Here is a 60,948-nt window from a genome sequence, read left to right on the forward strand (position 1 = left end):
CACAGGTCCATAAAAAGGAAATGATAAATGAGGTGTGTTGTATTCACCTGCAAGAATGCAGCACCTCACAGAGGACCCCGACTTGTCCACTGTGTGCATATTAGGACAACAGTGACTGGAGAGTGACAGTTATGATACATCAGTCCTCATAGAAACCACAGGCATAAAAAGTGAAGTTGTGTGTTTCACAAGTGAATACAACACAGAAAAGTGGGGAAGAGTTACCTGGCTGTGGTGAGAGTGAAAATTGGACTTTTGACCAGAAAGGGGTCTGGGAGTTCAGGCGTTCTGGGCTGGCATATGTCCTGCTTCTGACTTGGAAGGAGGGCAAAGGGCGAGGGTTCTGGCTTGGCAGGGGCAAGCCATCTCCAGGGGATCTGGTAAAACCAGCTGCAAGTTGAGTTCTGGAAAGGCATGTTGACAGGGTGACTCACTGTTGAAGAGGGTGGAGATGGCTCTCGCCTCCCTTTCCCTCTGAGCCACCATGCAGCTAGAGCTTAGAGAGCACTTCATCCCTACAGTCCTGAAGAAGGGATCCTTTCCAAACCCAGAGAGACAAGGGGCCGTTTTCACTTGGGCTATGCATGAGGGAGTTTTGAAGCTAGCCTGGGCAAGTGGAGCCATGTTCATTGATTAGTAAATCATAGGAAGGAAACTGAGGAAGAGTCATGAAATCTAGGACCCTTGGGCCTATGCCCATGGAATATGGGAGGAGTTTTAATCATCAATGGGGCTTCCTCGATTACCTTCATACTTCAAGAGCGCCTACCACTAGGCATTTTCTATGTGACCCTCAGGGACCACTTACAAAGCTTACAGAAATGCATATAATTATCCCCAAAGCTTTAGACTCTTTATTATTTTTTGCTTTTGTTTTCAGATAGGATCGTACTCTTAATCCAAGATGGCTTGGGACTTACTGTATTGTCCATACTCATTTCAAGTCTATGGCAATCATCCTGCCTCAGCCTCCCAAATGCTGGGATTGCAGGCATGAACTGCCACACCTGATTCTATCTGACAGACAGGAAAGTGGCTGTAGGAAGTGCTCCAGATGTATAAAGTAAGGACATGACCACTCCCAGGTGTGGTTGAGGGGAGGTTTTTTTGTTGGAGAGATGAGGGAGAGTACAGCTAGAGGCACTTGAAAGAGTCCAGAGTAGGGAAAGGAAGAAGGAGGCTGAACATGACCGACAGAATGGAACAGACCATAAGGAAGGGGGGAAGATATAGAGAGGGGAGAGAGTGAGAGAGCAAGTAAAAGAGAGAGAGAGAAGAGTGCATGGTCAAAATGACAGGGTTATATAGGAATGAGAAGCTGGGGGAAAGGAAGCCCACGAGCTGAAGAAGTTCAGGGTGGGGGCTGGGTGAGAAGAGCTAAGAAGAGCCAGGATGCCAGCATAGGATCTCCCCAGTACTTGCCGCCATGCTGAGAGCCTGGAGGCCAGCATGCGCTTTGGTCTGTTAGTGAGCACCAGTTAGTCATTTGTCCCAGATTTCTTTCAGACCCGACAGTGGCTGAATCTAGTATCTTACCAGCCAGCTTAATCTCTCTCTCCTTTCCCCCTCTCTCTGTTTTTGAGACAGGGTCTCACCATGTAGTCCAGGCTGCCTTCCAACTCAAGATCCCCCTGCCTCAGCCCCGTTAGTGCTAGGATAAGAGGCATGCAGCAGCCTGCCCAGCATACTGCCTTTTACCAGCTATGGAGGCAAACTCAAGAAAGACTTAGGGAGATTTCTTTACTTCAAGCAACATTCTTTGCCATGCAATAGCAACTTCACACCAGTGCCAGGCTGGCAAAAGCCGAGGGACTGGAGCCCACGCTGGGTTCTCGGTGGGTCGCTCGACATCAGCCTACCAGCGCTGATGCAGAGCCACGTCCATGGATGTGCTGCCTTAGGCATGTGCGCAGTACCTACTGCTGTGCATGGAGTGCCTGCCGCCAACCAGACCTCAGCTAAGTCCTCAGACGGCCCTTCACCGAAGGCGATCTGTTCTCATCTACGGTTAGCCTGGCCGTCCAAGGCGCTCTGGAACCTTGGCTTTACATTTTACACTTATTTTTCTGCTTCTTTGTTTATCCCTGTAATTCTGGGGATCAGATTAGAGCATTGCGCACCGCAGCCAAGCCCTCTGCTTAGTTGGAGCTTCATTCCTAGCTTAGTTCTTTGAAACGGGGTCTTACTCTGCAACCTAGGCTGGCCTTGAACTAATGATCATCTTGTTTCTGCCTTTCAAGTGCTGGCCTGTGCTACCATGCTTGGCTGTTTGATTGATTGATTGATTGATTGATTGATTGATTGATTGATTGATTGAGAGTCTAGGGCTAGGCAGAGATGGCCAGCGCTTCAAAGTGATTGCTACTTTTGCAGATGACCTGTGTTTGGTTCCCAGCACCATCCTTGGAGTCTCACAACCACCTGAAACTCCAGTCCCAGGGAGTTTCCAATGCCCTCCTCTGCCTTCCACAGGTACATGTATATTCACACTTGTGCAAACACACACATGTACATACATACGCAATTAAAATAAATAAATAAAATTTAAATTAGGATCTCCTGGTTCATTGGAAATCCCTTTATAACCAGGGGATATACTTGAGCCCTGATCCACCTGCTTCTAGCTCTGGCCAGCTTGGATCACAGTCTATGTCACTACACCCATACCACTTCGGTTTTTAACAACAAAGAGAAGGGCACTTCTTGGCTCCCTCTGCCTCTCCCATTCCGTACCTGCCGTTTCAGCATCTGATCGATGCTTCCCCCTGAGGACCAGGGAAATGACTGAGGACCAGGGATGGCTCCTCATGTCCTGTGGGTTAGGATGGAACAGGGGTCTCTCTTGATCTTCATCACATGCTTCCAGTTTTAATTATCACTGAATTCCTCAGAAAGTAACTGATGGAGAATGGGGGTCTCTGTAGCCAACTGGAAACAAACTGGAGCCACGGCAGAAAGGAAGAGGGGGTGCCCCAACATCTTGAGGCTTCTTCAGTACACAATGAATGGAGAACTCTGCATGTCAGCAACTCTTCTCTATTTTTTTTAACTGTCTCACTATGCAGAACCCTGTTTGGCCTTGAATTTGCAGTCCCTCGACCTCCATCCCAAGAGCCCAGGGATTATAGTACACACCACCATGCCCAGCCCCTCCCAGCCCTGCCCAGCCTGCCCACCTGACAGCCCTAAACTTGTGTTTATTGGAAGAAGGCAGGCAATATTCTGAGTGCTTAGATCGCACAGCTAGTGGGCAATAAAAGATAGCGAGGGCGTTTACAAAGCATGTGAATGCACACATCCTTCTTAGTTGCTCCGTCCTTCCAGTTTCTTCCTTTATTATATAAATTACGCACAAAAGGGAACCAGAACTTTTTGGAATAAGAGCTGAGCCCAGACTTGAGTATAGGAAACATAGACAGATGAACATCTGGTCTGCCAGGGAAGAAACAAATACACATACACACACACACACACACACACACACACAAATGAGGATGTGTCAAAAGGACACAGGCATCAACTTAGAGGGGCTTCTCCTGGCCAAATTTGGAGTGATTCAAGTGTCAACTAATTTAACATTAGCAAGAAATTACAATTTTCACAATAAAGTAAGAATCTACCAGTTGGGCTGGAGAGATTGCCCAGAGATTAAGAGCTGCTCTTCCAGGGGACCCAGATTGAAGGCCCAGCACCTAAATGACAGTTAAAAACCTTATGTAACTGTGGGTCCAGATGACCTGACACCTTCCTCAGGACTCTGGGGACACTAAGCATATACATGCAGCCAAACAACTGTATACATAAATTCAAGATAAATGAAATTTAAAAAGAACTTCTTAGTGCATCCTGACATAAGCAAACAAAGCACAATTTAGACAAATAAACATAAAGAGAATAACGGGATTAGGAAAAACAACAGCAACAAAACGCCATTAGCCGGGCGTGGTGGCGCATGCCTTTGGTCCCAGCACTCAGGAGACAGGGACATGGTGGATCTCTGGGAGTTTGAGGCCAGCCTGGTCTACAAAGCGAGTCCAGGACAGCCAGGGCTCTGTTACACAGAGAAAGCCTGTCTCCAAAAAAAAAAAAAAAAGGAAGGAAAGAAAAACACCATTTGGCAGCTGTTATAGTAACGTGAATTTGGGCAAGAATCATAAGGAGCACTAACACTGGTGGGTGGAGGATGGTGAGAAACAAGATATTTAAATAGACTCACAGTATCTTCCCGAAACATGACTCGTTAACTACAAAGAGACAAACAGCAGCTGCAGCAGAGAGACCTGGCAGACGCCATCTTGACCAAGGGGCTGACCCATGTTCAAACTCGCTCGTGGATAGCGCTTCTTGCCCGCACGGTGACCCTTCATTTCTCTGGTATTGAGGTCCACCATGAGAACCTGAACTGAATCACAGGAAAACACCAGACAAACCCCAAACGAGGAGCACTATGCACAAAAAAACTGGAGTTTACTCTTTAAGACTATCAGCCAGGCGGAGGTGGTGCACACCTTGAAGCCCAGCACTCAGGAGGCAGAGGCAGGTGGATCTTGGTGAGTTTGAGGCCAGCCTGGTCTACAAGCAAGTTTCAGGACAGCAAAGTCTACACAGAGAAACCCTGTCTTCAAAACAAAACAAAACAAAAACTATCAAGGCTGAGGCTGGCTCTAGCACACAAAGAGACAGAGACAGGTGGATCTTTGTGTTTGAAGACAGCCTGTTATATACACAGTGAGTTCCAGGACTACTACATACTGAAACTTGAGACTCTATCTTTAAACACACACACACACACACACACACACACACACACACACACACACAAGAAAAAGAAAAGACTGTCAAGCTTGCCACTGGAGAGATGGTTCTGAAGTTAAAAACATCTGCTGTGTTTGCAGAGGCCCTGGGATTTGGTTCCCAGCGTCCACATGGCAGCTCACAACAGACATAACTGCACTTCCCCTGCCCTCTTCTGGCCTCCATAGGCATCAGGCTTGCACACAGAGCTCATACATGCAAACAAAAACACTCACGCACATAAAATAAATAAGCCTTTTAAACAATGATTGAGGTGCCGTTTGAGAACAGAGAAACCTGAAAACATTGATGATGCATTTATTTCTCTTACTATATGGGGCACTAGCAGAACAACAGACAAATTTTACACAGGAACATAAATTAGACAACAAACCATTCTCCTGGTCATTATAATTCATTACATTTTATTACTTATTTATTTAGGAGGTGCTGGGACTCAAACCCAGGTCCTCTGCAAGAGCAGCAAGTACTCTTATCCACTGAGCCACCTCTCCAGACCTCAGCTAAATTTTATTATAAAGAAATTATTGATTCTATTTTATAGTTTACTAAAATGCCCTTGTTTCTAGGAAAGGCACACTGAAGTATATGAGAACAAAGAGGTGTCACAAATTATTCTTAAGTGTTTTGGAGAAATAATACCTAGAAAATGACAACGCCAATGCAAATGGTTAATAGTCAGGACTTTTGGGGAATCTAGGTAAAGGGTATATGCCAATTCTTTGATACTGCTGCAACTCAAGATACTACTAAATCCAAGGTTTAAAAGGGTACAGTCCTAGAAGAGACCTGTAACTGGAAAGAAACAAAGAAAGAAAGGAAGGAAGGAAGAAAAAAGAGCTGTACTACTGGGATTTCAGTGTGGTCACGAAGGGACACACCTGAGGGAGGTGTCCAGAATGACACAGGCATATTCCTAATGTATGTGATTTTATCAGGTAAAATACGGTAATTGTTAGCTCGCTTTAATCCTTGTAGTGTATGTGACTGCACACATAGGCATGTGCGTAATGCTTGTGTGCATGCAGGAACATGAATGTCATAGTGCAACCGAGGAGGTCGGGGGACAATGTCAGGCACTGGTCAGCCTGGCCCGCAGGCTTCCAGCAATTCCCCTGTCGTCACCTCGCCTTGTCAGAGGCGCTGGAATCAGAGACATTACAAGAAACCCCATCCAGTTTTTGGGTTGTGGGGATTCAAACTTAGACCTTGACACTCACTTCACCCACTGAGTCATCTACCAGTCCTAATTGTTTTTGTTTTGTTTCGTTTTATTTTCCAGACAGGGTTTTTCTCTGTGTCACCTGGCTGTCCTTGCTCTGTAGAGCAGGCTGACCTTGAACTCAGAGATCCACCTGCCTCTGCCTCCAGATTGGGATTAAAAGTGTGTACTACTATGGCCAGCTTAATTGCTGAGTTTTAAAAAAAATTTTTTTTCAATCCTGAAGGTCATGACTACAGCCAGAATGCCGGTGTGGTATACGTGCACTGAAGTCCAGTTTTGCTGCTGTGTGTGCATCACGCTTACCACGGATTCAACCTCACTAATCGTCTAATTCTCCCAGAATCTGCCCTAGGGTGTGTCATTCATTTTCATCTCACAGCAAAGGAAACCGAGGAACCTCACAGGCTTACAAAAGGTAGACTTTAGCTTCAAAACATGGTCTTCTAAATTCTAAACCCAGAGTGTGCAAAGCCTTCTTGACTCTGAGCCTTGATGCTGCTGATAACAACAAACATTGATTGGGTACCTGCCCGAGCCTCACCTCATCCGCAGGATGCTTCACAGTAATGTGTTTAGTGAGTTAAGACATCAGTGTTGGGAGCAGCGTCCGCACATGGTAACACGTTTACCTGGCTTACCTGTCAGTTAGGACTGCCCACTGTGCAGGAGGCACAAGGGATACCATCAGGTCTGAGATGCCACTCTCCACTCCTGGGACCGCTCACTAAGCAGGAAGACAGGGCACATCCTAGGCAGGGACAGCTACAGTGGCAGCTCATGTTGAGAACTAGTCTGTGGGTCCATAAGCAGGAAGGAGCAGCCTTGGCCAGCACGAGCCTGAGACTGGCATTCGAACTGCTCCTCGCTTGGGAAGAGTCGCTGCCTTTATTTGGCAGAGGCCCTCCCCGTAAGACCACAAGTAACCTAGAGGGTCACCGTTCCCAAACCAAGGCATCTTTTCTGCTATCATGGTATGGTGAATAAGACCTGTCCTTTGCCCCTGGAGATCCTAGTCAGGATCAAATAGGTGCCAATGGGAAAAAGAAGCCTCCTACAGCATCTAAAGAGGGCACACAGTGGGAGATGGGAGGAGCCACCGTGCCTGGCTTAACCTGAGATTTTTCAAAATATGTTATGACCTAGCGGTTCTCCTGAGATAACACCCAGCAGAAACATTCACTAAAATCTTCACGGCTGCACTTACAACAACAGCCCCAAACTAGAAACACCCCAAGAAACCATACATGGTGGAATGGGTAATGGCAACGTGATACGCAGCAGCAGCAGCAGCAGCAGCAGGTAGCGGATAACCGCTCACCCACGCGGGGGTGTGTGTGTGGAGGGGCCAGCTGACGCTTACCAACATGCTGAGTGAAAGAAGTCAGACATGGACATTGTCTGATTGGTCAGTTAGAAGAGAGAAGACATCAATGGCTGACATCTGGATTCAGAGGTAACCCTGGCAGTGATGACGTTGAAACGGGTCTCCAGAAGGCTAAGGTCTATAGCCCGTGAGCACCAGGAAGTAGTATCCTATTTCTCCAGTCGCACCGTGGTTGTACAAGTCTCCCCCACTCTCAAGGTTGTGTCAAGCTGTACCCGTATGGCTTGTGCACATTTTCTTGTACACAAATCTTTAATAAAAAGGAACACCCCGAGAGAGTCCATCGTCTTTTGACACCCTCCACCTCCTCCATCTCAATCCAGAGAATGTCTCCAGAAATTTGATGAAGGAGGAAGCTGGGAAAAAGCAAAAAAAAAAAGTGAATGCAGAGGGCCGTGTTCTGTCTGTGTGCTGAGCTCTTGTGGAAATGGGGTCATGAGGCCTGCAATTCACACATGAATGTGCAGCCTAGGGGAAAGTAGTTTGATCAAAGTCAGTGAGTGGTGGGGGCAGGATCTGAACCCAGATCACTTTGATGCCAGAACCCAGGTTCGTGATGCTTTTGTTAGTGTCTGATACTGATAGAATAGTCAACGCAGGTCTTTAAGTCCCTCCATTTTGTCACTATCGGTGTAACGCCTTGGTGAGTGAGACTTGCCCCTTTGCCAGGCAAGCTTCTCACTGGCTCTTAACCACATGTTCCCGGTGCCGAGTTTTATGGTGGGAGCCACACTCTCCGTGAACACATGCACACTCTCATGCTTTCTGGGAATTTGCTGTCTTTGTCTGCCTCTTGGTTGGAACAAAGCAACTTCTAGATAGCAAAGATGTCCGGCTATTTTCAGTACTTCCTGGTGCTTCTGAATGGGTTCAGAGGCTTTGGAGATCGGGCCTACGACAGTCCGTGTGACTCTGAGAAGAGTGATGCGATGTCTTTCTTCTCTTACTCTTTCATCACACTTCCTTTCTGGGTTACCACTCTTCTTTTGGCCTTTGCTTGGGGTCAAAGATGGTGGTCAATTTGGGCTAAGAGCCTGGCTCACCTGGACTCGTATTTCTCAGGCTTCACATCTCAGCTCAGACCTCACTAGCCCTAGGAAACCGTCCTGATGCCTTGAAATACGTACGGAGCACCCTGTATCTCCCTTCTTGCCACACTGGATTAAAGCTGCTTACTCAGACTAGAAGCTCCTAGTGAGCTCAGGACAGTATATTATAAAAACACATTTATATGATATATAAATACAAATTATATCTAATATATATTATATGTACTTAGAGTTGGCTCTTAATATGTTCTGGAATATTAGGGTTTTTTTTTTTTTTATTAAAAATGAAATGAAGGGCTGATGAGATGTCTCGGTGGGTTAAGGCTCTTGCCACTAAACCTGATGATTCAGTCCTCAGTAGCACATGGTGGAAGAAGATCACCAACTCCTGTGCGTTGTCCCTCGAACTCTAAATGTGGGCTCTGGCACGTACGTACATTCATGCACACACTTCCTCAGTTAATTAAAGCAAAAACAAAGATGAAAAATAAACCTGATATCAGTCAGACTTACAGGAAAAAGTAGAGGACACAAGATCTAGGGAAAGAGGCCCTACGGAGAGGAGTTGTGTGATGTGGCGTGATGTAGCCACAAGCCAAAGACTCCATAGAGAGCAAGGAGTCACCAGAAGCCAACAAAAATGGGAAGAATTCTTCTCTATAGGCTTCAGAAAAAGAAGACCATTGCTGACACCTTAATCTGGGACTTCTAACCTTCAGAATTTGTGAGACAACCAATCTCTGTTTGAGGGCTCTAGGAAGCTAGCATGAGCAGCAATTCTAGCACACCCATCTAATGCCTATGGCATCCTCAGTTACTACAAACACAAATGGCTCAGATATTTCCAGAAGTCTCCTGTGTGGGAGTTAGAGGTCCCAGCCATCCAACCCACTGAGGACCACTGTGGTAACAGGGCAGATAGATCAAAGGGCAGAGAGGAGTGAGATGAACTAAGATTTAAATTTCAGCCCCGCCCGGAATGGCTACGTGATGTCGGGCAAGTTGCTTAAGTTCCCTGGTCTAGTGTCCTCATGAGAGAAACAGGGCACACGGAGGAGCCTGTATCTCACAGACTCATCAGTGCTGACGCAACAGGACGATGCACAGAATGTGCTTTGCACGGCATCGAACACACAGCTAGCACTTAATAAACAGTAATGAAACAACGATTGGTTAAGTGCATTGATTAGGCAATAGTGGCATCTTTACCTAATGGGTAACAGATACACAGAGAGCTAACAATGGTGACTTCCACTATTATTATTTAAATTCGGCAAGCTGAGTCACTTGGCCAGGCAATAATCTGCCGAGAGCAGCCTCCACACCCACCACCGCAACTGTGGCTCCTCCAGGCGGAGGCGATGCCAGAGCGTCCATCTCGGTTTCACGTTTTCTACACGCTTTTCCTTCCCCATCCTGTGATCACGGCAGTCTTGTAAGACACAGAGAGCAGTCACTGAAAACATGCTGTTTCCACTTTGAGGGGTGGAAACCAAGGGGTCAAAACCATTGGGAGGCTTACCCAAGTTGAGGCAAGCGTCAAAGTGATGGCTGGGAACCTGGACCATTAAGACAGTCTGCTTCTGGGGCTGGGGAGATGGCTCAGTGGATAAAAGTGCTGTAGAAGCATGAGGACCTGCATTCAGATCCCAGACAGCCACATAAAAGCTAGGCATGGACGTAGGGCATGCTGGTCACCTCCATGCTGAGGGCTGATGTGGAGACTGGAAAATGAATGGCTGGCAGCCTTGCCAAAAATCAGCACGCTCTCTCCGGGTGCAGAGAGTGTGGTAGTGCATGCTTTTTTCCCAGCACTGAGGAGCAGGAAACAGGCTCATGGGTTCAAGGTCACCCTGGGCTATATAGGGAGTTCAAGGCCAACCTGGGCTACATGAGACCGTACCTCCAACAAACAAACAAAACAAAAACAGAAATAAAAGATGATGTTTGGAGGGGCAGGGGGTGGAATGCAGTCTGCACATTGCTGCAGTGACGGGCAGCGTGTGCAAGCCACTCTGCATTCCAGGCGCTTCTTTCAACATTAACTTGGTAAGTTTTCCAGGACTGAGAAGACAGCAGAAAGGAGGAGACGGACTTGAAAGGAAACTGAACCTGAAACGGGCCAAGGGATGCACCATGTGGACGTCTGAGAGAAGAGTGTCCTGGGGAGGAAACTGTCAAGGTAAGAACCCAGAGGCAGGGACCTGCCTGGCCGGTTTGAGGGAACTGCCAGGGAGCCAGTGTGACTAGAAAGAAGGTCACACTGTCAGGAGATCTAGGTAAGAACTGAGGCAGGGGAAGACCTAGCATGGGCCACAGGGAGAACACACCCTCAGGAGGGACTCTGGACGTGAGCTGGACAGGAGTTCTGTGCCAAGAGACAAATGTGTCCCATTTATGTTTGTGTTTAACCCATGCCTTGGCTGAGTGTGACTATCCTGCCTGATATGAGGAAAGAAAGAAGGAAAGCCTTCCCTCCCTCCCTCCCATCTCTCATTCTGTCCCTCCCTCCCTCTCTCCCTTAGTCTTTTTTTCCCCCCTTCTCATCTTCTTCTTGCCCCTTTTCCTGTCCCTTTCCTCTCTTCCTGTCTTAGGGTTTTACTGACACATTACAGAGTGCACAATGAGGTGATAACTGCAGTCATTTAGGTGAAAGATAATGGTGGCTTAGACCTTGGTGGGTACAGCCATAAGAAGTCATATTCTGCATTGATTTTGAAGGAGGAGCCAGCGGAATCTGGTGAAAGATCAGCTGTGGAGTTGAGGCAGGGGCACTTGAGGGCTGGTCTAGGATGACTTTCAGGTTTGCTGAACTGCGCTCATGGAAGGATGAAGTCATTATCTATTAAGATGAGGATGAGTGTGCAAAGAGTGGGTCTGGAGAGAAACAGAGAAAAAGCTCATGACTTTAGTGGGAAGATGTGAAGTTTGACATGCCTGTCACACAGCAGGGGTTGAGTGTGCAAGGCTGGAGTGGAGAAAACAGCACATTTACCTTATAGTTACATTGATTTATAATCCATATACAGCAAGCTTACATACTAAAAAATGTATAGTGTCCAACTTGGTAAATTTTAGTGCCTCTTTATATCCATGTTCCTGTTCCTTGTGTGGCCTCTTCCGTAGCCCTGTTTCACTGCATCTTCACGGCCCAGGCAGCTGCCGATCTAGTTTTGTCCTCATAGACAGCGTGCGTTTTCTAGAATTTCACACACAGGAGTCTACGTATCAGGACTCTTCTGTTGTCTGACTTCTCCCACTCCACCCTCATTCTGAGGCTTATGCACACATGTCCTTACACGAAGCAGCACGCCACTTCTCTATTTTATGGGCGGACAGTCACTCATGCCCAGGTGTGTCTTTAGTCTTTTATCTGTAGGCGGACATTTCGGTTGCTTGGGTGAGCATCTCAGAGCGCATGACGGGCTCATGTGGTAAAGTAGTTTAGATCTTTCAGAAACTGTTAACTGTTTTCCCGAGGGGTTGTCTACATTGGGACCAGCAGTGAGAATCTTTACCTACTGCTTGATCTGGTCAGGATTTTTAAGTTCTGTGCACTTTAGTAGGAGTTTTTTGGGGAGTTATCGTTATTAAAATAGAGATTATTTTAATTTAATTTAATTATTTAATTTTAGTTGGGTGATATGCTCACCCAAGAAAAGGAACCTAGGCCTACCTAGGTCTATCAAGTCCAAAGGCAGGAATGTCCACACAGCTTTAAATCGTTTCTACTTTATTTTAATTACGTGTGTGTGTGTTCATGTTTATGGAGGTACAGAGGCCAGAGACGTCAGATCCCTTTAGAGCTGGATTTATTGGTGGTTGTGAGTTTACTTTAAGTTATAGCTTCCCTGTTCATTTCCACAAGGAAAGGTTGAGCATCTGCTGCTCCATGGCCCATACACAGCTAACTGCCGCTTGTGGAAGCTCTGTTGTGCTCCCACAGGTAGTAATGAGTTGACCTGCATTACTGTAGCCATCCTAACATCATAGTGCAATGTGTTACTGGCATGTTTGTGATGCTCTTGGTGGAACCAAAGCCAGTGTGCCGCCAGTGGCCTGACAATATAGCAGTACAATAGAATATTATACATGTTTAATAACGAGAGTAAATTACTATATTGGTTTAAGTAAAAACGTACACTTTTTCATTATTTTAGCATATATTCTTTCTGCTTGCGTAGAGAGCTTCACTGTGAAGCAGTAAGGTGTGTTATGCCAACAGCAGCTTCCTGGGTTTGTGTTTACCAAATCCCTGGGTTACATCATTCTCTCTGGTGTTGGATTTAATCTTGGGGTGCTTTGTTCATCGTGGCCATGGGTGAGGTAGGCTGAACTATGAATATTTATGCCCTTTAGCCCAGGCGTGCAGCAGGCCTCCTAGGTTTGTGTAAGTACACTCTATGGGGTTTGTCCAATGAGCCAATAGCCGGACAACCCATTTTCAAAGTGTTTCCCTGTTGCTAAGCAACGTACGACAATGCCCACTTATTAATTAAATTGATTGATGAGGCAAGGTCTCATAAGTAAATATTGATAGCCCAGGCTTCACAAATCGTAAAATTTACTATCTTAAAAAAATTACCGTCTTAACCACCTTTAAGGATACTAGAGAATGCTGTTGCTATCCTCACCCTGGGCTGCAATTTGTTTGAGTCTCCGTTATCTCATTAATTGCAAGCCATTTAAGGGCCCAAAAGGTCTTTGCCTCGCCTCATCCCAGGATAGTAAAGACACACTGCTCAGTCTCTTTTAGGCACTGGTCTTGAACTCATACTTTTTTTTAAAACCAACCACGGTTTCTCTTTCTCTTCCAGCAACGTTAGAAAAACTGCAGCTAGCCTGTTTGAAGGTGCAGGCAGCGAACACAGACTAGAATCTTTACCGTGCTGTGGGGCAGAAACTTCCACCAGCCCCTGCTAGCTTTTTTGGGTTTGGGGGTCTCTGATTGGCAAGGATGAATAGAATTATTACAGGGTCCTTGCAAGGATTTGCACGAAGTAGGCTTAACATGGTTTCAGTGACAGAGAAGGCTCTGGGCAAGCCTGGGCTGTTACTTTGGCTACCAATTTAACGGCAACTCTTACCCATGTGAGACGGATCGCATTTAGGCGTCAGAGTAGGCAGGCAGCATTGCTTCCTCACCACTGCGAGGCGCAAGGGAGGGGCAGGACCTCCCGAAGCCCCGCCCCTATAAGCGGCATTCAGTTGTCTAGGCAACGCGCCGCTGGGTCGCAGACAGAGTGACTTGGGGTGCCTTAACCCAAGGCTCTCAGAGCGCGCTGGGCTGAAAGATGACTGAGGAAGATTCAGAGAGCGTGGCCACTGACTCCCAAGCAGAGGAGGAGAGCGAGCTGCCAGTCATCCAACTGTGCGGGCTGGTGGAGGAGCTCAGGTACCGGCACCTTGAGCCTCTGTGGCCTCTGCTATAGCCTGCAGCCCACTCATGCCTACGCCCAGCCCCGCGGGGACACAGCCCGCTATGGTGGAGAAGGAATTTCGTTTGCCTGATTATCCCCGCTTCTTACAGGCTTCTGAGCCGATAAGCCACTGATGGAGCTGGGACTGGGAGAAGGGGCAAGGGACCCGACCGCCTTGCAAAGATCAGAGAGCTTTGGCTTGGTGTCTCCCTGGTACTAGGGCAGCCACTCTCCCAGCCTGCATCAGGTGTCCTCCTAAGCCCTTTCCCAAAGTTAATACTAAGATAAAATTATTATGGCGGCTGGGTGGAAATGAAGCTAGTGAAATGATTTGATTGAGGCTTCATGGGCTGAATGAGGGTTTAAGCATGGACCTGGAGGGTGAACAATGATTGGCCCAATACTCTATGTTTTCCTGTTTTCTACCCTTCATGGCGAGTTAACTGGATAGGAAGATTCCATGATGTAGTTGAGGTTTGTGTCCGATGTACTGACGTTACACAGTATCCTGTTTCTGGCTGGACTGGGTGTTGCTTCTGTACATCTGTAAATAGTTCATGCCAGAACTGTGGGATTATTACTAATTACCATTTGAGTGTCTGTCATAGGCCACAGCCTTGTACAGCTGTCCTAGGATATAGTCACCCTAGGAGGCACCCATTTCCTGAAGTCTCCTTCCCTATGGTCAGGCAGCAGAGATTCAGACTCAGGGGCCCATGGAAGGCTCCACTCAGAGTAGGATATGTGTTGAAAAGGCAAGACTTCTTGATTTTCCTCTGTTTTCCATTAGGCTTCTGTACTGATCTCAAAGTCCAGGAATTAGCTTAACAGTACAAGTAGATCTCAGTGCTACCCTCTTTTCGTCATCTGTGTGTGTGTATGTGCATGCAGATAAAATGGGAAAGTTTTAGGACTGGGGCTGCAGCTCCAAGGTAGAGCCTCTGCCTAGTATTCACAGGGCAATGGGTTCACTCCCCTAAGCGTGCACACACACACACATATGCATGCACACACTAAAATTGGGCGTGGTGGCTCATACCTTTAGTTCCATTACCAGTGAGGCAGTGGATTTCTGTGAATTCAAGAATTTCTGTGAATTCTGTGCTTTGTGGTCCCCAAAGCATAAGTTCCAGGCTAGCCAGGGCTACACAGTGATACCCTGATCCTTAGTTACTTTTCTATTGCTGGGGCAAAACACTATGACCATGACAACTTAGAAAATAAAGCATTTAATTTAGGGGCTCAGTGCTCCAGAGGGGTGGGGTTAAGTTCATGATGATCATGGTGGGGTGTGGTGTTCATTTTTAAAAACTTTTTTTATTTGGGGTTCCTTAAAGCCTCTCCTTTCCAACCCACCCCCACGGTTAGTGGGGAGAGGGAGTACAGGTCCCTCTACTTTTCCCGGCTGTTTGGGGTCGATGGGCTTTTGGGGGGCTATACCAATCTCTGTCAACAGCAAATGCAGCAAGCAGTCTCCTCCAAACAGCTCTATGAAACATTTCTCTCTGTCTGTCTGCTCCAAACCACCATACCATCTGTCTCTCTGGTCTCTCCAAACTGCCACTCGACACATGCCACGGTTTTTCTTTCTGGGCTCTGCGAGAAGCTCGGAGTCCTAGACCACGCCTCTGCCTCTCCCTGTGCTGCATGAGGCAGGCTGTTACCAGCTGGCAAAGACCACACCCCGAGGGAGGCAGCTATCAGCTGTGGACAAACTAAAGCCCAAACTAAAACCCCACACTTGGGATTAAAACAAAAATGTATTTACACGACATAATCGAGTTTTTTAAGGAAACCAAAACTCCCTTTATAGTGGGGAGCGTGGCAGTAGACAGGCAGGTCTGGTGCTGCTGCAGCAACTGGGAATGGCCTGGCCTTTGAAACCTCACAGCCAATGAGTGACACACCTACTCCAACAGGGTCACGCCTCCCAGTCCTTCCCAAACGCTTCCACCAGATGGACACCAGTCCTTCACATGCCCAAGGGGACCATTCTCATTCAAACCACCATGCCCTGTCTCCAAAGAAAAAACAAACGCAAAAGGCAAGTTTTATGTACGCGCCGTAGTTATGGGGGCCACAATATTGGCATACACAAGATAAGCTAGATATGTTTTCTCTGGTTATTTAAAAACCACTTTTCAAAATCACTTCTGTTTATGATGATTTATCCCAGTGGAATGTCTAACCTGCTGGGGGCCAGTGGTGAAAGAGCAGAGAAACACCAGCCAGAGGAAGCACCCAAAGACGGTGGGTGGGTGTAGATAGCTTCAAGAAAGTGGTCAGCCAGAGGTACTTTAACAAATGAGTTAGATGGTATCTGAAGATGGGACCAGCAGCAATGGTCATCCACAGAACATCAGCACTCTGGATCTTGTGACTTGTTAGACTCAGTTACCAATAGTTTCAATACTCCAGCATCATTTCCTGGTCCAAACCTGACCTCAGGTCACTGAATCCCTGCCACAACTCTTAAACAATGGTGATGTCATTATACCTGTTGTGTAGGAAGGAAGGAAAGGAAGGAAGGAAGGAAGGAAGGAAGGAAGGAAGGAAGGAAGGAAGGAAGGAAGGAAGGAAGGGAGGAAGGGAGGAAGGAAGGAAGGAAGGAAGGAAGGAAGGAAGGAAGGAAGGAAGGAAGGAGGCACCAAGAAGTGGCATGTCTCTCAGAGGCCATGTGTGGCCGATGATGTACTAAATACTGATTATATGGGGGTGCTATTCATAGAATTCACTTAGGTACCCTGTATCTTACAGCTATGGAAACGCAGCTCTCAAAACAGAAACAGAGATGTTCGAGAAATATTACTATAGACTGGAACCCAGGGACCACCGAATGCCACGGTTATCGGAATATAAAATATCGGCAGCAGAATTTTCACAGGTACACAACGAAAGATGAAAATTATTTCATCCTGTCTGCCTCCATGAATGCAAATAAGGGTTTGTGTATCTGCCTTCGATGCGCCTTCTTGGGTCAAATGGCCGTAGGACTTCCTCCTTGTTCTACTATCTGATTATTTCTTCCCTCTAGTTCCTTTCAAGGGAGGGGATTCCACTCAGGAGCTGACTCTTCTGGAATACCTTAGTTTATACAGAAGGGTGCCTGAAGGCTTGTGTAGTGGTAACAGCAAACCTGTAATCTCAGCACTTGGGAGGCCGAGGAAGGAAGGCCACAGGGTTTGAGGTCAGCCTGGCTACCTAATAAGACATGTCTCAAAGCAATTAAAAACCCAAGGACTGGGAATGTAGCTCAGCAGGAGAATGCTTGCCTGACAGACACAGAGCCCTGGGTTTAAACCCTTTCACTTAAAAAAAAATAAATCCTTTCATTGGTGACTCAGTTTACAAGGTCTGTCCAAACCAGGCATGGCTGTACATGCCTTTAATCCTAGAACTCAGGAAGCAAAGGTAAGCAAAGCTTTGTGAGTTTTAAGTAGCCAGCCTGATCTACATAGTGGGTTCCAGGCCAGCCAGAGATACACAGAGAGACCCTGTCTCAGAACAGCAACAAACAACAAAGACTGCCCAGCCACATAAATACGTGAAGCGCCCATCTGCCAGACTTACCTCAAAGGACCAATCTGTGTAAGTTTATTCTCTGAGGATCACACAAACTTACTTTGAGGTTCACACCTTACCTGAACCTCCTTCTATGGTCGTTGCCCTTAAGTGCCTGGGAAATACGTGATTTTTGTCTGTTTGGCTAAACACGGTGCCCTGGATGCATTGCTCTTCCGTGTTCATCTGGAAGCATCTGGGCTTTCCCGGGCCTATAGCTGGGGTGTTTCTAAAATTCCTTCCCAAGGGAGCTATGAGCCCCAACTGTCCTATCCTCCTAAGGTTCTAACACAAACCAGAGTGCAAACTCACCACAGTTCACCCCCGGGAAGCAATGAGTTTATTGTGCTTATTTACTTAGAGAGCATGGTGCCTGGGAAGTCTCCTCCCAGCATGGATGATGACTTCCCCATAGCTGCACGGGTGGAAACTTTTCCCCTAGTCCTCTCCAGCCTATATATTTTTGCCCCTTCTAGAGACCTCATGCAATTAGGGCAGAATTGCCTGCAGGCGGCTGGGAGGGGTACCCAGAAACTCGGGTGAGGGTTAGGTCAGCAGTCCACAGGCCTGATTGTGATGGACTCTCGAAGCTAGATAGATGGCAATGGTTTGGCTGAGAGGATAGTACTTTGCATTCATGTTCTTCAGTATTTCTACCCTCAAGACATACCAGATATATTCAACTCATTGTCAAACATAAGCCTAGTGCAGTGCCTTAGGATGACTAGGAAAATGTCGTTTTAAACTAACATCCAACATCCTTTCTTCTCCCTGGCTCCCAGGCTCCATCCAAGGCACCTTCTTGTAGGTCTCTGAGCTCTGACTACCCTGGGCTGCTTTATCACCAATTCCTCTTTGATCCTGACTTTATTTTGCTTGGGTTGCAGTTACGAAGTAGACGTAGATCCAAGGGCCGGCTGGCTCTGGATCGTTCGGCAGGTCTCACTGTAGATCAAAAGCTTGATCTTGTACAAAAGGAGCTAGAAGACACAAGAGATGAACTACGGCACATGCGGGCTAATGCAGAACGGGACCTGCAGCACCATGAGGTATCAGCCTTCCCTCTGGGCTCCACCGCACTGCCCGTGGGGGGTTCACGCCGTTGCCCATCCTTGGGAAGAAACCCAAGGAGGATGAGACAAACGAAGGACCTACCTTCACAGAACCTTCCAACAGCTGTGTGCATGCAACCATTTTTACTTGTTTTAATATAAAATATCAAAAATACTCCAGCATAGAGAACTATCATTGCCAGACCCTATGTGCTCAACACCCAGATATGACAGTCATTAGCATAAGACCACTCTGGTTTGCCTCTCCTTGCTGGGACGTTAGGGAGTGAGCTCTAGGCATATTTTTCTATTGTAAATATTTTATCATCTGTCTCTGAGATTTGATTCTTTTTAAAAGTATAGCCTGGAGCGGGAGAGATGGTTCATAGGTTAAGAGCACTTGTTGCTTTTGGAGAGGACTGGGATTCAATTCCCAGCACCACATGGCAGCTTGTAACCATTTATAACCTCAGTTCCAGGAGCTCTGAAGCCCCGTTCTGACCTTTGAGGGACCAGGCACACATGTGGTATACATACATACATGCAAGCAAACCACTCATATACATAAAAATTATAAAATAAATAAAAGTATTTTAAAAACCATAACCACAATAACCATGCAGGCCCTCACTTTTTTTTTTTACAAGAATTATTTAATAACACAGAACTTTAAGGTCTAAGTGGGTGAATTAGGTGCAAATGCCCAAGTCAGCCTTCATATGCCATGTGTACAGTCATGAACCTGACCTCTGGATTCCAACACATCCATCTTCACTTAGTCCAATAAAATCAGCCCTCCAGAGAAGAAATAATCTATTCATTTAATTTCCCATGCGATGAAGTTATACTGCCTTTGACAGCCACAAGGATGATAAAGAAACATTCCTTAGCACAGGACATGGCGTGGCCTTTGAAGAAGGGTGTCCTTTTTCAGGAAAGGAAAAAGAAGAGCCTCACTGGTGAGGCAGAAGTCATGAGAATGAAGTGACATAGGAACAAGCTTGGCACCTGTTCTCTTGTCTTTCTTTCTCTGTCTGTCTCTCTTGATTTTCCGAGGCCAGGGTTTCTCTGAGTAGCCTTGGCTGTCCTGGACTCACTTTGTAGACCAGGTTGGCCTCAAACTCATAGAGATCTGCCCGTCTCTGCCTCCCTGAGTTCTGGGAAAACAGGCACGTGCCACCCACCATGCCGGACTTGGCAAACTCTCTTATATTGAAGAGCTCAGTTTGGGAATCAGGTTAAGGACAGCAGTGAGGCCTGAGAACCAGTCAGAAGGTTTTTAAAACCTTTCATGTCTTAAAAGCCGGATCCCATTGAGAATGATTGAACAGAAAAACATCATGCTAAAAGCAGCATGTAAGGAGCCCTGTGCTCCCAGGTGGAGTCTGAAGAGATGGAGTGAAGGTACTATTTCTTGTTGGCAAATCAGGAAAGACTGGACTAGAATGATTTACTGTGAGGCCTGAGTGCCTTCCCACTTTATCTCCTAAAAAAGCATGTGTGTGTGTGTGTGTGTGTGTGTGTGTGTGTGTGTGTGTGGTGCATAGTGTTGTGTGTGTATGTTCTTGAACATGTGTAAATATGCTTCAGTGGTCAATGCAGTCCATATTTGTCATAGAGTATTTTATTTAGTTTTTTTTTAAAAAGATTTATTTTTATTTTATAATCATGAATGTTTGCCTGTGTGTATGTCTGTGCGTCACATGCATGTCTGGTGCCCATGAAAGCCAGAGAAGGGTATCAGGTCCCCCAGAACTGGAGTTACGGAGAGTTGTGAGGCAACCTGTGGGTGCTGTGAACAAGAGTTCGCTGTGGGAGCAGCCAGCGCCCTGTCTACCTGACCATCTCTCCAGCCCTGTTATACAGCATTTTAAACGTACAGGTAAGCTAAAGGGAATTTGGAAGCACTGCGCTGCCATCTCAGCAGAAGTACAAGTTTCTCTACACATACGGGTTTCCTTTTAAGAGCCCTCATATTCTCTCAGGAAGTATACTTGTTGCTTTACACCATGTTTCTGTGTCAAAAAGCCTTCCCTTATCTGCAGATGACATGCTCCGAGTTGTCCCAGGGAATCCCAAAACCTTGGATAGTGACAAACCCTATACTCTATTTTCCTCTACACACATGTAATAACTTTTAACTTGTACACTGGGCAAAGCAAGATTAACAATAACCAGTACAGAATGCAACAACCGTAACAAAAAAAAAAATTAATAAAATGCCAGCATCATTTCTTTTGCATTTGGGGGCCTTTATTTAGTAAAAGTAAGGGTAACCTGGATACCAACAGTGAAATCTGCCATCTCCGCACAGTCAATGGATAATCCAAGTGCCTACCAATTGATTAACATGAGGGGGGCATATATAACAGGATACACTGAATAAAAGATGTTTTGTGTCCCAGGTGAGACAGAATGGAAATTTTATAGTGCTATTTAGAATGATGCACTAATTAAAATCTGAATTAGTTATTTCTTGCAGACACTGTTCTGCAAGACACTGAAAGGACTTCTGTGCATATGTATTCATTTGCAGTATCTTTTCTTCAAGTTACAGAGGCATATAAAAGTGCTTTATCATCTCACTAACCCTTCATCTCCGCAGATTTAAGTGTGATTCCTGCTTTGCATTGTATGAGCTGGAGTTTTGGTGATTGTTGGGGGTTGTTTTGATGCTTTATTTTGATGCAAATTACTGACCCTCAAGGTTTGGTTTCTGCCCTGATACACCTATCCTTGTTGTGTAAACCTACCTGATTTGTTGATTAAAGGCCTATACCTGGGCAGGGCAGAATGGGCTTGGTGTGGCTAAAGTTCCAGGCTTTAAAGGACAAGAGAATCACAGGGAGACAGACAGAGAGAGGAGGAAGGAGGACACCAAGATGGGTTAATGTGGAGAAAGAACACATGGACTGGGAGGAAGGACTCCAAGAATGGAGTGGAAAGGCCCAGATAAAGAATAAAAACATGTATTCATAAGATTATGGATGAAAGGTAGCCCAGAAAAAAATGGTTAAGGCAGATGGTATTGGGTGGGGGCTGGGAGATAGATGGTGAGGTGGTAGAAATGGCTGCCTGACCCAAGGTAATAAGGCAATTATAAAAATCTAAAGGTGTCTGTGTCTTATTATTTCTGATAGTGGGGCAAATAGTATCGTTGCAATAACTATAGGGCTAAACATAATAAACATTATGTCGTCCAACATTCATTTTTATTTAGAACAGGTGGTACTGTGTTATTTTGAAACAGGGTCTTACCTTGTAGGCCAGGCTAGCCTCAAACTCATGAGAGTCTCCCTGCTTCATCCCCTCAAGTGCTTGGAGTACAGGTATGTATGCACCATCACACCCAGATTTTCCATGTATTTTATGTCTTGATCTTTAATGGGTAACTAATATTCCTGACATGGAAATAGTGACTGATAACTGGTCTTGTGTTCGGTTTGCCAGCCCCTGTGGATGTTCTAACTTCCAAAGTTCTTGTTTTTGTTCTTTGTGTTTTTTTGTTTTGTTTTGTTTTGGTTTGGTTTGGTTTGGTTTTTCGAGACAGGTTTCTCTTTGTATCCCTGGTTGTCCTGGAACTCATTTTGTAGATCAGGGCAATCTTGAACTCAGAGATCTGCCCGCCTCTGGCTCCAAAGTGCTGGGATTAAAGGTGTGTGCAGCCACCACCCAGCATACATGTTTTAAAAATAGTAGTTGTCATATACTCAGGTTTGTACTTAAAGATATCTTTCTAAGCCTAAGAAGAAACACCTGCGTCAAGACAGAAGGCAACGGGGCTAGAGGAGCCCTTGGAGGACGTGCTGTTGAAGCCTTTTGGAAACTCCCGTCTCTCTCGTGCCGACCCTTCCAGGCTATCATCGAGGAGGCGGATATTCGGTGGCATGAGCTTCAGAGAGTGGTGCACGAGTTTGAAAAGGATATCCTGAAAACTATAGCCAAGAAGAAAGGGAGCATTTTGGCCACTCAGAAAGTGATGAAGTACATTGAGGATATGAACCGCCGGAGGGTGAGTTGCTGGCAGTTAGAGCTTGGGCTTGAAGCATCGATTCTTAGGCCAGGCTTGGTGGTGCATACCTTTAATCTAAGCACCCAGGAGACAGACAGAGGCAGGTGGATCTCTGTGAGTTCCAGGTTAGCCTGATCTACATAGTTCCAGGACAGCCAGGATTATGTAGAGAGACCCTGTCTCTGGGGGGGGGGGGGGGGGAGAAAAAGAAAGAAGTCTACTGCAGCTGTTCCTTGTCTCAGACAAGACAGCAATGCCTGTGGTTCAGTAAAGGGTAAACCACTCAGGACAGGGTTTCAGGGAACAGCATCTGCTTTACCGCACGTGAGCAACCACTTATACAGTGGAAGCCTATTGACTGTGACTGGCTGGCACATTACCTCAGACTGGGGAGTGAGCGCTCACATCACCAGGGTCTCTAGGAGATGTGGAGGGTGCAGACTCGTCCACAGGCCAGCTACAGGCTACCCACTCTACTTCAGAATTCAGTGTTCTGACCTCAGGAGCGCGGTGCAGTGTGCCGAGAAGGCTGGCCACCAGGTCAGGCCTGCATTTTCTCCTGTACTCCCCTACAATACTACCAACATATGTAAAACTTTTTAAATCTCCAAATGTGCATGTATTTCAATTTTTAAAAATGTCATGTATATGGTTTTTTGTGTGTGTGTTTGTATGTCGTTTTTGCCTACGTAGATAAATGTGTACCATGCGCATGCCTGGTGCTTGTGCAGGCAAAGGGAGCACATCGGATCTCCTGAAACTGGACTCAAATAAGCTTCCACGTGGGTGCTGGGAATCAAAGCCCTGTCCTAGTGAGGAGCAGCCAGTTCTCTTAAAGGCTGAGCCATCTTTCCAACCCCCAAAGCATGCCTTTTAAATGCATGTTTATGAAGGCAAAACCAAAAAGGCAATGACAAAACCAAGACCAACCAGGAAGGATGACTGCTCACAGTATCAGCTTGGTTTCCTCTCGTTTATTTTGGGTTTCATGATCTGTGTGTTTCCCTGAGAAAGCTACAAACTAGTCCGGTTACTGCATAGGGTGAGATAGGTCGCTCTCAAGCCTTTTTCATCTCCTTCCTATAAGGAGATGGACTCAGACTAACATGAGAAAGGAAGGGAATTGGGTGAGGAGAGTAAGCTTTCAACTGTGCATAATAGTTAAGCATGCTAACCTGGCATCACTTGAGCAGGGTTCTTAATCTTTTTTTTTAAATTTTTTATTAATTACACTTTATTCATTTTGTATCTCCCCATAAGCCCCTCCCTCCTCCCCTCCCGATCCCACCCTCCCTCTCCTTTCTGCATGCATGCCACTCCCCAAGTCCACTGATAGGGGAGGTTCTCCTCTCCTTTCTGATCTTAGTCTATCAGTTCTCATCAAAATTGGCTGCATTGTCCTCTACTGTGGCCTGGTAAGGCTGCTCCCCCCTCACGGAGAGGTGATCAACGAGCAAGCCAATCAGATTATGTCAGAGGCAGTCACTCTTCCCATTACTATGTAACCCACTTGGACACTGAACTGCCATGGGCTACATCCGTGCAGGAGTTCTAGGTTATCTCCATGAATAGTCCTTGGTTGGAGTATGAGTCTCTGGGAAGTTCCCTGTGTTCAAATTATCTTGTTCTGTTGCTCTGCTTGTGGAGTTCCCATCCCCTCCAGCTCTTACTATTTCCCACTTCTTACATAAAATTCCATTCACTCTGCCCATCAGTTGGCCATCTTAATCTTTTTTTTTTTAAGATTTATTTCTTCATTTTATGTATACAAGTGCTCTATCTGCATGTACACCTGCATGCCAGAAGAGGGCATTAGATCATATTATAGATAGGGTCGCTGGGAATTGGATTCAACACCTTGGAAGAGTAGCCAGTGGGCTTAACCGTTGAGCCATCTCTCCAGCCAGAGGGTTCTTAATCCTAACACATTATGAAAGATAAAAAGTTTGCAGCCTGCCCTCTGAACAAAAGGTCAACGAGGCCCAAGATTGTATTGTCAGTAAAGGCCCCTGCAGTGGCACCACACCCGAGCCATGCCAATCGAGGAAGCCCTGTGACACTGGCAAAGACCCAACCCAGCTTTCAGTGAAATGTCATCTCAACGCCAGTTTGGGCAGAATGAAGATGGCGGGAAAGAAATGACTGAATGCTGGTGCGCAAGCTCTGCTTTGTAGTCCCAGGTTTACTATTCAGATCAACAGGGGAAAAGAGGACTAACTGATTAAAATGTGCTTTTTTTTTTTTTTAAAGGATAATATGAAGGATAAATTATGTTTGAAAAACGTTTCTCTCAAAGTTCAGAAGAAAAAGATGCTCTTACAACTGAGGCAGGTATGTGGATTTTTTTTTTTCTTTCTTTTAAAAAAGATAATCTAAGTGCCTTAGTTAGAGTTTTCTTGCTGTCAAGAGATACCATGACCATGGCATCTCTTATAAAGGAAAATATTTAGTTGGGGCTGGCTTCAGTTTCAGAGATTTGCTCCATTGTCATCATGGCAGGAAGCATGGAAGCATGCAGACAGATATGGTACTGGAGAAGGAATGGAGAGTTCTACATCTTGATCCGCAGGCAGCAGAAGGAGACAGTGTGTGCCTTGAGCATATGAGACCTCAACGCCCACCTTCAGAGTGACACACTTTCTCCAACAATGTCACACCTACTCCAACAAGGCCACACCTAATATCGACCAAGCATTCAAACACATGAGTCTGTGACGGACATTCCTATTCAAACCACCACACTGAGTAATATCCCCACCCATCAGCCCTCCCACCCCTGACAGTCCTGTCCTAGTCCCTGGAATCTTTGGACAGGTTATTTTACAAAGCAGAAGAACTTTTGCAGTTGTTATTAGTTTATGGGTCTTGAGGTGAGGAGATGTTCTAGTTTTATTTCTGTTGCTGTGATAAAATACTTTGAGAAAAAGCAACTTAGGGGAGAAACAACAGTTTTTCAGCTTATAGTTCCTGGTTATGGTCCAGCATTACAGGGAATTCAAGGTGGCAGGTACTTCAAACAGCTAGTCACATGACATCCACACTTCTCTAGTCAAGAGCAGGAAAAAATGTGCATATGTTTGCTTGCTTGTTTGTTTGTTTGTGCTCATCTGGATTTCTGCACTCTTAATACAGTTCAGGACCCCTTGCCTAGGGGATGATGATACCCACAGTGGACTGGGTCTTCCTACATTAATTAGCCTAATAAGACTCCCCAACAGGGCAGCCCAATATAGATAAACCCTTGTTGAGACACTCTTCATAGGTGATTTTAGGTTGTTTCAATTGGACAATTAAAGCTAACCTACGAAGTAGATGACCTTGGAATACCTGGCTGCCCCCAACATCACTTTCCTCCTATGAGAGAAAGGAAAGAGGGTGAGAGAAAACATAATAAGCAGAGGTCAAAATGATGATAATCGTGATAGAGGAAGGGGTCACGAGCCAAGGAATACAGGTAGCTCCCAAAAGCTGGGAAGAACAAGGAAATGTTCTTCCCAAGAGCCTCCATAAGGAACGCAGCACTGATAACATGATTTTATCACCAAACCCGTTCAGACCTTCAGGGGAAAGTAATATACCTCCATGCGTGTAAGCCACTGGGTTTGAAGCCATTTGTTGAAACCAATATAGCTTCTGGGCAGGCAAATTTAAGGCTTTCTGTAAACAAAGCCGGCTTGGACTTGAGATTCTTATGACACGTGTGGATTTTGAGGGATGTGGCCAAGTGGGATCAGTGCACTGTACCGTGGTGTTTCAACAGTTGACTTCCAGGACTCCCAGTTAAAGGCAGGAGGGCTGGTGTGGCCCCAGGATCCTGGAGCACGGTCTAGAGCGCCAGCATTTCCTTGACCAATGTTTTTATCATTATATCAAATGTGGGTGCTGATGACATGTGCCTCAGAGGTAGCCATGAACAGTGACATAGGACTGGGACAGGACATTGGTCATGTCAGTCAACTAGTGCTTGGTGGAGTCAGGATCCAGAAAGACCTCAACAAGCTGCAGCAGCCCTAACGTGACTAAGGAGAAATGTAAGACTCCCAAAATACCTGCATAATCCCAGGTTTAGATTAAAAGTCTAGGACAATAAGCTCAGCAGGGGCCCAGGCTGTCCTAGAAACACAAACCAGACCAAGGAGGGACTGGCTCTGCTCTGCCCTTCCCCTGGCAGCCCCACCAACATAAACTCCACATTTGAAAGCAACAGACAGTGTGGTGAGTGCAAGAGGAGGGAGGGTGGCTGTCTGTGCCTAGGGCTGCTGTGGAAAGGAAGATCAAGGGAGGGCTAGAAAAAGGAACGCTGCCCTGCGGCTGCCTGCAGAGATGAGCTCCTGGTCTCCAGGGCTTTGTGCAGGCTCAGGCATCATGCTGAGGGGTCTGGACGTGGGGAGGATGTGGATGACCTTTAACATATATGCCATTGCTGCGCAGAGAGATGTGGATGTGAGCCCTGGTGCGTAGCACCATACCAATGCCCAGGACGTTTTCACGCGGTGGTGGCAGGTCTCCAAAATCTCGGCAGATTTCGAGGTGGGAGCTTAAGCTGATGGTCACCCCTGACCTTGCCTTTCTGAATCACAGAAGGAGGAGGTGGGCGAGGCCCTCCATGATGTCGACTTTCAGCAGCTGAAAATCGAGAACGCTCAGTTTTTAGAGACGATCGAAGCGAGGAATAAAGAGCTGATCCAGCTGAAGCTGGCCTGTGGGAACACCTTACAGGTTCTCAACACCTACAAGGTAAGCCCACCTCAGGGCCAGGCACCCTGCCTGGCTTCCTCCAGCCACCTGTGAACACCAGGAGTTTCCCAGCCCGTGGGCATCTCCTGCTGTCCCCTGACTTCTTCTGACTTGGTAAAGCCTGGTCTCCTAAAACCCCCAGAATGTTTTCACAGTCCTATCCGTACATGAGGCCCACCTGGGAGCTTTCTCCTTGTGAACACATACATCTGTGTTCTAGTCCCACCCTGACTGATTGAATGAGCTGGTGAGGGCCATGGACCTGGCTTTGTTTTGAATTCCCCAGGAGGTTTTTGTGTTTGAAAGTGAACCACGTTCGGGCCCCATTTAATTGAGGTATGTATCCGGCACTTCACAAACCCTGCAAAGGAAAACAGTCTCCGCTATAAATCAGAAAACTACTAAATTATTTAACAGCCGAATGCAACGCTTTGGGGGAAGAGAAAAGAGGCACTATTAATAATTCAGCAGGGACTATGGGCATGAATAGGGCCTATCCTCAGCAGACCAGGCCATCTGCTCACCCTGTGAGGAGTGAAGTATTGCAGTGGCCGGCAAAATGAGTGAGCAGGTTGTGTGTCGTTCACCCCCACTCAGCCCGTTTCCTCCCCCTTCCCCTCCCCTAGCCAAATGGCCTGTGAGCTAAGAATGGCCTTCGCTGAGAAACACTTGCATGTAACTCAATGGAGAACACTGTCAAACCAACTCAGAAAAACTGACCTGCTTTCTAGAAAGTCCATCTCTATCACAGATGTGATAGAGATCTTATTATATATATATATGCATATATAAAATACATATATTCAGTTCTCTCCTACCATGTGGCTCACAGGGATTAAATGCAGCATGGCAGACAGGTCCACCCACTGAGCCACCTCACCAGCCCTGTTCGAAAGTATGGTGCCCGGTCGCCATTCTGCTTGTAGGAACGTGGGAGCCTTTCCCTCGCTAGCATGAGTCACTATATAGTGTGTAAAATTTTGCCCCTGGTCCTGCAAGGTTGAAAAAGTTTACCCTCTGGCCCTCCACAGAATGAGGTTGCTGGCTCCTGTGCCTAGGTGACAGTGGTGGCGGTGGCTTGGTTAGCTCCTACATAAGCTTCATTTGGCCCACAAGAATGTGAACTTGTAGCCAGGCAAAGTAGCATGTGTCCATAATCCCTGTGCTTGGGGGTGGGGAGGGCAGCTTGGGCAACACAGGGAGACCTTGCCTCCTAGCGAACAAAAGCTCCAAAAATCCTCCACAGGAAAAGCGAAACAAAGTGAGACCAGACTTAACATTTGCTCAACATTTTTTCTTTACAAACAAACAAACAAACAAACAAACACACAAAAACCCTGAAGTGAAAATGCTGAGGTTTTTGGCAAGCCAGTGGGGGACCGACCGCCTGCCGCGTGTGCATTCCACTCGCCCTCCTTCATCCCACAGAGCACGAAGCAATACCGAGCCAGCATTCTGAGGCTCACGTGTGGTTAACGAGCAGACCGTCCACGTTTGGCTTACGCCATCTGAACAGTTACTTCAAGATGAGCCCAGCCCAGGTCTTCCAGATCCTCAATGCCCGGAGACCTGGGTAGGACTCGGCTAGCTGACACTGGTCCTCGACTTCATCCCGTGGAGACAGCTCAGCAGCTCAGTGCCTGCCTGGACTTGTAGAGTTTGGGCAGTGGAACTACGGTTTCCACGGTGAAGCTGCCAGGTCTCGGAGTCTGTCCTCCGTAGGGTGGGTCATGGCGTAGCCTACTGGAGAAATGGGAGCAGCAGCACAGCTGGCCAGTCGGAATAGTGCCTGTGAGCCTATTTCCCATGAAGGTGAACAAAGGTGGAGCCAAAAGAGATGTTCACCGGAGTCCCAGGGTAGGCCCAAGTAAGGAACTGAGGGAGAAGCTGTCTTGCTGCTTCTGCGGCTTCTCTTGTGTCCCAGTTCTCAGCTCTCATGGGAGAAGAGAGCAGGAGTGACATTGGGAGTCTGACGCTACCTGGGGTTGGCTGGCGGCTGTGCTGGCGGGAATGACGAGGTTTCATGCAGTACAGGTGCTTCAGCTATCAGAGGCAAGGTCTCACCCCTGGAAGGAGTGTGGTCTGTGTGGTGTGCCCAGAAGTAGAGAACAAGGCCTGCCCAGAGCAGGTGCTCAGCGAAGAGCAGCTAAGTGTCAGCAGTTTAGCTGTATATTTGGCGGTCATGGGAAGGTGAAAGGGAGAGCCATTTGTCACATATATCAAATACCCAAGTAAGACACTTTGTTGAAAACATTCAGATTAACTCTTTATTGGCAAAACACCGATGCCTGTGCCTGCCAGGGACCCGGCCAAATGCTCAGGGCACAGCTCTGAGAACATCCAGGCAGACCCCTTTTCTTCTGTGACTCTCCTCGGTGAGCCTGAATGTGGACGGCGCTGGTGTTTCCTCTGACTCCATGGACTTCAAAGAAATGCACTCTGCCAGCAACCATTATGCTTAAGAGAGGCCCTCGAAATCTAGACACAAGCTGAGGTCATGGCCAACTCCTAGATTTCGGCCTGGTGGCCCTATGGGCAGAGAAGCCAGCTTCCCTGTGCCCTGGGTGAATGGAGACAAGGAGCGGCCGTCGATTTAAGCATGGACTCTGAAGGTGCTTTCTGTTACACTGGAAAGCCAGGCCTGTCTTTTCTGTAGTGACCTCAAGTGGCTGACTCTGCCACTGAGCGGCCCTCATGCGGTTTGGCGTCATGTGGCCGAACAGAGCAGCGTTGATTCCGCCCTGCCTCTAAGAGCTAGGGAATCATCTCCACTGGCTCTTCTCCCTCCCACCTGAATGGCTGGCTTGTGGTAAAGCTCTGCCAAATGCTGCCTTCAGCCCTGCACCCCACAGCGGACCCATGTTTGTCTAGTTTCTCGTCCTCACACAGGGCAGGGAATAGGAAGAAAAGGCTTCAAGAAGCGAAGCCTGGAAGAACCAGGAGTGAGTGGTTCCTAGGTGGCACCAGGCATCTCTGCTTCCTCTAAGTTTTGAGATTCTGGGGCAGCGTCCCTGCAGCCTCCTCTTCCCATTGGCTTTGTGATCTCTTCCAGCTCCTTTGGGACCCTCTTTCTCCCCTACCCTTTCCTTGCCCCCTCTTCCTTCGTCACAGAGCAAAGTGTGCTTTTATTTTTTAGTTCTCTGTTCTCATTCCTGCTGCAGGACACCCCCACTCCCGACACACACCAGCTTCTGCCCACTGTGTGCCCCTTGGCACAGGTGCAATCCTGGAATTCTTCTCACCATGATTTTGTGCCTCCTCACCTCTCCTGGCATGGGCTGTGTGAGTGAGCTTCCTGGAGGCAAGGCCTAGACTGTTTCATTAGCCGTGCCCAGTCCTCAGCCAGGCAGAGTACATTCCAGCATTTCTAGAGACTTCCCTGCAGGGTAGGGCCCAGGGAGAATGTTCCAGAGGAGGCCAATCAAAGCAGCAGGGGCTCGGGGAACTGAAGGCCAACTAATGCAGTGGGCATCCATGAGGCAGTTTCTGCAGGGTTCTCTGACACCAGCAGGCCCAGCTCCTTTAGGCAGAAGTATGTCATGGAGCTCAGAGGCTGAGAGACCACATCACATCCATTAAATCCTGGCTCCCTTGCTTTTACATGGGGAGAGAGGTTGGATCCTTCTCCTACTCCCTCGTGAGCTGGTCGTGACAGCCGTGCAATGCTCTGCTCCCTCTAGCAGGATGTCTGCTCACAACCTAGCAAGGTGACCGTATCCCTGTTTGGCGACTTAAAGTTTCTCTTAGGAAACAGTGCGGCAAGATTTGAGTTCAGTTGTTGGAGCACTCCGCAGTCTCCATGGGAGGTCAAGATCCCAAGGTCCTCTCCTTTCCCCCAGCCTGTTCTCAGACACCAGGTCTGGACATGTTTGGCGCTCCCAGTCGATAGGCGTCTATGTAGATGGCGTGGACAGCCTTGCCTCGCTCCTGTCTCCCCTCCCTGCGGTTCTGAACGCTCCTCTTACCGTGTGCCCTGCTGTGTGTTTCAGAACAAGCTTCATCGGGCCATGGATATATACAACAATCTAGACAAGGAGATCATGATGAGAAATGAGCTGCTTGGGAAAATTGAAAAAGAAACCATTCATGCAGAGGAGGTAAGGGGCCAGCAGTTACTGTTTTTGATGTTTGCCTCCTCCTGTCCACAGGGGTCACTGTCCACCAAGACCCCAGGTCCTTGGTTGTCAATCTAGAGGAGGAGCCCAGACCACAAAAATCAAAATAGCTTTGAGCCACAAAAGCAGACGCTGGACTCACAGCTCAGTGATGTGACATTTACTGCTGGGTAATGTTCAAGTGTTTGCGCACAAAGAGCATGCCAAGGTACCACTTGGAGAGTTCTGAGGTTCTGTGCCTATAACCTTTAAAAAATATGTAATGTAAGTGGGTGTGGTGGTGCCTGCCTGTAAGCCCAGCGACCCGGGAGGCAGAGGCAGACAGATCTCTGTGAATTTGAGGCCAGCCTGGTCTACAAAGTGAGTCCAGGACAACTACACAGAGAAACCGTCTTGAAAAACCAAAACCAAACCAAACCAAACCAAAATAATGTGTATAGCAATGTAACTGATACAAAATGTACAATGTTTTATATAAAGGTAGAGATGGGAGGGAACAAGAAGGGGGGAGGAAGGAGGGGAAGGGTGCTTTGTGAAGCACATCTGTCCTTTGGATGTTCAGCTTGAAGGACTGTGACCCCTGGCCAGCCAGAGCTCGCTCCACAGCCAATAGTCGGAGTGTGGAAGGGTGGGCGGGGTCACGCAGTGCACCAACACTGCATGCTCTCAGCACGTGTTAGCTGACTCTCTGTCGTGTGTATACTACACTAGAATGTTATCCAGAGAGGATCCCTCGGGAAGGAGAGAGTCCATTGGCTTCCTGGCGGAAGGCCTGGCCTCCGTTCAGGACTGCTGCGTGTATTTGAGTGTGACAGGACCTTTTTCACACGTATAAAATAGAGGTCAGGGTCCTTGTGGTAATGACTAAATAAGTCTACCTATAAAGTGCTTTGTCAGCCTCTAAGCCATGAGTACAGTTATTAGTGTCACGGTTTTGAGGGGATCTGAAGTGTCTCCAGGAATTTGTGTGACCCAAACCTGTTCACGGTGGCCAGAACCCCACAGGATTGCCACATCAGACCGTGGGGTCAACACCCACCTCATGTGCTTGATGGAGAACCAGCTCCCACAGAAAGCCTTGGGACAGAGTGGCAGGGGCCAAAGCTGAAGCTGCAGTCTGACCATTGTTTTTTCCTCTGGGTTTGATCACTGCTAAAGCTTAAAATCTACCTTTTAAAGTCCTGCAATTCTTTATTTAGCACATCTTATTTTTCCTGTTAGCTTCTTTTTCTCAGTGCTGGGGACTGAACCCAGGGCTTCTCGCATGTTTTACAAAGGTCACACTTCCATCCTGCCTTAGGTACTTTCCGATTAAAGTGTTTCCGATAAAACACCATGACCAACGCAACTCGTACAAGAAGTGTTAATTCCGGGCTCATGATTTCAGAGGATTAGAGTTCACGATGGCGGTGCAAAGGCACAGTGGCAGGGGCAGCTGAGAGCTCACACCTTGATTGGAAAACTGGAGGCAGAGAGAGGCACTGGGAATGGGCTGAGTTGTTTTGGACCCTCAAAGCCTGCCCCCGATGATATACCTGCTCCAGCAGGGCCTCATCTTCTAACCTATTCCAAACAGTTCCACCAACTGGAGACCAAGTATTCAAATATATGAGCCTATAGGGGCCATTTTCATTCAAGCATCACATGGCTCTTTGTTACCTTTAAACAAACAAACAAACAAACAAACAAACAAGGACTCACTATGTAGCTCTGGTTGGTCTGGAATTCCTTATGTAGACCAGGCTGGCCTCACAGAGATCTGCCTACCTCTGTGTCCTGAGTTCTAGGATTAAAGGTGTGTTACTACCATGCCTGGGTTCTTTGTTAACTTTTTGTTTCTCTGAGACAGAGTTTTTCTGTATAGTGCTGCCTGTCCTGGAACTCACTCAGTAGACCAGGCTGGCCTTGAACTCAGAGAACTCAGAGAACCTGCCTCTGCGTCTTGAGTGTTGGGACTGAAGGCATATGTTACCATGCCTGGTGCCTTTATTAACATCAAAAGACAAGTTTACTGAGAGCATACAGCTCAAGAGTGTGTGGCATAGTCACAGTTAGACTATTGGCACAATAAACCTAGAACCTCTTCATCTCCCAGGAAGAAACCCTGGCCCTGTTCCAAACCCTTCTCTATTCCCCATCTCACCTTCCTTCCTTCCTCCAGCCTAGTCAACCACTGCTATACAGTGTGTCTTTGTATGTTTTCCTACCTGGACATTTCAGATAAAAGGATCCATCACATATATGGGTCTTGTTTGTTTGTACGTGGGGTTCCACTTTTCAGCTACTGTTGGTGCTGGTACGAATATCCTTGTTTACAGTTTTTGTGCAGCTGTGCTTTCTTTCCTCTTGAGTATGTAAATAAAGTAGAATTGTGAGTTACACACAGCAATACTATGTTGAACATTTGGAGAAACCGACAAATTGCAATGTGGCTACAATATTTTACATTCTCACCAGTAGTATGTTAGGCTCCAATTTCTGTACACTATCTTAAGGCTTTTATCTTAGTTTGTTTTATTTATTTTGTGTGTGTGTGTGTGTGCGCGCGCGCGCGCGCGCACATGTGCCCCTGGAGGTCAGAGACATTGGATCTCCCTGGAGCTAGAAGCTGTAACTTCATAACAGGCAGTAATGAGCCATCTGGTGTGGGGGCTGGGAGTCACACCCAGCCCTCTGTAAAAGCAGCAATGCTCTATTAACCGCCAAGCCACCTCCCCAGCCCCATTTTAAAGTACAATTTTATTACTTCTTTGGAAATTTCATACAGTGTCTTATGATCATGTTCACCCTCACTCCTCCCCCAAACTCCTTCCAGATCTACCACCTACTTCTCCACCCACTCTCCAGACTTTGTGTCCTTTCTCTCCTTGTTTTTAATAGCACGCTGAGTCCACTTTGCACTGAGGGATATTCTCCTAGATGTGGGGCCATCCACTGGAGTGTGGTGGACCTGACAGGGGCCCCGCCGACACTATTCCTCACAACTCCAGAAGCCAGCAGCTACTAACAGCTACCAACAACTCCTCAGTTACGGCTGGCTCGAGGCCAGAGCAATGACTGGCTTGGTTTTCTGCAGGTCTTTTGCAGGCAACCACAGGCCCTGTGAGTTCACCAATGCAGGAGCCCCATCCTGTCCAGCAGTCATTGTTTTGCCCCAGATTTGCTAACCTCTGGCTCTTACAGTCTTTCTGCCCCCACTTCCATGTCGGTCCCCGGGCCTTGGGAGTGGAGGTGACGGAGATGTTCCGTCTGTGGTTGAGCACTCCGCTAACACTTACTTTCTGCACTTTACATCTTGGTTTCCTAAGCGGGTTCCAAGGATTGAACTCAAGTCGTCAGACTGGCGAGGAAAACATTTTTGACCACTGAGCCATCCTATGGGTCCCTTCTATACATTCTCGCCAACATGTCACTATTTCTCTCTAATGGCCATCCAGGTCGGTGTGAAGTTGTGTGACTTGTTATGGTTTTTATCTGAAACTCCCTGGTGATTAATGACACAGTGTACCTTTTCCTGCTTGTGGTTCCTTGCCTGTTGTTTCAGAGAAATGTGCACTCCAAGTCCTTTGCTTCACTTTTAATTAAGTTTTCTTTAAAATTTGAGTTTGCATGAATTCTTTGCATATCCTAGATTTAATCTCTTATCACCTATATTATTTTTACTTTTTCTGTGGTGTTTTTTAATTTCATTTTATGTGCATGAGTTTCTTACCTGCATATATGCCTGTGTACCATGCACCTGCCCGGTGCCCAAAGAAAGCAGAAGAGGGAGTGGGGTCCCCTGGAGTTGGAGTTACAAATGGTTGTGAGCCACCATGTTCTAGGTGCACAGGAATTGAACCCAGGTCCTATGGAAGAGAAGCTACTGCTCCAAACCACTGAGCTATCTCTCTACCTCTCTTTCATCTTCTTCATGGTACTGTTTATAACACAGGGCTTTAAAATTTTGATGAAGTCCAATTCATGTTTTTCTTTCACACTGTGCTGTGAGGTTGAAGGTGCTAAGAAGCGATGCCTAGTCAGAATGCTAGGCAGATGCTCTGTCTCCCGTCAAGTTGTAGAGCCCTAATTCTTGCATCTAAGTTTTGAGATAACTTTAAAAAAATGGTGTGAGAGGAGAATTCGAGAGCTAATAGAAAAGAGGGTTTAATGGTAAAACTTATGGCACTAACCGCATTTTACCATTTGTGGTTTTCTTGTTCCTTCCTGTGGATTGGAGTTGCCACCTAAAGTTGCTTTTCACTCACTTGCAGCTTTGTTTCCATTATGTTCTTTGTACTTTCACTGTTCAGATACATTTTCCTTTTTATAGGGCATAGGCCTATTTGCTTTCATTTTTTAATCAAGTAAGAGATCCATGACTAGTACTGATAATGACTCACATAATGTTTGTCTTAATGAAAACTTCCAGGCCCTCCGCTGTCACTTGTCTTCAGCCTGTGTAATTCCCTTAGTACTTATTATAAAACACATGTGCTAGGTTTCTCCGGGTTTTCCTTGATGTGTGAATCTTTTTATTACTCTTTCACTTAAATAGCCATGTGCTGGAGGTTGTAGTGAGAATTCTGGATTTTTTTTTTTAACACAGAAATGAATAAGAATGTTTTCATCTTAGTCCCAGGTGTGGGGTTATGGGGCTGCGTCCCAGTAGCTGGCTATGATTTGCCTCGTGCTCTAGCAGAGGTATAATTTTGCCAGCTGCAGAAAGTTTCTGCAATTGTGTGACATTTGGAATTCTGGGAAAGTTTCGGAGGATATATAAATTCTAGAGCCCCACAGATGGGATGGGTGGTTGGTGGTGGTTCAGGAGGTTGTTTGGGGTTTGTTAGTAGTTGTGCTTAAAGAAACAAAAGGAAAGAAATTAGATTAAAGGATCTCTGTCTCTGTGTCTCTCTGTCTGTCTATCTGCTTGTCTCTCTTTCTCTTTCCCTTCTATCTTTCTTTTTCTCCTATCTAGTGATAGGGGGTGGAACTGGGGGGATAAAGGATGGGAAAAAGAAGAACCCACAAAGTAGCAAAAACTGGCTATAAGACATAGTAGCTCACGCTTTTAATCACAGCACTCAGGAGGCAGTGGCAGGTAGATCTCAACAAGTTGGAGGCCAGCCTGGTCTACATAGTGAGTTCCAGGACAGCCAGGGCTACAAAGAGAGAGCCTGTCTCAAAACAAAATAAAACAACAACAACAAAATAAATAGCCCTTTATTATAAATTTTATGTTTATAGAAAAATAAAGATATTCAGAGAAGTTCTTTCTGCCCCACATTTGTTTTCTGTTTTAACAATTAACGTCAGCATGATGTTTGTTACAATTAATGAATGACATTGGTTTATTATTATTGACTAAAGTCTATGTTTTCAGATGCACTTCCTTTGTTTTTGATTGATGTCCTCTGACTGTTGCAGATCCCATCCAGGATATCCCTACACTCAGTTGTTATAGCATTCTAGACTCCTCCTGGCCTTCCCTGGCATGAGAAGATGCTGTGTGCTCATCTTGGATGAGTCTCATTCCATCTAAGGATCAGCATTTTTTCAAGTTCTGATCCATTTTAATTGACAGCATCATTAGAAATAAGTGCCCAGGGCTGGGGCGATGGCTCAGTCAGTAAAGTCAAACAGGAAGACTGGAGTTTGGATCCCCAGCACCCTTATAGGCTGGCACGGAGATGCACGTCTGTAACTTTAGTGCTGGTGACCATAGGGGTAAGGGGGAGACAAGAAGATCCCTGGTGATCATGAGCTGGCCAACCTACCCAAATCAGTGAAGCTCCTGGTTCAGTGAGAGAGCCTGCCTCAAAAAAAAAAAAAAAAAAATACAATAGGAAGTAATCAGGAAAGATACCCATATAGGTACCTGCATGAATATGTGAACATACTATACAAACATACATAAAACACACACACACACACACACACACACACACACACGGGGAGGGGAGAGAAGAAGGGGGAGCTTTTCTTACCTCCATATTTAGCGTATGTTGTATTCCATTGTCCTGTGGCCTCTGTTGCTTCCGATGAGCAGTCAGGTGTTGATCTGCCTATGGTTGCATGTGGGATTGTGCTGTTTCCTGCCCCTCACCCCCCACCTCAAGCTCTTCCTTTGCTTTATCATTCAATGTTAGGAGTGTGCGGTATTTCACTTACCGTCATCAGAGCTTGTTCAATTATCTGGGTGTCGAGCTTAATGTTTTCTGACTAACAGTTGGGAGGTTCTTATCCACGGAACCTTTGAGCAGTTTTCTCTTCCTCTCTCCTTTTCCCCTTCTGTTACCACCACGACATGTGCCACACCCAGTGCTAGCTACATTTCTTTGAAACTGCCAATTTTTCTGTTTTCACTTCCTCTCTTCATGTTGCATAATCTCTACCAATCTATCTTCAAGTTCAGTGCTTGATTCCCCTACTAGCTTAAATCTACTATTGATTCCCCACAATGATGGAGGACTTCTTTTCCATTATTCTACTAAAAAGGACCCCAGGTGCGCTACTTCTTAAAGATTCATTTTTTATCATGTATAAGTGTGTATGACTATGTGTGGGTATGTGCAGTGAATGCAGGCGCCCACTGAGGCGAGACTCATCAGATCCCCTAGAGGCTGGAGTTACAGATGGTTGTGAGCTGCCTGATAAAGATGCTAGGGACCAAAATTAGATCCTTGGAAAGATCCGTAACCCTCTCTTAACCACTGAGCCATCCATCCAGCCTCAGGTTCCCCATTTAAAAAATAATGGTTGTCAGGCATAATGGCTCATGCCTTCAATCCCAGCACTTAGGAGACAGACATAGGTGAATTGATAAACGTAAAGAATTTTAGGACAGCCAGAGGTACATAGTGAGACATTGTCGCAAAAAAAAAAAAAAAAAAACCAAAAAAACCAAAAAGTAATGATAACAATGATGATGACGTCTTTTTATTATGATTATCTATTTGATGAGATGTTATCATCTTTTACTGATTTTTTTTTTTTTTGAGGGGCTGGAGAGATGGCTCAGTTGTTTAGTGCTCTACCAGAGGTCTTGAGTTCAATTCCCAGCACTCAACATGGTGGCTCACAACTGTCTATGATGGGATCAGATGTCCTTTACTGGTATACAGACAAAGCACCCATACACATAAAATACATAAATTATTTTTAAAGGTTTTTTTTTTTTTGAGACACAGTTTTGCTATGTAACCCAGGATGGTTTCAAACTCTTGATTCTCCTGCTTCAGCCGTCTGAGTGCTGGCATTGGAAGGGTTTCACCACCACACCCATTCTCCATTAAGTCTTTAAACATGATCTACTTTGGGTCCTCGAATAGCTTCTTTGAAACTGTGCATTCAGTCCACCATCTGGACAGCTCATGTTGCCTACTTTTTGTTCTGTCCTTCTAGGGGGGTTGAATTTTCCTGTTTTGCTTTTGTCCACCTCACAATTTTTGGAAAACCGTGTGTTTTAGATAATACAGCAACTCAGGATAATCCCCTGACTCCTTTCCTGGCATTGTCACTGTTTAGCGATCTGGTTGGACCAGGTCAGTAGATGCTGCTTCTCCTACTGCTAATGTTGTCAGTGGTCTCAGCCTTGTGATTACACAGTCTGACAACCAGGCACGGTGCTGTTCCAGGTGAATTCTTTTTTTTTTTTTTTTTGTCTTCCTGCTAAACTGTTTCTGCAGGAATCCCACCCAGCTATGAATCCATGTTAGTTACTGGCTAGTTTCTTTATTACTTTCAGACATCCTGTGGGGTACTGCCTCACATTCTGATCGAGTTTAGCACCAGGCCACTTTGCAGCAAGGTGTAGTCAGTCTCTGAGGCTTGCTCTATACACGTGGCAGGCTCTTCTTGGTCTGTTTGTCTGGTTCTGTTAACCATCTGGCTGCTCAACTGTTTTTGTTTGTTGTCACTTGTATTACTGAACCTGGCTAGTTTGCTATCAACTTGAGACAGAGTCATTTTGGAATAGGGGATCTCAACTGAGAAAACGCCCCTGCCATATTGGCCAATGGGCAAGCTGTTGGTGCATTTTCCTGACTTACTATTGATGCGAAAGGGCTCAGCTCACTGTGGGCAATGATGACCCTGGGCTGGTGTTCCTGGGCACTATAAGAAAGCAGGACGAGAAGCTGGAGAGACAGATTAGTGGTGAAGAGCAAGTACTACTTTTGTAGAAGGCTTGGGTTTGGTTCCCACATTACATCCTGCCGCTCACAACTGCCAGTAACTCCAGCTGCAAGAGATTCAACACTGTGCACTCATCTGCACAAACCCACACACATATACACATACAAATAAAAAAGACAGACAGGAAGGAAGCAAGCAGGCTGAGCAGCCATTAGAGACAGCCTAGTAAGCGCTTCCACTTAAATTCCTGCCTTGAGTTCCTGCCCCGCCTTTCCTGGATGACAGAGTACAAGCTGTAAAATGACATAAGCCCTTTTCTCTCCTCGTTGCTTTTGCTCATGGTGTTCATTACAGCAACAGGAACTGACTAAAACAGTTCCTCTAAACTGCCTATCCCAGAGATTGCCATTGTTTCCTCCAAGGTCCTGCGGTGTGAGCTCCTCATGCTCTTCCATAAGTCGGTCCTTTAGGCAGCCGTCCAGAACCCTGCCAGATTGGCAGCTTTTTCCAGAGAAATGGGAACAGTGTAGCGACATCCCCAATGCACAAGTGGAATGTTTTGTAGATATTGTAGACCTCGGTCGTCCTTCAGCTGTAATACATTTTGATGCTTCCTACTTCTCCTCCTACCCCGCTTCCAAGACACGGTCTCACTATGTAGCCTGGGTTAGTCTTAAATGCTCAGTCCTTCTGCCTCAACCTGCTGAGTTTCGGGGCTACAGGAGTAATCTCAGATGCCACAAGAGAATACCCAATATTCTCTCATCATCACCCTGTGAGAAAGCAAGTGCACTGTGGTTCTGGGTTCAGGTCTAACCACAGCTGCCTGCCTGCGATAATCAGTGTGTATTCTCACCTTCTCAAAGCACGTTACTGGTATGTTTTATTAGTTTGTGTCACAATGATCAAAACAGAGCTGCTCAAGTTGGAAACTGGAAACCAACCACCTGGAAAGCTTGTTAACGTTCAGACTGACAAGATGGATCTGGTTAGAAATGCCCAGTTCTGCATTCCCAGTGCAAGACATGCAAGGAATCCAAAGGCGACCCTCAGTGAGGAGCATTTAACACCTCAGGTGGATCTATGACATAAGAGCTTTCCAGTTGGAAGTACCAAGAGTAGTTTGCCTCCCCTGCTTGTGAGGGAAAGGGTACTTTGTACTTCAGACTGGGTTCACAGCCATATATGCACCAAAGAACGAATTCAAACCCGAAATTCTCCTGCCTCCACTTCCCACAGGCTGGGATTATAGATGTACTTAATGCCATTGGGTTATATGCTTAAAAATGGTTAAAATAGAAAGTTTTGTTATGTATAGTTTACATACAAGACAGTAAAGTGAATTGAAACTGATAAAACTGGAGTGTATATAGATACACAATCTCGCACACAAAGCAGCTTAAGAAATCAAATACAAGAGAAAGCATAGTAGTTAGTAAGGGACAGAAAGAAAACAAGGAAGGAAAAGAAGGGATGAAAAGTCTGGCCACTCTAGTGTTTCTGAGCCAGATAAAAACATTACAGTCTGCTAGAAAAAAAAAACAGAATCTTGAGAGGGCACCACCCTTTGCAACTGTCACCTTCTCTTTTGGAACTGTACTGAGACATGGGGATGGAGCAGGAGCTCCCAGAATTCCATGGGCTTAATGGGTGCTTCCCAACAGGACAGGGCCAAGGCCTACACCTTGAACGCTAAGTTACGGAAGCAGCTGGCTGAGTTCCGGGCCCCACAGGTGATGGTGTATGTCAAGGAGAAGATCTTGAACGGGGAACTGCAGAAGACCATCAAGATGTGGGAGAGGAAGGTGGAGATCGCAGAGGTGAGCCTGTTGTCCCCAGGCGGGGTTTAGTCTAAGAGCACTGACCATGGGATTACTGAATATCTCCAGCCACCGACGTTTTTCTTCAGGCTTTTGTTTATCGGGTTCAGATTATAGGGGTGCCGGCCATCTTGTAATCTCTGAAGTTGTTTCAACTTCTTAGCCAAAAGATGAACAGCAGTTATTTTTCCAAGCTCTCAATTTCAATGTTAGGGACCGTGTATTTTAGGGTCATGGGTGTGTTTAATTGTTTCCATAATGAATTCTAGGGTCTGCGGGATCCCTCCATGCCATGGGTATGCTTCTTACACGGAGAAGACAGCTTTTAAGACAATGAAAAGCTGCATGTGGTGGTCACGCCTTCAGCCCAGCACTGGGAGGCAGGGGCGGGTAGATCTGTGTTTGAGGCCAGCATGGTCTCTATAGTGAATTCCAGGCCACTCAAGGCTGTACAGTGAGACCCTGGAGAGGAGAGAAACAGAGACAGAGAGAGAGAGGGGAGAGAGAAAATAGAATATAGTGGGTTTTAGTGACTTTCAGAACCTAGCTCCATGCTCCTAACGTAGCTGCTGTGGGCCTCTGTGTAAGTCAGCCTGCAGCCTTTGAGATGGGTGGCGTGCACCTGGACCTCATGGTGGCCAGCCCACACGGTGTCGGTAGTGTAGCTTAAAAATCTACATGGGCTGCTGGGAAAACTGGAATCTTTTTACGTCTTGGCTCCAGATCCATCTCCCTCTGTGGTAACTAGGTAACAGGAAGGACATGAGGGCCCTAACTTGGGGCCACATAACACCTAGACCTGAGCAGAGAATCCAACAGGGGCATGCACCATCTCATTTCCCTGGACAAAACACAGCCTTTAAAACGGTCTTTTGGGTTTTTGTTGTTGCTGGTTTTTTTTCTTTTTCCTTTTATGAGAGACAGGGTCCTGTGTATCCCAGACTATCCTTCAGCTTAACTCAGCTTAATTTGTAGCTGAGAATAACCTTGAACTTCTGATGCCCTTCCCTCCACTTCCTAACCTCACAACCACTCCGATGTTTATAGGGCACTGTGGATCAGACCCAGGGCTTTGAGCACTCGAAGCACACACTACCCCTGCATCCCAGCCCGAGAAAGGCCTTTTGATGCACCACAGGACCTCAGCCACCTGCACAGTCAGAAGTTTAAATACAGCAGTGGTCTTCAGCACGGGCGCACACACTGTTTTGTTTTTTCAAGTAACCTTCTCTCCCTTTCCCCCTTTTTCTGCTTTGTAGATGTCTTTAAAAGGGTATCGGAAGGTCTGGAATAAAATGAAAACATCGGACAAGCACCTACAGGTGGTCATGCCCCCCGGGAAATAGTGAGGAGCAGCCCACAGCTTGCAGACCAAGAAGTGATCCATTAAAATGTTCTCGTATTTTCCAGTAACGGGGCTCTCTCACTTGTTGCCTGTGCTGTGCTAGTGTCCCCGCCACTAACCAAGGCCACATCTAGACGGTCACCTGCAGGACCGCATCTACCCATGGGAATCTCTTCCTAGCCTGGGCCCCTGGCACCATTAACCCTGAAAGAACCACAGGGCACTCTAATGTTTTGACACTTGTTAGCCCATATTTAGTTCACAAGCATAAATGAAAGTGACCTTCCCACATATGGGAGTGGGACAGAGGAGGGAGAGCCAGCCCGGTGCTGCCGTGGGCCTGCCCGTGGCCACCCAGGTGGCCCCTATCAAGAGCAGACACCAGAACAGTACGGCAGATGCCTAGCAGCTTGCACTCTGAGCTTCTTCTCTGTGGTGATAGGTTAGCTCCTAGCTAGACACCGCTGCCCAAGAAAACAAGCACGAGGGACATCAAGATCCTTTCTTGGGACCAATGCAGCCTGTTCTGGCCAGCCACAACCCTGCCTTCCCCGGCCTCTCCACCGTAGTAGTCATAGTACATGGGTTGAACAGCCACCTTCGAAGGCCAGTCAGATTTCTGAAGCCCATTTGCCCTGAAGTTCTGCTCGTTTTGTGTTGGTTGGTCGTACACTGTGGACATTCTTTGTCCTTGGGAGTAGGATTTAGGCCACTCAGAATAGCTCTGTAGAGAATACGCATTCGTTGTCAGGGCGTTATTTGACTCGTCAAAGGAGAACTCAGGAACCAACTTCTCCCAGGGGTTGAGCGGGGACAGCGGAAGGCCAGCCTTCTTCGCCTTGGCCATGATCCAGTCACTATATTCTTCCACAGCAGTGTACAGAAACAGGCCAGGGCACAAGCTGCCTTCGTCGGTCAGGATTCCTCTCAGGACCCAGAGATCCAAGTTCTTGACCTGGCACATCATAGGGTTTCCTGCTTCCCCCTGCAAGAAAGGGCAGAGGCCTTAGGGCTCAGAAAAACGTCTTTTCCGGTAGATCCTTGCGCCAGTGTCTGTTTTAGCAAGTTTTGCATTGATTCTCTCCAGAAATGGGACAAATTCTAGGCTACCATTTCAAATCTAGACAGCCACCACCAACTATAACAAGGAGGCACTTCCCCCTTAACCCCGCTTTCCCCTCTCTCCCCCTTTCTTGCCTTCTTGTGTGGATCGCATATAACTTACTATGTAGCTAAAGATGGCTTTGAACTCTTGAGTCCCATGACTCCACCTCCTTGGGAGTACAGGCCTGCTACCACAGTGGGGGTTTTTAAGGCAGAGCTAGATGATCAAATCCCTGAAAACAGGGCTTTAAGCAGAGCAAGCACCCTCCAGCTGAGCTACTTCCCCAGGCCAATTTTTCTTACTGTTATGCAAATTATTTGTGGCCTTGGCCCCTCGGTTGCCTATAGCTTCCTGGCTTTTTTTTTTTTTTTTTCACTCTCTTGCCTTTTTCTAGTATCTGAGTCTTACCTCTCTTTTGGCTGCTCACTCCCCAAGTATCATGAGTTCTTTCCATTCTGGCTTAGAACGACCACACGTCTGAACCTTTCTCCTCTTTTTCTTTCTTCCTAAGGAGGGGAGCCCACCAGGAACCAGCGTTGTGCTGGGACTACAGGTTCCCTCCCCATGCCATAGCCACAGTCACTCCCTGTGCTCACCAGCCCCAATGTTCTGTAGCCTTTCCTCTCCTGAAGAAGCAGACCTCAGGGGCTCAGGAATTCCTCTCCGCTGGGGTTCGTACGTATACACACACACACACACACACACACACACACACCTTATATCATGCAAGGCGAGAAGGCAGAAGCTTAGTATACTGAGCTGGATCTGTGGCCAGGGCAAGGGTCCTGCTGCCAATCCAGTGGGGATGAGTTACTGTCCAGGACCTGTGCAGCTCTGGTGCCGGACATGCAGTATGACTCAGTAAAGTATTAGCTACGATCAGGGTGAGGGATTGTAACGGCTACAGTTTTTCTGTAGAAATCTGAGTAAATGAGGGAAAGTCCCAAGATAATGACTAGGTTTTATATTTATGCCACCTGTCCCTTCCCAGGCCTCCGCTGCTGAGCTTTCATCTCATGGTCCCTCTTGGTCCGAGAGAGGGGAAGGATGACTCACCCTGCTTACTTTGTAACCCCCTTGACTGGAAGAGCCAGGCAAGCTGGCCAATGAGGTTGTTCTTGCTGTTTGGACTGAGGCAACCAGTGAGCGGGGCGGCCACGACAGCAGCAAACAGTTTAGACCGACTCAAGGATGAGAAGCAGAGAGGCAATGGGCGACCACCCAGCTGCTTCCCACCTGAGGCCGGGGTCATGGCCTGCCTGGGTTGTCCCCCCCCCCGCCCCCACTGTCCTTCCTTTTGCTTAGGAAGTATGGGCAGAGCCAAGGTGAGAGTGAATGGTAGAAGATGTGATTGCAAGCAGGGCAGAGACGAGGCAGTGTCATGCCTGGGTATAGCCTTTCAGAAGGCCAGAGCCAGTTTATGGGCAACACGTTCTGTACAGCACCCTTGTACCCCCCCCCTTTTTATTTTCATAGCCTGCTGTGTCACAGTAAACTGCCAGATGGCAGATGGCTGAAACGTTATTTCAGAGGTCAGTCACTTGGGACTGCTGAGTGAGCACTGTCCTGTCCGTAGCAGAAGGTTGCTTGGGGCACGGAGCTCCTTGCTGTAGAACGGTGTGGTCGCCTTCCTTTCACTGGTCCTGCCCCAGCCAATCATAACTACCCTCGAGGAAGGCAAGAGGTGGAATTTAGGACACACATCCTGACGGCCCTGACACGCAGTGAGTAGTGTGTACAGATGGCCCTGGCGAGCACATGGTTTTGTTACCAACCCCAGGCTCAGAATGAACTAGGGTTTTTGCTTGTTTGTTTCCCTCCCCCCTTCTCCCCCACCTAAGTAGAGCTGTGATTTTTAGTTTCTGAAGTAAAAGCTGCAGAGGCCACGGGCCCAGGGCCCCTGAAGCAGCTCTATCTTACCTCCTGGGGTCAGGGGCAGCTACCACACAGAGGGGCTTCTTTCTCTGGGTGGTCCTTTCCCTTGACATCCCACGAAACCTCTGAGAGTTGTAAGAACTATAAAGGTAAAGAGCAAAGAGAGGCTCTTCTACTTCTATGGGGAAAATCGTTAGTCGGACTCTGAAGCTGGGAGTTTCCTCTACACCCGACAAAGGTGGTGTTCCAGACTCCTGACGCCAGATCACATCTCCAAGAGAGGAAAACATCCAAAACGCAGAGGTCGCCGTTAGATGTTCTGTGAGCAGAATTCAGTTCAAAGGCTAAGGGCTAGTGGCTGGGAATGGCTCCTCGGGTAATGTACGTGCTGAACAAGCTTGGAGGCTAAGGCTTGGATGCAAATGCCTTGTGGGCTCAGGAGGCTGGGTGGGACACCCAGCACACACAGGGGGAGAAGGCCAGCTGCTCAATCAGGAGACACGCCTCAAGTAGTAGGGTAGGGAGCAAACTAGGAAGATAACGGTTTTAGTCAAACACACATGCAGTCACATATATGTGCACGTTGCAATGTACAACACACATACATATGCCAAAACAAACAAATATTTCAAGAGGGTGCCACAGTTAAAAAAAAAAAAACAGTTTTGTTTTTGGATCCATTGATAGCAAATTCTAACCGACATTGTTCTATTTTTTTCTTAGCATTATGTAAAATTATGCCAGCATCTACAACTGATGACAACTTAGATTCAATGAAGTATGGTACTGGGTTGGTGGAATGATTGCTACTGGGATTTTCTACTGTTTTTAGAACATTATTCAGTTTAAGAAGTTGCTGAGAGCAGGCAGTGGTGGTGCATGCCTTTAATCTCAGCACTCATGGTACAGAGGCTGATGGATCTCTGTGACTTGGAGGCCAGCTTGGTCTACGGAGCTAGTTTAAGGACGGCTAAGGCTACACAACAAACAAACAAAGGAAGTTTCTGAGGTCCTTCCCCCAAAGGGAGCAAAGCACAAAGCAGCCAATCAACGTTGGGCCACTTCCAGGAAGAGCAAACTTGCTGCTTAATGAGACCCATCAAGCTTTTGAGATCCAAAGGCTTTTAGAAGATGTGTTTGTGTGTCTGTGTATGTGTTCTTTACTCTTAAAAAAATATCTTGCCTTCCTCTTGGAGGAAAAACATCCTGACCAGAGGAGTCTTGAAGGTTATTTGAAGAGAGTGGTGATCAACACCTTAGAAAGGCAGATTTAAGTTGAGGAGGTAGCTCAGTAGTAGAGCATTTACCTAGCATCCTCTAGGTCCTGGATTTGATCCCCAGAATATATATGCATATCACACACACACACACACACACACACACACACACACAGAGAGAGAGAGAGAGAGAGAGAGAGTGAAAGAGACAGAGATAGGTAGAGAGAGAGACGGAGAGCTTTGCCTGAAGTTTTTCTCTTTGCTCTAATTTACCAGTCTTGGTAAGCCACCTTAGTCTTTAGACACCAGGGGACCTGAACCAGATAGTGGTGAATTCTGCACATTTTGCTCAGACAATAGTCATTCTCTGCAGCTCCTGTTTGTGTAGAGAGCAGGGGTTCTTATAGAAGAAATCCCCGGTTCCGGGTGAACAGTGCTTCAAAAGAGAGTTCATGTTTCATAGCTGCTGGATACGGTGACTCCAGCCCTGTAGGTGTGTACACACAAGGCGTGTATATACGCCCACGGGTAGAAGTGGACTCACATCTTTCATTTTTAGCTCATTAATAAACACCTGTGAGTTGGATATGCTTAATCGTTACACTGAAAACTCCGTACAGTCCTTTCTGCAGACTTTCGATTTTCCTGACAGGGTGTCAGCATGTAGCACATGCTGGCCTTAAATTCACGATCCTTCTGCCTTGGCCTCCTGAGCACTGGAGTTACAGGAATGAATTGCCACACTCAGCCATTCAGCAGCTTTTTAGTTGAATGCCTGCTTTCTGCTAAGCGTTATTCCTACCAGAGACATGAATCCTATGTCACTGTCCCTACCTTCATTCCCCATTGTCCAGTAAGGAGACACTCCCGGGACCCCTTGGTGCAGCCCATGGTTACTTTCAAAATTTGGCTTCTACTGCATCAACTTCTTACCAGGCAAACATGGTTGGATTTCTTAAGTGTGTGACTGGCACATTCTGTTTTCCGGTCTCTAAAAGGACACACGGCAATGTCTTTTACGGAGATTCTCCTCAGGATACTCATTGTCATGCGATTTCCTGTCTGGACCATGCAACAGAGAGGCCAAGAATTATTAACAAGAAGGCGGTCCAGTGTCAACACAACAGCAACTCACATATCCAAACAGGAGTGAACAGAACATGTTTCTATTCATCCCTTTTACCCATAGAAACTCAGGGCCTGTGAGTGTTTACTGAAAATTATCTTTGAATTTGAATCGGTAGACAACAATTCACCCTTCTGTCACACTTAAAGAATAAGCATTTCTTCATTTCATCCTAACGCCAAGAATGACAGAAAATGGTGGCTTAGGTAAGACTACACTCAACCCCAGCCCCCTCGTCCCTCCCAGCACTTGGTGAGGCAGTCTGCTGCCTGTATACTTCTTGGGTATAGAGCTAAAAAAAAGATAAAGAGAGGAGAGAGAGAGGAAGGGGAAAAAGGAAGGGATGGAGGGAAGGAAGGAAGACCCCCACAAAGGCAAGCACTAGGAATCAACTCTAAAACCTTGAACATCCTGAATGATTAAGACAAGCCCTAAAGAAATTCATCCAAGTCGCCCCCACTGCCAGCACACTCAGCCCCCTCTAGGGGAAGGGATGCATTAACTGCAGATGTGGGGTTCCATCCTGCTACCCAGCAGTTCCTCAAAACGGATTCTCTATGTAGCTTTTTGTTCAGGAAACAGATGGCCTGGACCAGGTCGTCGAAAAATATGGCAGATTCTGTCCTCAGGAGGGCTATGTTGTTGCTCATTGACTTGTTATTAAACTTCTCATGGATGATGATGCTATGGACCGGGTACTCTGTGTGATCAGTCTTTTGGGGATCCATATTAGCTATACCAACAATAACAATAAGCTTCTTCCTAGAGAGAAAGACAACAAAGGGATTTCAAGAAGTCAAGGTAGGAAGGAAGCTTCACACTTCCTCCATTTTTCTCACTTATCCTGGTTTTTTCAATCTGGCACGCTCATCCAACCCAATCCCTGGATATTTGTTTATTTTTAATTTATGTGCATACATTTGTGTGTGCATGAGTGTGTGTATATGCATATATGTGAGTGTATGCAAGTGTGTGTGTGTGTGTGTGTGTACCACAAGTACCTGCCAAGGCCAGAAGAGGGTATTGCATTCCTTGGATCTGGAGTAACTGGGAACCACACTTGGGCTGTCTGAAAGAGTAAGGAGCACTGAAATTGCTGAGCCATCTCTCCAGCTCCTGGGTTGGTTTTTACTCATACCTTTGAACTCAGTCTCCAGGGAATCTCTTCTGAATTTCCAGGTTTGTTTTCTCCCCAGTGAGCCCAAGGCCTCTTGGGAGATTCTTCTGTCCTAATACCATTTATGTTACCAACCAAAGATCATCTCTGTCCACATGTTTTTGGGTAACTTTCTCTGTATGAATAGTCTTTTTAAACATAGGAGTAATCATACCAAATATGTAATCTGGACTCTCACCCATAGTCTTAGCACTTAACTTTTGTTGTTGTTGTTTTGTTTTTGTCGAGACAGTGTTTCTCTGTGTAGGCTTGGCTATTCTACATGTGCTTTGTAGAACAGGCTGGCATCGAACTCACAGAGATCCTTCTGCCTCTGACTCCCTGAGTTTTGGGATTACAGGCATGCACCACCTCGCCTGGCTAGCACTTATTTTAACGCATCTCTCCTCCCGTACTCTATGAGTGATATGATATAGCTTATGAGTGGAAAGATGGGACTTAAGAATGATGGGGTTAAGCTGGGTATTCTCTTCTTCATTCCTGGGGAGTCATTCAACTGGGAATGGTAGATGACACCTGCTGCCGCTGACCTCAGAGGAAGCTGGGTAAGAAAGTTCTCAGCAAAAAGGTAGGTAAGAATAAAGGTCAAGTTAGAAGCAGCATGAAGGAGAATAGAAAGCATGATGACTTAGAAAGTAAAGCCAGGTGTGGTGGCACAAGCCTTTAATCTCAGCACTCGGGAGGCAGAGGCAGTTCGATCTGTGAGCTTGAGGCCAGCGTGGTCTACAGAAGGAGTTCCAGGACAGCCAGGGCTGTCATAGAGAAATCCTATTTCAGAGAGAGAGAGAGAAAGAGAGAGAGAGAGAGAGAGAGAGAGAGAGAGAGAGAGAGACACTTAGGAAGCAGGCTGAGAATGACCAAAATGAGAAAGAAGTTAGCAAACTTTTCTTGTGTGTATGTGCATGTGTGTATTTGTATGTGTGTTCACACAGGTGTATATGTGTGTGCATGAGTGTGTATTGGAGGTGTGCCTGTGTTTGCATGTGTGTGGAAGCCTGAGGTTGATGTTGGCAATCATCCTCAGCTGCACTTTCATTTCGTTCACTGAGGCATGGTTTCAGAAGCCCAGATCTCAGACATAGCTCTCTCCCTAGGTGAGAAGAATTAGGCCAGGCAGAGTTGGATGGAGTTGGATGAGGGAAACAATCTACCCTTCACCTCAGGAGAATACAGACCCTGACCTTACACCCCGCTCCAGGCCATGGTTAGCATGTGTATGGATGACACCCAGCTATAACTAGTATGATGCTGTCTGTCACCCACACAGGTCAACCGCCTGGGGCCATCAGAGGGGGATGAGTAGAGTGTGGATCAGGAGTGACAGACGGGAGCCATCTGGCATAGCCCGACATTCAGTCCAGCAAAGAGGAAATCATTCATACACTTCATTGTCTAGCTCGTGAAAATGAAATTTCGCTTGTCTCACTGAAATTTTTGCCTAACTGAAAAGGAAGTGAGGGATAACGGCAGAAGCTGGGAGAGCCGGGCATCTCCTTGGCATATGAGCATTTGTAGTCATCCTGCTTAAAGTCAGAATCACGTCAGACTTCTCCACAGAAATACTTAAGAAGCCAGAACGGCAATGGGAGGGGTAAAGGGACGCCTAGAAAGTCTTTTTGAGAAAAGAAATGTGAGCCATAAAAAGGACATGAACTGGGAATGAGAGGGTGCTACAGTGCAGTGTTCACTGTTCTAGAACTCATTGTGATCTCCGAAAACAGGACCTTATTTGGTGGCAAGGCCTTTGTTTTCACGTTTGTAGACAGGTACCTAGGGCCTAATCCAAAAAGACCAGTGTCCCTTTCCCCTCTAAAAAAAATATATTTTTTTCTTTTCATGTGTATGTATGTGTGTATGTGTATTTGTATGTGTATATGTGTTTGTGCTTGTGTATATATGTGTGTATGTGTTTATATGTATACACATGTGTATATATTTGTGTTTAGGACTGGAGTTGATGTCAGGGATCTTCTACAATCTGTTTTCTGTCTTATTTTCACACAAAGGGAAATAACCATGTGAAGACACAGCTAGAAGGCTTTTGCCTGTAAGTACAGAAGGAGACAAACCTGCCCACATCTAACCTTGGGCTTTCAGGGCTAAACCACCCAGTCTATGATATTGTGTTATGAAAACCTGAGCTGACTAGTGGAGGGAGAATTCTGTCTATGTTAATAGACATAAAAATCAGTATAGGAAGATACATAGCTATCCATGAACACATTAGGTGTGTGTGTGTGTGTGTGTGTGTGTGTGTGTGTGTGTGTGTGTGTTTAAGAGGAACATCCAAGAAACTGATGAGAGAACATGGCACAATGGAAAGAAACAATGACTGAGGGGACATTTTTACTATGTATCTTTGCTTCTTTGTGGATATTCACCCGTGTATATGGATTACCACTTAAACATATAAACTCTGCTCTTCTGGAGACAGTGCTTAGAGACACTCAGAATGGTCCAGCATTTGATACACCATTGTTGGCTTTCCCACAATACAGCCTCTAACAAAACTAGGCTCTCTTGAACCCCCGACAGTAGGACTGTTTACTTCTTTACTAAGATGGTTGGGAAAGCACCAAAATCCACATGTGGTGTGTGCCCCGGCAGACTTCAAGGGTTCATGCTGTAAGACCCAAGTCCTTGTGAGACTGTCTAAAACAAAGAAGCACATCATCAGGGCCTACGGAGGCGACATGTGTGCTGAATGTGTCCTTGGAGAATCAGGTGTGCTTCCTTAGTGAGGAGCAGAAAATTGTTGTCAAAGTGTTGAAGGCACAAGTACAAGAGTCAGAAAGTAAAAGAAATATGAAGCTTTTTTAAATAAGAAAAGTCAAGGCTCTATAATAATACATATTATATATACGATTACATGCTCATTATATAATATAATACATAATATATAAATATATACCTATAAATTATATGTGTTTTAACTATTACATATTATATATATATAAACATATATATAAATTCTGACTAGTATGGGTTGAGGGTGGAGCATCCATAAGAAACTAGACATCTTATGCCACCAAGTAAACCTCCAGTATCAAGTATGGGTTACATATTATTGAGTCATTGACCAAAGAGGTCCCATTGGCCCCCTCAAACATCACAGACTATTGCCAAGGCTATTGGTTACTCTCCACAACTTGATGGTAAAGCCCTGTTGCTGAAGACATCATCACTTATTTCATTGAACAAGGAGAAGTTGGTCTGGTGTCTAACCAGAAGCTTCACTCCTACTGATTCGTGTTCACGGTACTGGAAGGGACTCTGCACAGCACCAGAGGGAAAGGGTAATCATGAATATCACCCATCGATAAACCCTGACCTACAACAGCAACCTGCCTGCAAGAAATGCCGGTGCAAGAGTGACATGAACATTATCAGAGTAGTCAACCAACTCCATGGGACAGAGCCCATACCTGATAGAAAGCGGCCAAAACCTGAGCGGGAAAACCCAATATTGTTCGGTGAAAGGAACACAGCAATAAAAGTACTCCCAATGACATACCCAGAGATCAGTACCTTGATCAAACCACATCAAAGAAGCTTTTTCTTGTAGTAGGTGGGAGTTAAGATAGAGACCCACAACTGGACAACGTGCAGAGAGTGAGGGTCTTAGGAGCACTCAGTCCTAAATAAGATGTGTTCATTAAACCTCTCCTCTCAAGGCTCAGGGATCTATGAGGAAGAGGAGGTGGAGTGTAAGAGCCAGAGGTGATGGATGACTCCAAGGAACCAATGTCCTCAAGACACGAAAGGACTGAAGTGCGTATGAACACACGGAGACTGTGGCAGCACACACAGACAGACCTACACAGGTTTAACAGACGGGGTCCCAGCACCGAAAGGGAAAATGGACACAGAAAGTCCAAGGTTAGAGTGTCAGAAGTTTTTGTTTGTTTGTTTTTGCTCTGGACTTACAGGCAGCCATAGCTAAGAAGATGTTTGCAATTGGCACCTGCTGGCAAAGGGAAAATCATTTCTCTCTGGTGAAGTTGCCAGGTATATCAGCGACACTCCAGGGAAGGCCACGTGCCCAGGGGTAGTTGGCCAGCATAAAACAAACTCAGTGGTATTTTTTGTGAGCTTTTTGTTTCATTTGGCATTTTTTAATCTTATTGACCTTTTACTTGGTTGTTTTGACTTCCATTTTGTGGGATTTTGTTTTTTTGTTTTTGAAAGAGAGAGAAAAGACAGAACAAAGTTGAGTAGGTAGAGAGGTGGAGCAGAGTTGGGGAAGGAGGGAAACATGATCAAAATATATTTTATAAAAATATTTAATTTTAGAGAAACCATGTCTTGAAAATCAAATACACCAAAATAAAAAGAAAATGGCATGTGAAGCTCATTATTTTACATGCACTATAGAAGAATAATAGTTTAAAAATACATAAAACAAGTATTAAGAAGGGGGGAACAGCCTTACCAGGCCACAGAGGGAGACAATGCAGCCAGTCCTGACGTGACCTGGTAGGCTAGGGTGAGATAAAAGAGGAGGAGGTCCTCCACTATTAGTGGACTATGGGATGGGGAGAAGAGGGAGGGTGGATAGGATTGGGAGGGGACAAGGGAGGTGGCCACAGCTGGGATACAAATTGAATAAATTCTAATAAATACTAATAATTAATTAAAAAAGAATTCAGCAGCTACAGAATATTCTATCTGATGTTTCTATTACAATTTCTTTAGCCAGTTAAAGCGATCATTCTTTCAGGCTGGGGAGATGGCTCAGTGGATAAAGGACTTACTATGCAAGCGTGAGGACCAGAGTTTGGGTCCCTAATAACCACATAAGAGCTAAGTGGCCTGCCTGCCATCCTAGCACTCAGGAAACAGAGACAGGGAACTCTGGGAAACCAACCCACCAAACAACAACCAGCCAGATCAGTGAGCTTTGGGGTGAGTGACAGAACTCCTTTAGTAAAGTGGAGAGCAATGGAAGTGTCACCCCCACACATGCAAACACACATCACACACATGTCCACATCACACACGCATGTGCAAACACATCTCTATGCTCTCTCTCTCCATTCCTGCAATGCATATTATACTATCTTACATACAGTGTGCAATAATAAACTATAATTTGCTTATCTGTGCTAAGTGGATGTTCTCTCTTTGTTTGTTTTGTTTTGTGTGTTCATTTTATTTTTATTAGTTGCAGTTTATTCACTTTGTATCTCCCTTGTACCTCACACCCTCCTCCCCTCCCAATCCCACTCTCCCTCTTCCCACCCCTGTCCCTCTCCCAGTCCACTGATAAGGAAGATCCTCCTCCCCTTCCCTCTGATCCTAGTCTATCAGGTCTCATTTGTGTGTTCATTTTTGAGGCCAAGTCTCATGTAGCCCAGGCTGGCCTCAAACTCAACATACAGCTAAGGGTGTCCCTGAGCCCCTGATCCTTCTGCCTCCACCTTCCACATGCTGAGATCACAGGTCTGTGTCACAATATCCCTTGGATGTTTACTTTATTTCTGGCATTTTCTGTGTAATTAGCCACCCAATCAACAACTTGGCACATGAAACTTTCCTTCCCCAGAGGTTGAAATTATCCGGTTTTCAAAAGTTAAAGGTCACTGGACTAGAAGTAAGGTATTCTACACCTTACAAAATCATGAAAATATATTTGCCAAATACTTTCCTTAGTCATATTTATGTTTTTTTTTTTCTTATTTGTAAGAATTTGAGATTATATATAATTTGGGGAACAGAAACAAGCACAGTTAAAGAAATCGTGAGTGTTCTGAGCACCCAGAGAAAAGCATTCTGGGAGTGGCTCTAATTTCCCTCCATCTTTCTCTATGCCATTCTTGTCTGTGGCAGTGACGTTTGTGAGGAGGCCCAAGGTGTCTTGAGAGGGTTCCTGCCGACTTCCTTAACTTATCCTGAAAGGACACCCAGTGGATAGAATGGAAGAATCCACATCTCTGTGATTGCGGCAAAAATCCCGAGTGGACTCTCTAGACACAACAAATGCCATCTCACTTTTCACTGGTGCCACCCTCAGGCCGCAGAGTAAAGTCCCGTGAGCCACTGGCTCAGGCCAGCACACCTAGAGTCTATTCTACAGGCCTCACCTGTCCCCAGGCCTGCAGGACCGCTCCCCATCCCCCACCCCTCCGCCAGGGGGAGCACTAGCCTGTGCTGGAGAAAGGAGGCGGTGGTGAGGATCCAGAACTCGCTGAGAATGCAGCCGAACGCCAGGTGGGTGTAATGCTGGTCCTGTAAGGACACCACCCAGGGGAACTCGTTGATGCCGACGATGTTCTCCGTGGACTCGTCCGTGATGGTGGCTTTCTGCATGCCGCAAACTGCAGAGGGAGCATAGGCTTCACTGTGTGGCAAGAGGCCGGCCCCCTGAGAGCGCCCCATTCCCCAGCCCTCAGGACTCCTGTTTTGCTTGGGGCTCACCCTGCCACCCCGATGCTTTGTTGATCCCAGGAGATCTTCCACATAAAAGATGCTTGGCGGCATCTCTGAACCTTTTAAACGTCTTTAGACTCTGCTGCCGGCGCTCTTGTGCCAAGCGCAGCGCCTCTTGCTAGGCCTTGCCTGTTTTTTTTGTTTTGTTTTGTTTTGTTTTGTTTTAAAAAAGCGGGTGTCAAAAGCTGGACCCGTATGTAGGCACCCTGCAGGGAGTCTAGGCCCTTTCTTCAGGGAAAAGCTGTTGCTTGCTTTCCCAACTCTCCTCTCACCGGTGTATGGTGCAATTTTCCAGATTTGTGATGTCATCATTCTGATGGCTAAATGCGTGCATGAATTTGTTTATTCTTGTGCTTTAGCTTTTCCTAGTTTAATGTATACTATGGTAAGTGCAGAAGATACAGCCTGTGGTGGTTAGTTTTAATTATCAACTTGATGCAACCTAGGATCTCTTGGGAAGAGACCCTTAAAGAAGAATTATCTAGATGAGGTTAGGTTGAGAGTGTGTCTGCTGAGGACTGTTTTGACTGTGAGTTTGTATGAGAACAACCGGGTCACTTTGGGCAGCGCCATTTCCTAGACAGGTTAGGATTCCTAACTGTTCAAGAGTGAAGAAGCCACCCAGTGTGATAGGATTTCGCCCGTAATCCCAGCACTCTGGGAGGCAGAGGCAGGAGGATCTCTGGGAGTTTGAGGCCAAGCTGGCCTACCTAGAGAGTTCTGGGCAGTCAGATGACCCATGGTAAGACGCTGTCAATTTAAAAAAAAAAAAAAAACAGAGAGAGTGAGCTGAGGGAACAAGCAGGCAGCAAGGGCACATTCATTTCTCTCCGCTCTTGACTGTGGGTGTGACTGTGGGACTGATGTCCCTCAGGCGGAGTGTTTAGCAGCAGAAGTAAAATTAGGACAAAGCCCCTCCTGAGCAAAACTAGTTTAGGGGCCCCCAATAACTTGAGAGTATGAAAGGGGCTTGAGGCCCAGAGGTTTGAGCCCTGCCAGCATTCACCACTTGGGACAGTTCTCCCCCAGCCCTGGGCACTGCTGTTGATTGATGCAGGTCTCCAGCTTTCTTTAGGGCCTGCAGCATGTATCCGCGTCCCGTGAACGGCAAACATACGGAGCCAACTCGGAGGAATGCAACCCCACCACTCAACTTGTCATCATCTGTGTCTAGACACCCTCAGCCTCAGATTCACTCTGGCCTTTCCCTGCTTCCCCTGCAAGATGCTGGCACGCATGGCTCCTCCTGCCAGGTCTGCTTTGCTCGTTAGTGTGTCCGTAGGAGCTAGCGTGGTGCCTTGTATCTAGTTGGTGTTCAATAAGTCATCTGGTGTATGAGTAAAATTACTCTGCCAGTTCCCTACGCCCTGACGTCCTGTCGTGAAGAAGATAAAAAGTCCTGGCATGTGGAAGCTGTCGGTGTCCCCCTCTCCAATCCTGCTCAGCCTCTGCCTCTGGACAGCCTCTGACTGTCCAGCTCAGCAGTCCCCTGGGAAACCTGGATTTTGTTTCTGGGGAGAACACAATGTAGTTTAAACGATATGCCGCTCTGCTAGCCTGAGGTCAGATGGATCTGTGTTGTCCTGAAGGTTCTATATTCATGCCAACACGGAGACTGCTAGAACAGCAAAGATCATGGAGGCAAGAGGAGGGAGGGCAAGGCCAGGCCAGGGACTGACTTTCTTGTAGTGCCGGGTTGAGTGAGCTGAGGCCCCACTTTCCAGGCATCACTCATAGCAAGACAGCTACCTCGTGAACTGTGTTACTCCTCCAGTCTGCTGACTCCCTCCACTGGCCCGTGTCCTCCCTCAGGCACTGAGATACCTCTGTTGAGCTCCGGTGCCCACAGGACCCCTTAGTTCCTTACTTCATTGTAGGATTCTTCACCCTAAGAGTATCAGGCATCTACAAGAATCTCTGGGCAATGCATTTGCTAGAAGTTCCCCAGGCTAGACCCTGATTTGTATTTGTGAAGAGCCTGGATGTAGGCTGCAAAGTCAAGTCAGTCTCTTGGTGTGCTGAGATCTCAGAGAAGCCACTATACTCTCTCTGATGCTGGTCCTCTTTTAAATGCTGTAGTCACGGGCCTAGCTGTATGCCACATGGGATTGTTGCAAGATTGCAGGGAATTATGGGAACATGCAAACTACAGCTCTGTCACTGACTGTGCTGAGCCTTGGGGCAAAACTGGTCATTCTGTTTTCAAAAACACAAACCATCTCCCTGCTTGCTCTCAAATCAATGCTTATTTCTGTGTTGGCGGTGGCCTTGGGTCTCCGTGCCATGTAGGTCCTCTGCACTGGACTCCCAGTGAATGCCTTTTCAGCCATTCACCCAGCCTGCACAGAGCTCTGCCAGGCACGGGTTGGGAACTAAGCTGGTAGGGATGGACTTTGAGAGTCTGTGACGGTGACATGTGAAGGACTGATGACCATGCAGAGAGAGATGAGCCAAGGGCTGCGCTGAGTATTCAGAAGAGGAAGCATGAAGGATGGAAGGGCTTCGTCTGGTGGTGACAGAATGGATGTCGGCAGCAAAGCCATTTTCAAACGTAGACCCCACTGTCATCTATGGTATTGTCAGGAGCTCAGGTATGGCTAGGGATGGCAGCAGATGCCTTTAGGCCCAGCACTCGGGGAGGCTGAGACAGGTGGGTCAAAGCCAGCCTGGTCTACCTAGTGAGCATCAGGGTGGCCAGCGCTATCTAGTGAGACTCTTGCCTTAAAATAAATAAACAAACAAATGAATAAACAAACCAATAAAGAACAGAACGGAACAGAGGACCTCTTCATTATGGGGTATCCTGAGACCAAATTTCCAAACAGAGACTTTTCTGGGAGAACATTAACTCCATCAGAAATACCAACAATGAGATTCTTTGTGTATACCTTGTTTTTCCTTTGGGGACACTGGTGACCTACAATGCAGGCATTAGCCGATCCTTCCCAAGCCAAGAACTTCCGTGTATGTGACGACATCCCCTTTTCCAAAGCACCCACTTGGGTGCTGGGGGAAGTGGCTCAGTAGCAGAGGACGTGCTCAGAGTCCCTTGCCTTGTGCCTGATTCTATCTCTAATGCCATGATGAGAAAATTTGGTCCAGAGACCAAGCCTTTGTTCTGGGTCTGAGCTATATACGTGTGTGTGTGTGTGTGTGTGTGTGTGTGTGTGTGTGTGTGTGTGTGTGTAAGAGAGAGAGAGAGAGAGAGAGAGAGATCTCCCATCTAGTCAATGGCACAAAGTTGGACAGAGCCTATTTGAGTCAACTGCTTCCTCTTCACCTGCCCCTTCCTAGGCTGGGAAACCATTGCTGCTGTGGGACTAGTCCTGCTCAGGGTCACAGTTTGCAGAGCTCAATGTATTCCAGGTGGGCAAGGTTGAGCTGAGTGTGGGAGGCAGTTCTCACCTGATCCCCCTGCCCCATGGGCCATTCTGTACCCTACTGCTGATTTTCCTGTTTCCCACCCTTAGAATTAGACCCACATTCGTCCGCTGCCTGATACTCTGCATTACCTCATTCCCGAGACTCACACATGCCTCCCAGGACAAAGTGCTAGAGATGGTCTTCCTTGCTGAGTGAGTCCCTTTCTGGACAGTAAGGGCCACTCCTGGATAGCCCTGACAACCCTGACCCCACCCCATCCCACCCCAGGCTCCACCTGTCACTGACCGCCCTGGGAGGGGAGCACTCACTGGCAGATGATGAGTGGGACATATACAACAGCAGCAGCAGCACCCCGCTCATCTCCGTCATCCCCAGAGACAAGTGCAGCGAGCACCATGGGCATCTGGGAAGACAGAAGAGTGTGACTCCATCACCTTCCTCAGGCAGGCTCTCCCTGCTTCCCGAGGGGGCGGATCCCCGTGGTAGAAGCCTGTTCCTTTCCACCGTCGAGGTTCCCAGACAGAGTAAACAGACCTGTCACATCCCCAGCTCTGGGTTCTGTGCAGTCATGGCAGGAAGAGGCTGTCTGGCTCCGATGCTCGCCCAGAAGTTTGTGAGAAGGCCCAAGGAGAGAGGGTAGTCTGCTTTTTCCAGTTTTCTTCTCAGAGCAGCCCGGGACCCTGGGTGTGCTGGAGAGTTGGTTCTCTAAAAAGGGTTGGTTTTGGATTTGTGGAATTCAACCCTTGCTTTGACTCTATAGCCATAAAACACTGCTGAAAGAAAAGACAGGGTTTTGGTGGGAGCTCCCCCAAGGTTTAGTGTCATGCAGTGACATCACACTTCTATTAAAACTCACATCAGGGCTGGGCCTGGTAGCACCTGCCTTTAATACCAGGACTTGGGCTGTAGAGGCAGGTGGATCTCTGTAAGTTCGAGGCCAGCATGACCTACAGAGCTAGTTCCAGGTCAGCCAAGACTGTTACACAGAGAAAACTTGTCTTGAAAAATAAAAACAAAATAAACCCCACCTCACAGCAAGTCCTGCTGGGATGTCTTCACCAGCAACGGTTCCAGCATTTAGCTCAGTCCATTCATGTAGCCACCTTAGACACAGGCACTCTCATGATCCCCATTTTACAGACTCAGAAACTGACTCCCAGAGACACCGAGTAACAGCCCAAGGTCACACAGCAACTAAACAGTGAATCTGGAATGGGAGCTCAAAAACTATCTGAACCACCAAACCCTAGGGAGCATCACCTCACTTCCTGGTGCTCAAACTATGCACCACAACCTAAGAAAACCATGCACAGTTCTAAGTCACCATGTTCCCCTTGTGACATGAGATGTTTCTTTTGTCCTCAGGATGGTGCTGAGGACAAAATAGTTCTGTGAACTATTCCCACTAAAAGAAAAATGAACTCACTGTGGCCTTATGCAACAGAGCTCTACAGTGGAGTTTCTTCTACGCCTTGGGAAGAATGTTCCATTGTGGCGTCATGGTTACCATGGCATCTCTCAGCAAACATTTGGACGAGAGAACTTAAGAGGAACGGCATGACATGTGTGTATTACCTGGTCTTGACAGTAATTCTGGAAGATGCCTTCTGGGTGTGACTAAGAAGACTCCCTTTTTGCAAGAGGATGAGGCCCTTGATTTGTAGCCCCTGGCTGCTTAGTACCTTCTTCCACGTACACAAGTTGCTTTTCAGAGTGAGCGTGTCTCTAGTCCCCCTGCTGGGATGGTTTCTTGGAGGCTGAGTCCATCCCCCACCCCACACGGGCCTATGCTCCCAGCTTGTGGGGCCAAGCTAAACTACTGAGCGGGCTCTAAGAAACCATGTGGCCAGGTAGGCTCTGCCCTCCAGTCTCTGAGAGCAGCATTGACTTCGCACATCCGCTAGGACTGGACAAGTGCTGACACCATCGTGGTAAGATGTGGCTGTGCAGCTATCGGGCTGCTGGCGAGACCTACGTGGTGGATA

General features: G+C 46.7%; 2 protein-coding genes across 4 annotated transcripts; one reads left to right on the plus strand and one right to left on the minus strand.

The window, feature by feature from the left end:
• Nucleotides 1-13,720: 13,720 nt before the first annotated feature.
• On the plus strand, nt 13,721-42,709 carry Ccdc113 (coiled-coil domain containing 113). Of its 2 annotated transcripts, XM_055621352.1 has the most exons (9): nt 13,721-13,868; nt 16,651-16,777; nt 18,342-18,503; nt 22,363-22,518; nt 24,769-24,849; nt 27,100-27,255; nt 31,245-31,352; nt 41,150-41,305; nt 42,565-42,709. In XM_055621352.1, the coding sequence occupies exons 1-9, from the start codon at nt 13,768-13,770 to the stop codon at nt 42,649-42,651; spliced, it is 1,134 nt and encodes a 377-aa protein (XP_055477327.1). In that variant the 5' UTR covers nt 13,721-13,767; the 3' UTR covers nt 42,652-42,709. The 2 variants fall into 2 exon arrangements, with proteins under 2 accessions (XP_055477327.1, XP_055477328.1); XM_055621353.1 differs by lacking the exon at nt 18,342-18,503.
• A 395-nt stretch (nt 42,710-43,104) lies between these two features.
• On the minus strand, nt 43,105-59,332 carry Prss54 (serine protease 54). 2 transcript variants are annotated; one of them, XM_055621627.1, is made up of 5 exons: nt 59,272-59,332; nt 55,296-55,467; nt 48,477-48,735; nt 47,781-47,909; nt 43,105-43,635 (listed from the first exon to the last, which is right to left on the minus strand). In XM_055621627.1, exons 1-5 carry the CDS (start codon nt 59,330-59,332, stop codon nt 43,105-43,107), a joined length of 1,152 nt encoding a protein of 383 aa, XP_055477602.1. The 2 variants fall into 2 exon arrangements, with proteins under 2 accessions (XP_055477602.1, XP_055477603.1); XM_055621628.1 differs by having other exon boundaries at nt 48,477-48,731; nt 55,292-55,467.
• Between the last annotated feature and the right edge of the window lie 1,616 nt (nt 59,333-60,948).

The sequence above is a fragment of the Psammomys obesus genome, unplaced genomic scaffold (assembly GCF_907164565.1).
Source record: "Psammomys obesus unplaced genomic scaffold, mPsaObe1.curated_primary_1811, whole genome shotgun sequence".
Taxonomy (NCBI): domain Eukaryota; kingdom Metazoa; phylum Chordata; class Mammalia; order Rodentia; family Muridae; genus Psammomys; species Psammomys obesus.

Excerpts from the sequence above, each read along its gene's own strand:
- Ccdc113 (XM_055621352.1), top strand. The coding sequence starts at position 13,768 with ATGACTGAGGAAGATTCAGAGAGCGTGGCCACTGACTCCCAAGCAGAG. Across the intron at positions 13,869-16,650 it reads GGGCTGGTGGAGGAGCTCAG|CTATGGAAACGCAGCTCTCA; the intron begins GTACCGGCACCT and ends TGTATCTTACAG. Across the intron at positions 27,256-31,244 it reads AGGTTCTCAACACCTACAAG|AACAAGCTTCATCGGGCCAT; the intron begins GTAAGCCCACCT and ends TGTGTGTTTCAG.
- Prss54 (XM_055621627.1), bottom strand. The coding sequence starts at position 59,332 with ATGACGGAGATGAGCGGGGTGCTGCTGCTGCTGTTGTATATGTCCCAC. Across the intron at positions 55,468-59,271 it reads GTCCCACTCATCATCTGCCA|TTTGCGGCATGCAGAAAGCC; the intron begins GTGAGTGCTCCC and ends CTCCCTCTGCAG. Across the intron at positions 48,736-55,295 it reads GCCTCCTTTCTCCAGCACAG|GAAGAAGCTTATTGTTATTG; the intron begins GCTAGTGCTCCC and ends CTTTCTCTCTAG.